The 72,089-nt window shown below is 45.3% G+C and overlaps 1 long non-coding RNA gene across 1 annotated transcript; it reads left to right on the forward strand.

Moving 5' to 3' along the window:
- The first annotated feature begins 31,339 nt into the window (after positions 1–31,339).
- LOC115097399 lies at positions 31,340–51,220 on the forward strand. The gene is made up of 4 exons (XR_003858272.1): positions 31,340–31,461; positions 48,440–48,656; positions 49,362–49,473; positions 50,822–51,220. It is a non-coding gene; the product is annotated as an uncharacterized LOC115097399 (long non-coding RNA).
- The last annotated feature ends 20,869 nt before the right edge of the window (positions 51,221–72,089 follow it).

The following is a 72,089-nucleotide window of genomic DNA, read 5'->3' on the forward strand; positions in this document are numbered from 1 at the left end:
GCAGCGCGCACACCTCAAACGTTTTTTAAAAGGGGCGTGGTGTGTGTATGATCTGGGTGAGACGTGGATGTTTCAGGGCGAGGCCGAGAGATGTTCGCATAAATAGTCACGTGCCTGGGTGTGCTCCTAGGTCCCCGCCGCGTAAGTTTACTTCCGCTAGGGACAAGGTGTTAGTTAAAAAAATGAACAGAAAGAGCCATTTCTCAGGGGTTTACAGGGCCTGGGGTAACTGGGGGAGTGCAGACGATCAAACTAGGGTGGTATGGAGGACCTAGTTTTTAAATGGGTGAAATTGTGGACGAACCTGGCGAAAATGGCAGTGCTGTAGACTCGTGCCCCTTTTAAAGTTCGCTGACTTTATGCAGTAGTAGCGGGATTTAAATGCGTAGGCGAGCACCCGCTTAAAATTGGGCGTGCACCAATGCATATTTATTTATTTATTTATTTATTTATTTATTTATTTATTTAACATCTTTTCTATACCGACATTAAAATACACATCATATCGGTTTACATTGTAATGAAAGGTTGAAATTACATTTTGCACTTTTACCTGCCCGAAGCGGGGGCAGTTTTATGACGATAGCCTTTCTATGCACGCAAATGTCTTTAAGAATATGATCCCCTAGGGCTGTAACCAGCAGTCTTTTTTTTTTTTGGCGTATTTATACGCCTGAATAAACGTTGCATGGTTGATCTCAGTACAGATGTTACTGCTTTCCTTCCCATCCGCGTCCTTTTCCCTCCCCACTTCTCTTGGCGTCTCCTCTCTTGTTTTCATTTGGCTTGCGATGAGAGCATTGTTTGCACACCTGCATTCCCCTGGGATTCCCTGCCACAGCTTCCGCTTTGTGTGTGAGCACAGTGGGAGGGGAGTGTGAAAGCTCTTCCCAAGGTCTTAGCAGTTTAAATTGCATGCCTATTTTAGTACAAATTAAGACAAAATGTAATCAAGAAAACGTGGAATGGGTAATTTTTTTTTCTCTTCCTTACATTCAATACTTAAGATGAATAAACACAAATAGTCTTTGCTGACTTTTTTTTTTTTTTTTTACTAAAATCATGTCCGTGCATTCAGTCTTGGAAAACAGGGCTCCATGGATGTTGTGGCTCTCAGGAATACTGCTTAACTGGTTCTCCTTTTGGCCATGGAACATCATGATTTAGTCTCATTACAGCATCTCCCTCTTTTCATTATCCTTTTTTGAAAATGCAAACCCAATGGTATCGCACCCTGGTGGAAAAAGATGGAAGAACGCTGCCAAGCATGTCCCAATCACTGATGTCGCCACATAGTAAGGGCATGCTTTGATGGCTTGTTCTCACTTGAAATAAAAAGGCATTATCCTCATTTTTTTTTTTTGTCGGGGGCTCAGGCACATAAGCCACAGGATGGGCCTGATTCATCAAGGGTTTTTTTTCCCCATAAACACAAAATGGGAAAAAGCCTTAGTGAATCACCTTGCTGAAATCACCTTTTCATGAACCTTAACAGCACCTCTTTCATTAGGAAGTAGTTATGTGAAATGTTAATCTACATACATAGATAAAGAATTCAAAATCAAGATGTCTACCTTTTAAAAATCCCCCCAAACCCTTGTAGTATTGGGACATCTTGGCCTCTCCTGTCCATCCTCTGACAAAAGCTGTTATTCATACTTTTAAAATCTCTCCCCCCCCCCCCCCCCCCTTATTCCATGAACCAGCTCTCTGCATTTATCCCAGGATGCACCTTGCCATCATTACCCTTGTGATGCAGCCCCCTCTAATGAAGTGAAACCACTTCTATAGCTTGACTGCCAAAGGTACTATTGGTAGAGCTGTTTCTAGTTTTGGCTGAGATGTTTCCTCCCCCCCCCCCCCCCCCCCCCAGCATCTATCTTGCAGTATCTTGTACAAGCATGCAGACATAAAAGCCTTCCATGACCTCTAACATGACCTTGTCAACTGTGACAGCAGTATCCGATTAGTCCACTGTAGCTGAGGCAGATGAGGTGCTCACTCTCTGATCCTGACGTAGGTACAAGCAAAATGGTAGAAGCTATTCTTCAAAACAGAATAACTGGTCATATAGAGATAGGCATGTCTTAATGGGGGAAGAGTTAACATGGTTTTAGCAACGGGAAGTCTTGCCTTACTAATTTATTAAGATTTGTTTGAAAGTGTAAATAAAAATGTAGATGCATATAAGCCAATTGATATAATCTATCTGGATTTTCAGAAAGCATTTGAAAAGTCTTCCATGAGAGACTCCTCAGGAAATTAAAAAGTCATGGGATAGGAAGTAGTGTCCTATTGTGGACTGGTAACTGGTTAAAAAAACAGGAAACAGAGAGAAGGACTAAATGGTCAGTTTTCCACATGGAGACTGGGATTGGTGCTGTTTATCATATTCATAAATGATCTGGACAAGGGAACAATTTTCCCTTTTCCAGGTGATCAAATTTGCAGATGACAAAATTATTCAAAGTTGTTAGAACAGTATCACATTGTAAGAAACATTGTGAGTCTAGGAGACTCGACAACTGATTAGTAGATTAAATGCAATGTGAAAAAATGCAAAGTGATGCACGTAAGAAAAAATAATCCCAACTACAGGTCCACAATACTGGGATTTGTAATAGGAATCACCACCCAGGAAAAGGACCTTGGAATCATTTTGGACAATGTGTTGAAATCATCAGCTCACTGTGCAGCAATGGTAAAAAAAAAACAAAACATATACAATATTAGGAATAATCCAAGAAGGAACGGAGAATAAAATATTGCCTTTTTATCATGTCATGAGGGGAACTTATCTTGAATATTGGTCGCCCCATCTCAAGAAAGACAGTGAAACTAGAAAAGGTGAACAGGAGGGCAACAAAAATGATAAAGGGGATGGAACAATGATCCTATGATGAGAGGCTACCCAAGCTAGGGCTCTTCAGCAAGGAAAACAGCCAGCTGAGAGGAGGGCATGACAGAAGTTTACAAGATGGGGTGGAATTGGTAAACAAAAAATTGTTTACCAATTCGTAGACAACTGGAATTGGAAGATGGGGTGGAATTGGTAAACAAAAAATGGGCTATTTATTCTTTCAAATGATAGTAAAACAAAGGGACATGAAACTTAATAACCAGCAGATTTAAAACAAATTATAGAGAGGTCCATATTCAGACCCAGGCTAGATAGCAAAGTGAGCGGGATAAGTTTATCTGGCTAAATTTAGAGGCATAGCGGCGGATTTTAAAAGGGTTACGCGCGTATATTACACGAGTAACCCTTTTAAATCCTTCCTGCGTGCGCCGAGCTTATTTTGCATAGGTTCGGCAACATGTGCAAGCCCCGGGACGCGCGCATGTCCCGGGGCTTGAAAAAGGGGGCGGGGAGTGGGCGGGGCAGGGTGGTCTGGTGGCGGGGCGGGACCAGAGCCTCCAGGCACAGTGGCCATTTGCCACTGTGCCTGGGATTGCGGGCCAGCTGTTGGCCGGTGCGCGTAACCTACGCCTGCCTGGAGGCAGTCGCAACTTAGCAGATAATGGTAAGGGGGGGTTTTAAAGTAGGGCTGGGAGGCGGGTTAGGTAGAGGAAGGGAAGGGAAGGTGGGGGGGGGAGGAGGGAATGGAGGAAGGTTGTGCGGCTCGGTGCAAGCAAGGTGCAATAGTGTGCACCCCCTTGTGCGTGCTGACCCCGGATTTTATAACATGCGCGCGGCTGCACATGCATGTTATAAAATCGGGCGTAGATTTAAAAATCTGGCCCATAATATTCAATAGTGTTGGCCTATTGCTTGATCATACCTAGCCAGCTACTTTATTCAGCTAACTCTGAATATCAGAGAGGGTTGACTAAATCTGAATATTAGAGATAGCCGACTAACATAACGGGCTAACTTAACTTCTCCCAGTTACACTTTGAGTTACCCAGCTAAATGCTTCTGAACATGAACCTCAGAAAGTTCTTTTCACGCAACAGCAATCAAGCCATGTTAGGGCAGGATGCTGATCTTGGTTTGACCCAGTATGGCATATCACATGTTTTTCTGATGACAAGGATAATGCACACCCATGCTTTTTAAATCTATAATTTCATTGCCCCTGGCGACAGCTGGGAACTCAACCACCTCTCAGTGTCTCAGGATACTCTGGCGCAGGCAGGCAGGCATCCTTCTCATTGGATATATATGCTTTACTGGCAGACTTCCTTCCCTCACCAACAGGTGAGGGAAGGAACCCAGAAAATATTTTTGGCAGCAAGTTGTTAATATTTGTCTTTTTCTAGGTGGATTTTGAACCGAACCGGTCAGGATGCTGCTTTTGATGCTGAAACATAGGCTGAAAGGAAGGAAGAAACATAAAGGGGATAAAAAGTGTTAGGGGAAGAGAAAGTGGAAGCAGATTAAAGGAGAACACTCACAAGGCAAGGCCTGGGGAAGAATTGGATGCTGCAAAAAACAACTAAAATCTTGAATAGCGTTGCATGGTATTCGTAGACAACTGGAAAGATATATTACTAGAGATGTGAATCTGAACCAGAATCGATTCTGATTCCGGTTCCGATTCCCATCGTGTTTTTTTTTTCGTCCGGCCCAATCACGGTTTTGTTTATCGGCTGCGCCCGAGCCGATAAACAAAAAACCCACCCCGACCCTTTAAAACTAATCCCTTAGCTTCCCCCACCCTCCCGATCCCCCAAAACTTTTTACAGGAACCTGGTGGTCCAGTGGGGGTCCCGGGAGCGATCTCCCGCTCCCGGGCCATCGGCTGCCACTAATCAAAATGGCGCCGATGCCCCTTTGCCCTTACCATGTGACAGGGTATCCGTGCCATTGGCCGGCCCCTGTCACATGGAGGGAGCACTGGATGGCCGGCGCCATCTTTAAAAACAGTGGAGGCCATTCCCATCACACAACCCTAATATTTTTCCATTGTATAAGTCAGATAATGGAAAAAGTAAAGCTGAGTATATTTTTGTGAGTTTCAGAAAATATTTCTAAAATGGTGACTTTTTTCTGGACATTTGTACACTTACATATCCCTCCCACAACAACATACACAATAAATAGTATACCAAGCCAAAAGCACATAAAACAGTAAATAATAAAACAGCAAAATTATAAAATCTTTATTAAAAGATTTATATACTTCCATACATCGAAGCCCGAGGCAGTTTATAAGAGACCTCTGCGTATAGGGGTAGATTTTAATATGTGCGCACGCGCGTTCATATGCTGATTTTATAACATGTGTGCACTGGCACGCGCATGTTATAAAATTGGGTGGCCACTCACACATGCAAGCCGGATTTTATAATCTGTGCGTGCATGTGCGTGTCGTGCACGCAAGGGGGGGGTGTACTTTTGCAAGTCTGTGCGGCGACGCAATCAGCACTTCCCCAGTTCATAAGAACATAAGAAATTGTCATGCAGGGTCAGACCAAGGGTCCATCAAGCCCAGCATCCTGTTTCCAACAGAGGCCAAAACCAGGCCACAAGAACCTGGCAATTCCCAAACACTAAGATCATCCCATGCTACTGATGCAATTAATAGCAGTGGCTATTCCCTAAGTAAACTTGATTAATAGCAGTTAATGGACTTCTCCTCCAAGAACTTATCCAATCCTTTTCTAAACCCAGCTACACTAACTGCACTAACCACATCCTCTGGCAACAAATTCCAGAGTTTAATTGTGCGTTGAGTGAAAAAGAACTTTATCTGATTAGTTTTAAATGTGCCCCATGCTAACTTCATGGAGTGCCCCCTAGTCTTTCTATTATCCGAAAGAGTAAATAACCGATTCACATCTACCCGTTCTAGACCTCTCATGATTTTAAACACCTCTATCATATCCCACCCTCAGCCGTCTCTTCTCCAAGCTGAAAAGTCCTAACCTCTTTAGTCTTTCCTCATAGGGGAGCTGTTCCAGTCCCCTTTATCATTTTGGTAGCCCTTCTCTGTACCTTCTCCATCGCAATTATATCTTTTTTGAGATGCGGCGACCAGAATTGTACACAGTATTCAAGGTGCGGTCTCACCATGGAGCGATACAGAGGCATTATGACATTTTCCGTTTTATTCACCATTACCTTTCTAATAATTCCCAACATTCTGTTTGCAAAGCAACATGGAGAATGTGGGCATCAGACTTGCTTATTGTTTATTGTTTATTGTGTATTATTGGTTGGGTGGAAGGTCTGGGAAAACTGGGTGGAAGTTCAGGCTGATCAACTAGGAGGGTCTCTGAGTCCTGGAGAAGGACTGGGTGAACTGACGGAGGGATCGGAAAACTGATAATTTCAATTATGCATGCAAGTTTCAAAATATACCATTTTACTCATGTAATAGGTTTTTATGTGAGCAAATCTATTTTTTTCACACGTAAAATATATGTGCATATGTTTCTAAAATACGAAAAGTACATGCATTCAATGCATTGAAATACGCTCTTTCAATGCATTGCAGTTATTCACATATAAGCATACATATGTTGAGAGATAGACATATGCATATTTTATAATCTATCTGTCTGATATGTGCAAGTTATAGAATACTGAATTAGATTTCTGTGTGGCTATATACACTCATATATGGAGCCTCATGGAGTTGTTTGAAAGTCATCCTCCCTATGTAAAGATGAAATTCTTCTAAAGGGACATCATTTCTTTTGGGAATCATATCAAAATCATCTTTGGTTTGATTTAAGGGATCATGCTGACTGCTTCCTCTGCTCACTCCAACTTTACCCCTCCCCTCCTGTTCCCTTCAGGACAGAAGAAAGGTGGGGGGGGGGGGGGTGACTGCAGGAGGAGCTGGATTAGGAAACTGAGTGCTTCTTTCATCTGTTTCAGCCTCAACCTCACCACACTCCTGTTGCTGCAGATTGTTTTCCAGGGGAGGGTCTGGAGCAGGAGTACTCTGTTGCCTTTTTTCAAATGTTTGAATTAAGGGTAGGTAAGCTTCAAACAGGAATGTTGATTGTACAGAAGATTGTGGCTATGTGACAACAAGCTAATTATGCGGTTTTTCCTGTGGCTAGGGAACCTAGGGACACTGGCAAAAACCTTCATTCAATCCCTAAAACAGCTCTGGGATTAAGTAATTAAAGCCTGATGCACTGGAATATGTGCAAGAATGAAAAATGTTTATTCTTCTGGGATTACCAGCAGTCAATTCGCAATAAGAAAAATCACCAAAAGGATGAATCACAGGAATCTACAGCAGAAATAAACAGCACAACAAAACAAACATACTTCTACATTTCCTCTCCCTCTATTTTCATGCAAGCCCTTACCAGTACTCCCATCCCTAATTCTTCTCAGTTGTACATCTCAGTCAAATCCTTGGAAGTTTCCACAAGGAAGTTGTCATCCATAGGTCCCCTAAGTGCCATTGGGATCTAGCTAGAAATCTAGATGGTATTCTTGTTTCCATGGTGGCTTGGCCTTGCTGGTCTAGCCAAATCAGTAAACCCACCAGGGATCCCTGCTGAATACCAGATGCAATCTTTCAAATCAGAATCAAGGAGAGAACGCCTATCACTCTGACCACATGCATATATTAAACCAGGGCAAACTTTCCCTCTCACACCTTAATTTAAAGAGACAGCTAAGAACTAGACCTCACTCTTCATATGATAGGAAAATCAGTGCGGGCAGTTTTAAAGTTGCCCTCTAAAAGGCACGCCAGATTTTTTTCTAAACATGTGCATGTTAAAACTTTTAGCATGCATTTTAATATACCACTGAGGGAGAAGTTTTGTCACCATGCACACAAGTTAACAGGTGTAAATGTATGCGGGTAGGTTTCCTAACTAATTTACAAAGTAAAATCACATGTGCACTTTAACTTATTGAAATTAGCAAGGAAAACTGAAGGCACATGTCTACATTTGCTAATTTGCAGAAAATGAAAGTGTGTACGTCTGAAAATTGAAACGTAAGTGCAAATCCCTTTCCCAAACCCTAACCCCAGGAACTCCTTCCGTTATTGCAGGTAAAGTGATGCCTGCCGTGTCACTACAAGAAGGGTAATTTTCTAAAAGCCCATTTTCAAAGGAAGAATGCCGTATTACCCATGGAAATTACTTTTAAAATTACCTTCCCTGAGGAGAACTTTCAAATAAATGCATGATGCAGCATATATGCACCTATATGGCCATGCGTAATTTTACCATGCTATTTTATAACCCATGCTTATGATACACAAATTTTTATAAAATATGCACATCTTTATCCTGCACAGATTATTGTAATTCCCTGCTACTAGTACTACCTCAATCTACAATTCGGCCTCTGCAAATACTGCAAAATTCCGCTGCTAGAATTTTGACTGGCAAAAAAAAAAGTGACCACATTACAGGAACACTTGCTGAACTCCACTGGCTTCCAATTAAACAAAGCATACAATATAAGGCATTATGTATAATCCATAAACTAATCCACGATGAAAAAGTTGACTGGCTTAACACGGCACTATGCGTAAATGTTCCACAGAGAAACCTGAGATCTGCAAATAAAGCTCTTCTAACTATCCCCTCTGTCAAATCAGCACATCTCACGCTAGTAAGGGAAAGAGCACTGTCACTGGCGGGTCCCGTACTATGGAACACCATGCCACTCAAAATAAGACTACAGAGAAATTTGAAAATATTCAAAACCAATCTGAAAATCTGGCTTTTTAAACAAGCTTTTTATAAAGAGAAGGAGAAAAACCGATGATGGATAAAGATGCACCAAGCTTGAAGCAGTTATTTGTTAACCTACAAATGCATACCGTAGTAATGTTAAAATCAAACCGCCTAATATGTTCCTAACAAACAGACTTAACTTTCACACTTAGTTTATTATAATAAATTGTTACCGTACTATGATGGCATATGACTAATTTGTAATCTATACCACCCATACTCTTAATTATTGTGCCCTTCTGTAAACCGTTGTGATGGTTATCTAACTTAACGACGGTATAGAAAAGTCTTTAAATAAATAAATAAATAAACATACGCGTATATGCATGCTTATCCGCAAATACATACAATGCATCGAAACCAGGTATATCAATGCATTAAAAGCTTGAGCTTTTCCTACCTATTTAAAATACATAACTGCAAATATTTTATGCACAAAAGTAAAGTAGGACTTACATAAATCTTGATTTATGCGTGCAAGTCAGCATATTTTAAAATATGTGCGTGACAAGAAAATTACCAATTTTACCAATTAGTCCACCAGTTTACCCAGTCCTTCTCTAGGTCATTGAGACCCTCCTGGTTCTTCAGCTTGAACTCTCCCCAGTTCCCCCAGACCTCCCACACAATAAACACATTTAATATCACTTACGCTAGTTAATTTAACATCATTTACGCTAGCAGGTGTAAAAATACACAAGTAGGTTGGCAAATGTCTTTTACAATAGCAACTTATGAGTGTAAGTTGTGGCACCACCTGGAACCCCCCTAGACCGCCCGTTTTTTTATGTGCATATATGTGTGCACGAAAATGAAAATATGCATTTATGTTTTACTTTTATAAGTTGAGTTGAGGCTATTTATGCGCAAATACAATAAGTTTTACGTGAGTGACGTTTTGAAAATTAACCCCTGATGGGGTCTTTTTTCTTTTAAATATATTTTTTTTCAGTGGTCAGCATAACCCTTCATGTTTTCTTTTATCCCACTGAGTGCATAATTCAATGAATTCTCACCAAGAAGTTGGAATTTAAAGTCAGCAAATGTAAATGTTGATGCTCCCTTTATTATTTCATCTGAAACTTTCATTAACTTCTTCCCTCCTTTGCTGAATACAAGAATTTATGGAAACAGTCCCTTTTTTTTTTTTTGTCCTTTGGAAAGTTTCTGTTCCTGTCGTTCAGCCTCTGCTGAAGGCAGAAGAAAAAGAAAGGGAACGCCTCTGATGTTTTTCTTACGGCATCAGCCATTTTCTCAGTCACAATCTGTGATGTCTCTTATTTATTGTCCATTTTCATGCCTTTTTCCCCCCTACATAGATTTAATTACGGCGTACAAAACATGTATTTGGCTTGCGCTCGCTTTTCTTTTTCTGCACGCATTTACATGGATTGCTTTTTAACTGATCGCAGATCAGTTCCATTACTGTTTGAGCAGCCTTTACGCCCACTCCTCTTATTTATTTATTTATTTATTTATTTATTTATTTATTTAAGGTTTTTATATACCGGCAATCATGAGAACATATCTTGCTGGTTTACATGAAACGGGAGTGCATTAAATACATTAAATACATCAAACTAGAACTGTGGTGACCGAAGGTACAGTTACAATTAACAAGGGTAGCAGAACTTGGAGAAGAAGGAAGAGATAGGAAAGAGTAAATGGTTAAACGATATACAAATTAAATTAAATTATATGCTATGTACAAATGGCATGATTAATGGCTGAATGTTTTGAGGAGTCCTTGGAATGTGTCCTTGGAATGTGTCATTAGATTGTGTCTTCATTGAAACGGTCCCTGTTAAGGATCCTGCCAGGTACTTGTGGCCTGGATTGGCCGCTCTTGGAAACAGGTTGCTGGGCTTGATGGACCCTGGGTCTGACGCAGTGTGGCAGTTCTTATGTTCTCACAATGAAGTGTGGAACGATGGGCAAACACACTAATATGAACACAATCCAACAGGTGTGTAGCAAAATCAATTGCAAAGGTCTATGTAAAACAGACCAGAAAAAAACAATTTAAACAGGAAGAGTTTAATAATTCCCAAATGCCAATTCTTTGTTGAAATGTCAGTCCCCCGACACGGACCGTGTTTCGCAAGGGCTGCAGCGGGAGGGATCAATTACATGTGGTAAAATAAAGCGGCATCGCGTTCTTGAGAAATGTGGGTGTGAAAACAAAATCGATTGAACAATTGTTAGGACCAAAGAAAGAGTGGCATGGCCGCAGAAGCAACTGTAAAAACGCAAGGAAACACATACCCTATTCGATACATCAAGGGGAATTTCCAGAGAATAAATTGGGGGGTTGAACCAAGTACCTGAAATAACACATCACTCAAGTTAAAACAAATTTCAAAGGTAAACGAAGGCTCCAATGGAAACCAGAAGAGAACTTACAATTGGAAGAGCACTGTTCTAATGTGTATGAAGAAGGGTGTTAAATCGTAGAAAGCAATGGCCCTAAGAAGCAGGTTGATCAAAACCAGTTCATCTCCTATAAAGAGAGGATCTAGGGGACATAGAGTGAAGAAAAGTGAGCGTCAAGAAATACTTAAAACCCAGAAGTATTAATACAGTAATAAGAGGAGAAAGGGGGGGGGGGGGGGGGGGGGGGGAGGAGGAGAGGAGGGGAGGGGGGGGGGAAGAAGGAAAAGGGGAAAGGGGAAAATAAAAAAAATAGGAATCTACATAAATGATTGTGAATGAAGTGCCTTTCAAATGTGCACTGTTGAGGTGTAAGCATATGAAAAGTCACTCGGGATTATTTAGTCTGAGGCATTCGGTCAAGATTCAGGAACGATCCCTCGGGCCAATACAGTAAAAATCGTGGGAAAGTGATTTTTTTGACAGGAGCGGCGGCTGTCAGTGGGTTTGACAGCCAACGCTCAATTTTGCCGGCGTCGGTTCTCCAAACCCGCTGACAGCCATGGGTTCGGAAACTGGACGCCGGCAAAATTGAGCGTCTGGTTTTCAACCCACGAGCCACGGGCCCATTTTAAATTTATTTTTTTAAATTTTTAACTTTTTTTTAACTTTTGGGGCCTCCGACTTAATATCACCATGATATTAAGTCGGAGGGTGCACAGAAAAGCAGTTTTTACTGCTTTTCTGTGCACTTCCCCAGTGCTGGCAGAAATTAAAGCCTACCTTTGGGGTAGGTGCTAATTTTTGAAAGCAAAATGTGCGGCTTGGCTGCACATTTTGCTTTGTGAATCACGCAGGAATGACTAATAGGGCCATCAACATGCATTTGCATGTTGCAGGCGCTATTAGTTTGGGGGGGGTTGGACGCACGTTTGACGCGCTATTACCCCTTACTGAATAAGAGGTAAAGCTAGCGCATCAAAAACGCACGTCCAAATGCCGGTTAACAGTGCGCTCCACCGGAGGAGAAGAAGGAGGAAAAGGGAGGAAGGGGGGAGGGAGGAAGAGTGTGGGAGGTATGTGAACAGGGCAAAAAGGGAAAAGCAGGGGGGGAAGGGGGGGGGGAAGGGGGTGAAAGGGGTAAGAGCAGGAGCCAGCAGGAAAGGTAAGGGACAGGTGGGCTCAGGAAGGAATGGTGGCAGAGGACAAGATAGGAGGTGGAGAAAGGGGGGGGGGGGAAAGGGGGGGAACAAGGCAGGAAAGGGGAGGGGAAAGGGGGACAAGGAGCAGGAAGGGAAGGGCAATGGGAAAGGAAGGAATAGGAAAAGAATCCTAATGAAAAGGTAGGGTAAGGGAGGGCTTGCGGGGAACGGGGACAGGGGATAAGCCAAGGAGAAAGGGAAGAGAGAGAGGGGAGAGTCAGTATCTCTTCAAAAGGAAGTGTCTGTTCAAAAGAAAGCAGACCATCCGATCTCCTTATTGAGCCATCCTTGTGTTTTCACAGTTGCCTCTGTGGCCATGCCACTCTTTCTTTGGTCCTAACAATTGTTCAATCGCAGACACATTTCTCAAGAACGCGATTCCGCTTTATTTTACCACATGTAATTGGTCCCTCCCGCTGCAGCCCTTGCGAAACACGGTCCGTGTCGGGGGACTGAGATTTGGCATTTTGGAATTATTGAACTCTTCCTGTTTAAATTGCTTTTTTTCTGGTTTGTTTTACACGGACCTTTGCAATTGATTGTGCCGCACGCCTGTTGGATTGGGTTGAATTCTTACGTTCTTACATTCTTAAAGGCAGATTTTTAGAGTCGCGCGTCGGCGCGCATGTGCACGCATTTGCCGGCGCGCGCACATGGACACCACGATTTTATAATACGCCTGAGTATATGCGCGCATATTATAAAATCCGCTACCTGCGCACACATGCGTGCGTGATTATATATCGACGCACGCCTGTGTGCGTGAATGCCGTCTCGAGTGCGTAAATGGGAGATTTTAGTAGATGCGCGCGGCGATGCATTAGGACCTATTTCCCTGTTCCCTTCTAGTTTTATTTTTATTTTACTACTTACCCGCAGTCCATTGCAGCAGCAAGTTATGCGGTTGTCGGATCCTGACGCGCGCTTGTGTGTGACTCTCACTTAATGGCGCTGTCCCGGCCCACCCATGCCCCTTTTGCAAAATCCTTTCCAATGCATGTACCAGGAGATGCACGCGTTGCTGCAGGCCTCTTAAAATCCACATGGCTTGCACGTGTTCTAGACACGTGCGTATCTCCTGGATTTGCCGTGCATAGGGTTTTAAAATTCTCCCTTTATTTTTCACAAGTCATTTAACTGGGTACATATCAATTTACTTAGGTAAAATGTCGACTGAAAAATGTCCACCTTTTTTCCCGGGTAAAAATACGCATGGAGTTCCACAATACACAGACTTTTATCCACATTGGGGGTGGTTGGCATTTCCTGGGGAATACGTGTTTAAATTGGGGGTGGAAAATTGTGGGGCAGATTTTTAATCTTATGCACGTGGGGTACATTTGTACGCGCTACCCGGCGCTCACAAATGTACATCCGATTTTATAACATGCGCGCGGCAGGTCTATATTCAGACACAATCTGGATAACAAATGTTGGGGGTCATTTATTAATGTGCGTTATGGCATTTTCACATGAAAAAAATACCTTTAAATAGTGCGATGCAAATTAGAAAAAGGGGAGGAGTTTGTTGCCAAGTGCTCCTGGAGATCTGGCCTAACTATGGGGAGGAGAGAATGAGAGAGCGAGAGAGAGAGAGACGTACGAACAGAACAGTGATCTCTTGTGAAGGTGTGATGTCCTTCGGAGTGATGAAACTCACCCAAAGATGAGATTTATGCAATGTTCTCTCAGCCTAGCTTGATGGACTCTCTACCTGGGTAACATCAAGCTAGGCTGAGAGAAGATTGCACAAATCCGAAGGTCATCAAATCTTCACAAGAGACCACTGTTCAGTTCGTACGTCTCACTTTGAATGTCAAAGTGGCCCCTAACCCCTACACTAATACCTAAACCTCACCCCGATTGACTAGGTAGGCCTCATATAGAGGTATAAATACCTACCTAGCATGAACACATTGCAGCTAGTCTCTCTCTCCCTCCCCTCTCCCCCTCCCCCCCATAGCTAGGCCAGATCTCCAGAGGCACTTGGCCACAAGCTCCTCCCCTTTTTCTAATTTGCATCGCACTATTTAAAGGCATTTTTTTTCATGCGAAAATGCCATATAGCACTTTGATAAATGACCCCCTAAATTTGGTATCCGGATTGTGTCTGAATATAGACCTCATAGATTTTAGTTTAGAAATATGCAGAAAAGAGCTAAAGATTACCATAATGTGTTCTCAGTATGAACATTTTTTTTTTGTTTTTATACTATTATAAAAGTATATGACCTGCTTTCTATAATTACACTGTTGTATGGGTGCCCAAGGGAATTACATTTAATATTTTTGAAGAGGCTGCAGATATTGTGTCTCCCTCTAGACTTCAAAATTAGCATACATTTTATTAAAGTATTCAGTTGCCTTTAAGAAAGCTTTTAAGGATTAGTAAGTATATACTTTTTTTTAATGGTGTACCATGGAAAAATGAGTTTAAGTACATTTTTTTTTAACATACTCATGTTTGTTCTTTTAAACGTAAGCCTTGAGCAAGCCGTTTTCAACTTCACAGAGGAACGGCTCTGAGCCTAGGTTAGGGATAAAGTTTGGATGTGATTTGCTATGCAGGAGCGAATCATTACAAGCTGATTATAGGGCCTTAGGTCATGTTCTGTAGGCAGCTGCTACAGTATGTTGAAACTAGTTTTTCTAAACTATTTGCATGAAAACATCACCCTGTATTAAATATGTATGAACAGCACCCAGAATTTGATCTGCTGAACCTCTCTTTCTAATGTATTGGCCACTTCAGGGCTTCTCAAACTGTCCTCAGGATCCCCTGGCTGGCTAGTTGGGTTTTCAGGATCGCACAAGGAATATTCAAATAATCCAGAGTTGAAGCTGAACCGGGTGAGATTGAGGGGGTAATTTTCAAAGCTACTTACTTGCCTAAAACGGAGGTTTGCGCGCACAAATGGCTCACTACAAAATTACCTAGGGCTTGTGCGCAGAAGAATATGGGCGAAACGTGATTTCATGCATACTTTTATGCGCAGGAAAAATCGGCATTCCGGGGAACAGAGCAGGGATTTCTGCACATGCTTATAAACCTGACAAAAAGGAGGTATAACATTGAGCAGAGGAGTTTATGCACATTGGGCTGGATTTTAAAAGATTTACACGTGTGTGTGTGGGGGGGGGGGGGGGAGGGGGGGAGTTACGCGCGCTGGGCCTATTTTAGATTTGCCGTTGTGCTGAGGATCACGCGCCGGCAGTCGGCCAGCGTGCGCAACTTACTTACTTCAGCCCCAGGGCTGAAGTAAGTTTTGAAACAGAAAAAGCAAGAAGGGAAAGGTGGGGGGGGGGGGGGGAAGTAGGGAAAGGGCGGGGGAGGTAGGGGAAGGGAAGGGAAAGTGGGGTGGGAGGTAGAGAACGGGGGAAGGCAGCGCGGCTCGGAGCGGGCTCGGCGCGTGCAAAGTGCACAATTGTGCACCCCCTTGCATGCGTCGACCCCCGATTTTATAACATGTGCGCGCACCTGCGCACCTTTTAAAATCTACCCCATTATTCAGATACGGGTGGATTTTAAAAGCCCTGCTCGCGTAAATCCGCCCGGATTTGTGCGAGCAGGGCCTTGCGCGCCGGTGCGCCTATTTTGCATAGGCCGCTGGCGCGCGCAGAGCCCCGGGTCGCGCGTAGGTCCCGGGGTTTTCTGAAGGGGGCGTGTCGGGGGCGTGTCGGGGGCGGGGCCGAACGACGCAGCATTTAGGGGGCAGGCCCGGGGCGTGGTTTCGGCCCGGGGCATTCCGGGGGCGTGGCCTCGCCCTCCGGAACCGCCCCCGGGTCGGGTCTCGGCGCGCCAGCAGCCTGCTGGCGCCCGTGGATTTACGTCTCCCTCCGGGAGGTGTAAATCCATGGATAAAGGTAGGGGGGGGGGGTTTAGATAGGGCCGGGGGGGTGGTGAGGGGAGGGCAAAAGAAAGTTCCCTCCGAGGCCGCTCCGATTTCGGAGCGGCCTCGGAGGGAACGGAGGCAGGCTGCGCGGCTCGGCGCGCGCTGGCTGCCCAAAATCGGCAGCCTTGCGCACGCCGATCCAGGATTTTATAAGATACGCGCGGCTACGCGCGTATCTTATAAAGTCCAGCGTACTTTTGTTGGCGCCTGGTGCGCCAACAAAAGTACGCGAACGCGCTTTTTTAAAAAATCTACCCCATAATTGGCAAAATAAACTTAGAACCGTAAGTTCGCTTTGAAAATCGGTGGAGTTCATTTGCCTTATAAGTCACCCATGATGTTACAAAATTACCCTACAAATGGACATTTTGGATTTGTTCTAGATCCACTGGGGAAATAAATTGTATTTTCCCCAGCAGATCAGGGGGAAAATTTGAAGCAGATCAAAGAAAATTGGGGGGAAGCTCATTTTGGCTTACAAATAGATAACTAAGTAAGTAAATAAATAAATAAATAAATAAATAGATAGATAGATAAATAAGAGAGGGAGGTTTCTTTGACTTGCAAGATCCATTTCTGATGTTTCTTGGAAAATCTGAAGAGAATTTTGTTGCAAACGTGCATTTTCTTTTAAAAAAAATAAATTAGCATTTGATGATGAAGGTGGAATTTTTGACAGATTCGTCAAATCAATGTGAATATTTTTTAAGCAAAGTTACACATCTCTACTACTGAAGCTGCAGGCAGCACAATTTAAATGACTGAATCAGCCGCGCTCCCCCTGACACACACATTACAGACTTTCACTTATAGGCCATCAGTTCAAGCCTAGTTAAGGTGTCTTGTATAGTCATTATATGGTGGTCTCTCTGCAGTTTCTGGGGTCATATCAGAAGCATTCATATCATAGCTCCTGCCGCATTCCCAGTGGAGTTAATTTTCAAAAGAGTTTATGAACTTAAATCCAGGTTTTATGCATGTAAATTGGCTTTTCAAAATTGCTACCATATGCGCTACTGAATTGTCAAAAGGTTTTACACACGTAATGTATTCTGAGGTGAATTTAAAAGCTGGGTGTGCCCCTGAAATCAGGAGATGGGTTTGCATCTAGCGCTAGCATGTGTCCACCCTATTTTATAAAGTGGGCAGATGCGTTTACAAGCGCCAATGCGCTGCCCCACGCATGTTATAAAATCCAGGGTCAGCGCGCGCAAGGGGGTGCACATTTGTGCACCTTGCGTGTGCCGAGGCCTAGGAGAGGCCCGATGGATTTCCCCGATCCCTCTGAGGCTGCTCCGAAATTGGAGCTGCTGAGAGGGAACTTTCCTTTCGCTCCCCCCCCACCTTCCCTTCCCTTATCTAACCCAACCCCCAGCCCTACCTAAATCCCCCCCTACCTTTGTTGTCTAAGTTACGCCTGCCCGAGGCAGGCATAACTTGTGTGTGCCGGAGGACTCGGGACCGCCCCCGGACCACCACCCCGCTCCTGCCCCCTTCCTGCCCCTTTTTCAAAGCCCCGGGACATAGGTGGGTCCCGGGGCTTGTGCGTAGGGGGTGTTTTAAAGGGTCACGGGCATATATTACGTGTGTAACCCTTTAAAAATCTACCCCTGTGCGTATTTTATATTTCGCCTGGGTACACTCGTATCTCCCAGTATGCACACAGAAATGTTTTTCGAAAGAAGGGTGGGGTGTGGGCAGGACATGATCGTTCCAGGACTTTAACATGAAATGTGTGTGTATTTATACGTACAAGCACGTGCTGGGATCCCCTTCCGCGTAACTTTACTTCTGCTATGGAGAACATACAAATCCTAAAACATAAAATACTAGGCTATTCAGCAGGGTTTTAAGGATTGGGGCTAACAGAGTAAAAGGGATGCTAATTAACTAGGAGGGTTAGGAAGTCCTATCCATTACCTGGGCAAACTGGGAACAAACTGGGGAAACTTGTAATTGTGTCGGCGAGCGTTTCTATTATAATAGAGACGACATTTGCGTGCACAAGTGCATGTCCATATAAAATTGTGTGCGCATCTATGTGTGTTCAGCCTATTTTATGCCATGCACGCTTATACATGCACATGTTATCATGTGGCCATGTTTCTGGATGCGAGCCGGCATACGTGCGTACATTGCGCCCGCGTGGCTGTCTCAAAGCTACCATCCTTTTGTGCTCGCATTGTCAACTTTTTGTGCAGCAAAACCTCTGGCCATGTTAACATTTTGTACAGTGCTTGTTTGTCAAGGGCAAGACTAACATGGAGGAGTTAAATCACATTAACCTTGCCACAAAATGTTTTTAAAAATGTTGTAATTAATCTGTATTGGCATTGTAAACCATGCGAGTTTGCTCGGTAAATTAAAAAAAATTGTTTTATAATGTGTCTGCACTTCATCGGGCTAATAAACAAGCCCTGGCTTGACTCTTCACATGTAAACAGCAGACAAATCAAATAGATAATTAGGGACCTGTTTGAGCTGCAGATGTAAATGATTGATAAGTTTTTGCTTCCTGCAACTGCTCATTCAGTTCTTTGCAGTCTTACTCATGTAGGGGCCGGATTTAAGTTTCATGCAAAAACAGGGCCATAATGAGAAATACAAAAAGTCTGTGAATCAGTTTTCTTGTACAATATTTTTTTAACAGTTCATATTTTAAAACATCACAGAGGGAAGATTCTTAAAGTTGCCATCTTTAGAAGTGACGTTGCTAAGCGCCGAGAAGAGGCCTTGTCGTAGGGCTATCATGGAGCTCATTCTGCGCTGACCCAGAAGAAGAGGTCGGTTGCGGAGCTCATCCCGCGTGACCCGAGAAGAGGATGCCCATCGCAGCAAGGAAGCCCAGAAGAGAGGGAGAGGCCTTGATAGAGTATGAAATAGTGAGAAGCCTGTGTGTGTGTGTGTGTGTGTGTGTGTGTGTGAGAGAGAGAGAGCATGGGAATGAGAAGCCTGTGTATGTGTGAGAGAGCATGGGAGTGGGAAGCCTATGTATGTGTGAGAAAGAGCATGGGAGTGGGAAGCCTGTGTGTGTGTATATGTGAGAGAGCACATGAGATGAGAAGTCTATGTGTGTGTGTGTGTGTGAGAGAAAGAGAGAGAGAGAGAAAGCGAGCATGTGGGAGCAGAGGCATGCTAAGGAGCGGCAAGGGGTTGGTCCTCCCTGGGTGACAACAGAGGGAGGAGTGCCATTGCCGCCAGCAGGGAGGTCCTGCAGCGGCACGAAACAGTGATGTGGTGAGGGAAATGGCGCCGATGGCCTGAGAGCGGGAGATCGCGCCGGGACCCCCCCCCCCCCCCCCCACTGGACCACTAGGTAATTTAACATTTTGGGGGGGTTCGGGAGGGTGGGGGAGGGTAAGGAATTGGTTTTAAAGGGTCGGGGTGGGTTTAGGGGTTGTTTTGGTGTGCTGATTTTCCCGCCCTCCCCCAAATAATTCCCGTGTCCTATTTAACGATACAATACAAATGCCCCTGACGATAAATCGGGGGCATTTGTATTGTATCGTGCACTCTAACGATTTAGGACGATTTTAAAATTATCTGACGATAATTTTAATCGTTCAAAAACGATTCACATCCCTATTAAATTCTCCATTAAATACTTCTTAAATTGCTCATAGTGGGATATTAATTTCACATTTGGGAAATTAAGAATCCTTAAGTTGTTATATCTCATTTGATTCTCAATAATTTCAATTTTCCTAGTATTCAACATACCTCCCTGAATCAGACCAGTTTGGACTTTTTCAATCTGAATAAACCTATTTCCAAAACTAGCTATTTTCTCTTCATGCTGTGTTACCAATGGTTCAACTTTTAATACCTGATTTTGCATCCCCACAACTGTTGCATTTAAAGTTAGGATAATTGACTTTAAGTCCGTTAGAGTGGCCCAGATAGTCTCCAGCGTAATCGGTTGTGTTTGTGATACAATAGAGTTATCCAACAAACTCACTGATCCTCGAGGACAGAGTTCATTCTTCCTACCAAGAACCTCTGTCTCCCCTTCCTGCCCCGAGGGTGTTGAAGTTATAGGGAATCCGTTTCTTCCCTCTGTATTCCCTATAATTGTAGGCCTAACAACTTCTCTCTCCATATTTCCTCCAATAGGGGTGGCTTCCATTAACCTATTAGGTTGGTTGCCAAAAACCCAAAACTGGAGATTATGGTAGGCATGGCGGTATGGGAGTCTTAGGTTCTCCGGGACTCAGCGAGGTGTTTAAATCCAGCAGCGTCTGTGTTTGCTCTACACCTACGCCATCGCCTGGCATCGCTCCCAGAGTTACTGCACCACTCCGTGTGAAAAAATTCCCAATTGAAAGCTGGGTAGGAGCATTGGTTATTGGAGTCGGGGGTTCTCCTCTAACTCTTCCTTTCCTCTTCGTATGAGGCATCATGTATAGGAAACCAAGTTTAATGAGATATTCCCCGCGGTATTATTATTCACTCACCGTCTTAGGCTCTGTGGTAGCCACAATGGTCTTGAGATTTCTCCTCTGCAGCTCCGTCCAACTCCGGACTAAGCCGGACAAAGCCGTGCGCGCCCCTTACTTGGAGGAACCAAGGACCGGAGTGGATTAGATGGAATCTCTGGAGCCCAGGTAAATCTCTAGTCCAAAGCAACTGCGGTTGAAACGCCGCAGCAACGCCGATTTTATGGGCGTGGGTTCCTCCCCTAAACATCGCAGGAACCAAGGACCGGAGTGGATTAGATGGAATCTCTGGAGCCTAGGTAAATCTCTAGTCCAAAGCAACTGCCTGTACCCAGCTACTCTGCCTGCAACTTCTATTTGGACTCTTTTCTGTTAACGGGGTACCCGCTCCTCGGGGGCCTCTCTGCTTCTTTCAGGTCGCTATCAGGAACCGGTACTCGCTCCTCGAGGGCCCATGTTCCTTGACCCACTGCCTGTGTCCATCTCCTCTTCTACTTGGAAGAATTCGCTACCGACACCATCTGTGAGTACTACTACCATCCACTCCTCAGAGCTGTCTCCCTGGAACCAGGTACTCACTCCTCGAGGGCCTGCCTCCGTTCCAGCACCAGTGCCATCTTCTACGGAGAACTGCTACGTGAGTACTTGCCAACGAGTCTCGGTGCCTAGGGATCTGGTACTCACTCTTCGAGGGCCAACTCTCCCTATCTCGGGGCTTCTCCATACCGGGGACTCAGTGTACTCAATTTCTCAGTTCTTCCTGCAGCACTGCTACCGGAGAAGCCGCTGTTCCAGCACCCTGAGGAATACTAGCCCAGTCGGGCTCCATCTTCTACTCACTACCGCCACCTCTGGTGGCTTCACAAACTGTCTAATAAAAGATATAATCTGTGTTTGTGTGTCCAGAGCTGATCCTGACCTGTGGCCCCTCACAGGACTCCCCTCCATGGGAGTGGTCAGCTGCCACAGTGTCCAAGGGTCCACCCAAACCCTACAAAACATAACACGAAGAGGAAGCTGTCACTGGAACTGGGTTGCTGGACATGGCATCTAGCCATGTATGCAGATGCTCGAGGAAAGAGGCCAGGGCCTCGAGAAACTGTTGCTGTTCTTGTAACTTTAAGGCCAGGCCAGGAATAGCCTGGAGGGCACGCGGCTCCACCGAGTCCATGGCCTTTGCAATCTGTTGCACCGGAGGTAGACCCTTGGGACAAGGTGGGGTTGACGCTACCCGTAGGAGGGATCCTATGGATCCCCACCGTCGGCAGGCAGAGAGGGCTGATGGATGGAGGCCAGCTGGCACTTCACCAATACCAGCCCTCATTCCCCGTGGGTTGAGCCTTTGGGTGCTGGGGTCAGCTGGACTTAGGTGGCCTCTGTTGGTGGTCATCGATGGATGGATCAAGGTCAGCCCAGAGGCAGCAACAGGTGAGGGTATCAGTCTGAATTGGACAAGGCGGAGTCCCGGAGACCCAGGGGCCAATAGGAACACAGTCAGACAGGGGGCGCCTGTCTGACTGTGTTCCTATTGAAGCCTGAGTAAGCCACGTCCAGGACAAGGGCTGAAGAGGCGTCATTGAGCGAGCTGGGTTCAGGGCTGGTGGTAATCTGGAAGCAGTGGCAAGCAAGGCTGAGGACTGGATGAGGAGAGAAGCAAGTGGATGGTCAAATGAAGCAGACGTCCAGGGCTGGAGAGGGGCAACGGAGTAGTCAGGCAATGCAGAGGTCCGGGGCTGGAGAGAGGCAATGGAGTAGTCAGGCATTGCAGAGGTCCGGGGCTGGAGAGAGGCAACGGAGTAGTCAGGCGATGCAGAGGTCCGGGGCTGAGGAGAGGCAACGGAGTAGTCAGGCAATGCAGAGGTCTGGGGCTGGAGAGAGGCAATGGAGTAGTCACGCAATGCAGAGGTCCGGGGCTGAGGAGAGGCAACGGAGTAGTCAGGTGATGCAGAGGTCCGGGGCTGGAGAGAGGCAACGGAGTAGTCAGGCAATGCAGAGGTCCGGGGCTGAGGAGAGGCAATGGAGAGGTCAGGCAATGCAGAGGTCTGGGGCTGGAGAGAGGCAACGGAGTAGTCAAGCAATGCAGAGGTCCGGGGCTGGAGAGAGGCAACGGAGTAGTCAGGCAATGCAGAGGTCCGGGGCTGAAGAGAGGCAACGGAGTAGTCAGGCAATGCAGAGGTCCGGGGCTGGAGAGAGGCAACGGAGTAGTCAGGCAATGCAGAGGTCCGGGGCTGGAGAGAGGCAATGGAGTAGTCAGGCAATGCAGAGGTCCGGGGCTGGAGAGAGGCAACGGAGTAGTCAGGCAATGCAGAGGTCCGGGGCTGGAGAGAGGCAATGGAGAGGTCAGGCAATGCAGAGGTCCGGGGCTGGAGAGAGGCAATGGAGTGGTCAAGCAATGCAGAGGTCCAGGGCTGGAGAGAGGCAATGGAGTAGTAAGGCAATGCAGAGGTCAAACCAGGTCAGCAATCCAAAGGGGAGATGAAGGAACAGGAACATAGGAATGAGGAAACAGGAACAAGGATACTCAGGATCAGGAACCAGGAACAGCAGAAGCAACGAGCACTCGACAAGCAAGGGAACCTGTTGCAAAGGCAATCTGAAGTAGGGGTGCCCGGCCTTATATACCGGAGCTCCACTGATGTCATCATCTGGGGCCTGTGGCTAGGTTCCCACCGCGGGCCCTACTTATGGTCTGGTTGTGTGCTTGCGAGCGCCTAGGGAGGGGCGTGGCGCTGGTTGGAACGGCGTCTCTCCGTGGGCCATAAGGAGAGGCCTGGCGCGGAGCGCAGGGAGCAGTAGCAGAGCCGGAGGCACCAGGGGCGGCCCAAGGTCGGAGCCGGCGACCCATAGCCGCCAGAGACGAAGAACCAGGCACTGGATTACTTTGAAAGAGGTGAGGGGGCGAGCTGCGGGTCTGCTGCAGCCGGCGCGTGTAACATACAGAATCTGGCTTGTGGTTTCCAGTTCAGTTTTTGTCTTCATGTGTGCATGTGAGACAGAGAGATAGAGGAAGCGTGTGTGTGTGTGTGTGTGTGTGTGTGTTAGCGTGTGAAAGAGACACAGAGGAAGTATGTGAGTATGTGAGAGAGAGATGGAGGAAGCATGTCTGTATATGAGAGATACACAGAGGAAGTGTGTGTGAGAGAGGTACAGAGAAAGTGTGTGTGTGTGTGTGTGTGTCTGTCTCTCTCTCTCACACACTCACATGCTCCCTCTTTCTCTCACCAAGCATGTATGTGTGTATGAGAGAAAGAGAACATATTGTGTGTTTGTGTGTGCATGTGTGCAACAATCCTAGGATGACAGATATGGAGAGCTGGAGATTTTTAAAATCCTTATTAGTTTTAATTATTGGGTGATATTTGATGTATCTCCTGTTTTGAAATATTTTATCGTTGTTTAGGAAATTTTAAAATTATATATTGGGGGGTGCCAAAGAATTATCTTCCCCGGGTGCCAAATACTCTAGTTACTCCTCTGTATGTGTTAGCATGAGTGAGAAAGAGAGGAGGAATAGCCTAGTGGTTAGAGCAGTGGGCTGTGAACCAGGAGATGCTGATGCTCTTTGTGACCTTGGGCAAGCCACTTTACCCTCACATACAAAACTTAACTTGTAAGCTCTCTGGGGATAAAGAAATGCCTACAGTACCTGAATATAAACTGATGTGATATTTCAGACTGAATGTCAGTATATATAAATAAATATGGGTGTGTGAGAGAGAGCATGTAGGCGTGAGAAAGATTGAGTGGGAGCCTGTGGGAGTGGGAACCTGTATGTTAGAAAGAGCTTATGACAGTGAGAGTCTGCATGTGAGAGTGGGAGCCTGGGTAAGACAGAGTGTGTGAGAGTATGAGCCTGTGTTTGTATGAGAGAAAGAATACAAGAGTGGGAACCTATGTGAGAGAAAGCATGTGTTTGAAAGAGAGTGTGTGAGGGAAGAAGATAGGAGGAGAGAAAGAATAAAAGAGACCTTGAAAATGGAATTAGGAAAAGACAGACAAGGGGAAAAAAGAGACTAGTACTAATTGATTAGAAAAATCAGACCACAAAGGTAAAAAAATATATATATTTTGACATTCTGTGATTGGAATATGCCATCTTTGGAAATCTGCATTTCTTATATATTTGTATTTTGCTTTTTCTTCAGTATTCCACTGTTCACAGTCTGGTTTCTTGGGCTTTCCATTTCAGTCTTGTCTGTGTTTCTGTTTCTACTTTTAGCCCCCTTATTCTGTATTAGGTAAGGGTCTGCCTGTGTTGCGCATATGTGACAGAGGTGCAGTATTTCAGCTAGCGTGTAGTTTCTCTGTAGGGATTTGTAGCAGTCCAGATTGTTTGCCCAGTAGGTGGTGTATTAGTATTCTAGGGACTGGTGTAATATTTGCATTGCTGCCTTTTTGTTGATAAAGTTGCTGCTGTTTGAGTTCTGAGAATTACTGCTGTTATAGTATGGTATGGCAAGGTTTTAGGTGGGTTTTTTTATTGTATTTTTGTAGGGGTTTGTGTTACTTCCAAAGCACCGGATTTTAAAATGGTTACACGCGTAAATCCAGAGAATTTCGGAGCGGCCTAGGAGGGAATGGAGGAAGGCAGCGCGGCTCGGCATGCGCAAGGTGCACAATTGTGCACCCCCTTGCGCATGCGGGCGCAAGTTATAAAATCGGGCGTACATGTGCGCGGGCCAGGTAGCGTGCGCACATGTAGGCCGCGCCCGCTTCTTTTAAAATCTATCCCAAAGTGTTTGGCAGTGAAGAGAGTTTGTTTTGCTGTTATTGAGGTGACACCAGAATTTGAATATATAATTTTTTGCATGTTGTGTTGTAATATAAACTGTCCTAGTTCTATCCTGTACCCGTTAAAAATCTTAAGTTCTTATGATGATTATGCTTATTGCTGTTTTATTGTTGTTATGATATACTCTACGTTTTTGGAAAGAGGATTCATAAAATAATATATTGATAATTTGTTTTATTACGTAATTGGATCTGATGTTTCTGTTAAGTGTTCTCTGTTTACATTTTATATAATACTGTTGTATATTTATAATTAAATATAAAATAAATACAGATCAATATGCTATTTCTAATGTTGGTTACGTGCTTGAAACAATTGAATTAAAATATTTTAAAGTGTCACTGATGTTGCATGATGGCTGTTGCAGGCTACTTAGAAATCCATTGTCAGGTGCACTCTAAAAGTTGAATTTTAAAAGCCAGGGCATGCCAAAAGCGGGAGATCGGAGATAACGCGGACAAATTGGGCCAACACGCGCCGGGTGGGTTTTATAAGCTGCCTGTATACACGTGTAGTTGCTGCTGCACGCACAAACGAAAAGTTCAAAAAAAGAAGGCGGGTGGGGGCATGGTCTAGGCAGGGCATGGGCGTTCCTGGACTTTAACTTGAAATTAGCACGTAAAATACGTATGGGCACTGGCGCATGCCCGCGTCTCTTGTCTTATAACTTTACTTCTGCTATGGAGGGCGTGTAAGCTTTAAAATAAAGTTAAATGGACAGATCAGCAGGGTTTTAAGGGACGGAGCTAACAGGGGAGAAGGGAGGCTATTAAACTGGGGGGGGGGGGGGAGGGGTTGGAAGTCCTATTCCTTACCTGGGTGAACTGGGAATGAACGGGGAAAACTGGTAATGGTATCAGCATGTGTGGCTTTTAAAATCCCTCCCCCCCCTTATGCAGTAGAAGTGGCATTTGCGTGCATAGGCGCGTGCCCACTTAAAATTGTGCACAAATGTGCGCATAGTCAGGCTATTTTTAACATGTGTGCATATACGCGTATATTATAAAATGGGCACATCTCTGGTAGCGGGCCAGATAATCACGTGCACATGTGCACCCACGCGCCAGTTTGAAAGTTACCATCTAAGGCATTATTTATCAATAAGAGTGCAACTAATAGGGCTCAAACCTATATGCCTACTGCCCACCCATGTTAATCTTGGGTCCCCCCCCAAAAAAATGTAGTTCTGGCTATGCCACTGGATGGAGAGGTGATTACATTATAAGATATACATACTTTTGCATTTTCAAAAGTATCACGTGAATTTTAAAAGCTGGGCACGCACCAAAATCGGGAGATGGGCTGGCATCTAGCACATGTGCATGGCCACCTGATTTTATAAGACACCCACATGCACGCACAAGTTCTCGATGCACAAAAAATCTCGAATCAGGGAAAAAAGGGGCAGCATATGGGCATGGCATGGGCATTCCAGGACGGGGCAAAGAGATGTGCGCGTAAGTACTTACGCACCTGGTCATGTGCCCAGATATATTTGAGCATAAAGTTACTTTTGCTATGGAGGAAGTGTAAGTCTCAATAAAACTATTTCCAGGCATCTCTGAGGTGTTTGAGAGGTCTGGGATAACTGGGAGGGAGTGCAGACTAAATGACCGGGGGGGGGGGGGGGGGGGGGGAGGTGTCTGGAGGACCTAGCTGTACACTGGGCAAACAGGTGGATGAACTGATGAAACCGGTCATGGCACTGATGCACGCCTCTTATAAAATGTCCTCACTTGCACAGCCGAAAGCCAACACTATGCGGCTGTGTGAGCACACTTGTAAAATTAGGAGCTCATATACACGCGCCAGGGCTATTTTATAAAATGCGCACCTATGTGCACACAGGATATAAAATTGCCGCGCATCTGGCCGCACGTCCACATGCACATGTAGAGGTGCTCCCGGGCACCCGTTTGAAAGTTACCATCCCTGCGCGTAAATATTCTCAGGAAAAATCTGCGCCACTAATTTACAGATGTAATTGTCTGCGGGTAGTTTTCATTGGATGATTTTCAAAGGGAAAGTATGTGTGCATACTTTCCTTTTGAAAATTGTTGTAAAGTATGTGAGTAATTGCTTTCAAATTTAGGCAAGCTGTTTCAAAATTACTCCCAAAATGTCTGGATTTAAGATTTGGACTTTCCCAGAGAACTGAATATTAGTTAGTATTGATGGTTTTTATGTTGTCATTGCATGCTACTATGGGATATAGTAAAGGTGCTCTCATTGGTGGAGGCTTTTGCTAATAAACTGAATGAATATTGTTGTGCCTGCTGGTTGGCAAGTTACCGTTCCAGCTTTTTAGTCTTCTGCTTTGTTACTTCTGACCATATCTTCTCTGAAGTTTATCTTTACCTGGACGGTAACTTTCAAACCGGCACGCGGGCACACTTTGCCGTGTGTGCATCAGCGTTCACTCAGATATGCAGCCATTTTATAACTTGCGTGCATGTTATAAAAGAGCCTGACTGCGCGCACGTGTGCGCCCAATTGTAAGTGGGCGTGTGCCTAGGAGGTAATTTTCAAAAGGATTTACACCTGTAAATGTAATTGCTATTGAGGCAATTTTCAAAAGCCATTTCCCATGTAAAGTGCACTTACATGGATAAATCCCCTGGGAGGTTCATTGGCATATATAGTAACAATTTTCAAAAGCCCACTTACACAGGTAAAGTGCATTTACATGTGCAAAGCCCTTTTTTTAGCGTGTATATGCTTTTGAAAATCAGGCCCTATGTGCGTAAAACCTGCTTCTACCATGTAAGTCAGGGAATTTTCAAAGGCACGCGCGTCCGATAACAGTTGGTCCTCCAAACTCCTCCAGTTGAAAAGCTTACATTCCCCCCAGTTACCCCAGACTCTTAAAACCCATCAGGTATGGCTAGTTTTTGTTGCGTTCGTGCCTATTCTCGCTCTCGCTCCACCCTCTCTATCTTTGTGGCGACTCCCTTCGGCTCTGATGGATAGATGCAGCCGCGGCTTCTCCCTGCCTCTTGGTCCCGGTGTCCCCGGGCTGGCTTGATACTACGGATCCGCCATGTTCCTGATGATGTAAGGGCGCGCGCGCGCTCCAGACTTTGTACCAGCAAGGGCGTGAACCTCGGGGGCGTCCCCCCGTGGTGACGTCATCCATTCTCACTTTAAAAGGTCTTTGTTTGCTAACCTCAAAAGAGTTAGCAAGGAACTCCAATGGGACTTGCTTTGGCAGTCCACGCTACTTGCAACAACTATCCAAGTCAGCCAGGGGAATTCTTCTCCACTGCTCGGCCTTTTCAAACTTACCAGGAGTACCCGCTCCTCGGGGGCTCCGCTCTCTTTATTCTTGATTTCAGATTGTTGGACGGGATCCGGTACTCGCTCCTCGAGGGCCTACGTTCCCGAAGACTCAGAAGACTCCTACTGCCTGGAGGCGATCGCAGACATGAAAACAGTGAGTCCTATTACAGACAGGAACCAGTACTCGCTCCATGAGGGCCATTGTTCCTAATCGCTAAGGCTCCCTTCAGTCTAAGACGTTATCGCAGGTCCGGAGATCGTGAGTTACCATTGCAGATTGCAGATAGGAATCGGTACTCACTCCACGAGGGCCTATGTTCCTAATTCCTTTCTCATATTTTCTTCTTCCTCAGAAGATATCGCATACCTATATCTTATGGATTGTTATTACAGATTAACAGATAGGAACCGGTACTCGCTCCACGAGGGCCTACATTCCTAAATCTCTCCTAGCCTCTCTTCTATTCCAGAAGCCATCCCATACTCAGTTATTGTGAATTCTATTTCAGACTGCTTACAGAAACCAGTACTCGCCTGCGGCTCCTGTTCCTGAATACTGAAGACTCTCTGTTGCATATAGAAAATACTACAGAGATCTACAATTGTGAGTGTATCATCTATCACTGGTTATGCCCAGCATACCCTGTCTACTCACTACCTATAGTCTCTCCTTACAGCTCAGCAACTCAGAGATCGTAGTTCCAGTATCAGAGGGACATCAGCCCTGCTGGGCATATCAACTCACTACTGCCACCTCTGGTGGTTCTACTTCCAGTCTAATAAAGAACAGAGGGGCGGATTTTAAAACCCCTGCGCGCGTAAATCCAGCCGGATTTACGCGCGCAGGGCCCTCCCGCGCCGGCGCGCCTATTTTGCATAGGCCGCCGGCACGCGCAGAGCCCCGGGACTCGCGTAAGTCCCGGGGATTTTGAAAAGGGGCGTGTCGGGGGCGCATCTAGAATAACGCGCCGTTTCGGGGCGTGACGCGGTGTTTGGGGGGCGGGCCCGGGGGCGTGGTGCCGGCCCGGGGGCGTGGTTGAGGCCTCCGGACCAGCCCCCAGGTCGGATGATGGCGCGCCAGCAGTCCGCTGGCTCGCGTTAATTTACGTCTGCTTTGGGCAGGCGTAAATCACGAAATAAAGGTAGGGGGGGGGTTTAGATAGGGCCGGGGGGGAGGGTTAGGCAGGGGAAGGGAGGGGAAGGGGAGGGCAGGAGAAAAGAAAGTTCCCTCCGAGGCCGCTCCGATTTCGGAGCGGCCTCGGAGGGAATGGAGGTAGGCTGCGCGGCTCGGCACGCGCAGGCTGCCCAAAATCGGCAGCCTTGCGCGCCTGCTGCGCCAACAAAAGTACACGATCGCGTATGTTTTAAAGATCTACCTCTATCTGTGTTTGTCTCAATACTCCAGCCTAGCCGGTGATCCCTCTCAGGATCTCCACTTGAGGGCACTGTCATCTGCCATCGGCCCAGGGATTCACTATTCTACTAAGTGTTATTCCTACACTGACAAGAGCAGTATTATCATCTGCCACTCTGTGGGAGCCAACACACATCAGACCATTACTCCTCTCTCTGTGGAAGCTGATCCATATCACATAGCTATCACCCCGTGGGGATCATACAGGTTGCTGGTTCATCTTTCTACAGGAACAAGCATAACAGTTGCTACTCCTTCCCTCTGGAAGAGCAGAGCACTAACAGATTGCTACTCCTTAGCAAGAACCGTAAAAGTGTGCTACTTCGCCCCCTGGCGGGGGATCGCTAACAGATTGTTAACTCCTTCTTCAAGGGGAGTATCCAGCATCCAGAGGCATTACAGATTACTAACTCCTCCCCTCTGGGGGAACAGATCTATAACAGACTGCTTACTCCTCCCCTTTAGGGAGCTGGTCTTCATCAGATTGCTAACTCCGCCCTCCTAGCGGGGTGAGCGTCAACAGTTTTTTATCTTTTTGAACTTAACACCTCATTGCGATCTGGGTGCATGCCAAAGGAGCATAAGTATTTATGCGCACATCTCTTGGCCACGCCCCAAAATGCCCATGTCCTGCCCAGACCACACCTCGCCCCTTTTTGTAATCGCGTGAGCTGTGTGCGCAGCAGGAGTTACGAGTGCATATGGGTGGCTTCTAAAATTCAGTGGGTGCGCACGAACCCGACTTGTGCATGTACCTCCCAGTTTTGTTGCGCGCCGGGCTTTTAAAATTCACCTCTTAATGTATTCAATCTCTCCCTATTATTTTTTTTTGGGGGGGGGGGGGGCAGGGGTTGTGGCATTTGTGGCTATGGGAGAAGACATTCTTCTGCTGGTGTCCTAGAGACCAATAGTTACTGGAATATATGCCCTTGAGACAGACTCCAACAAATCAAAATGCAACTTGCATCAAGCAAGCTCTAGAGGGTCATTTTTGGGAAACCTGGATAAGCGTTCAAACATTTATGGATTAATCAGAAAGACATGTTTTATTGAATCCATTTTAGACAGGGTCAGCAATTTCATATTGATTCAGGTGATCTTTGACACTTCAGCAGTATACGATGACCCTTATACTCAAGGCTTGTTAACTTTTAATACGTGATGCATTTTAGTCATAGGGGTTGGGTTTTTTTTGGTTTTTTTTTTAAATGTTTGAGACCTTTCGTTGGCTTGGCAGTTCTGCCTTTCACATTAGTTTTACCTGCACTATTTTCCTTTTTTTTTCCAGTGTTTGCTGTGGATAGATTGCAATACAGTCCATTGGAGGATGGAGCAGCCGCTGATCACACTTAGTATTTCAAAGGCCACCGTGTACACCCAATGACCAATTCCTTGGTGCTGCCAAAAGGTAACAGATTTACATACTCAGCTTAGAAACTTATGCTTCAGCTTTACTTGATTATTGCCAGGCGAAATGGCTATTATGAAATTTAAAAATTAATAATAAACCCCCCCCCCAGGGTATATTCAGAAAATACTTTTTTTTAAACACAAATGTTGCAGATAGTTAATAAGAGCTCATTACTAGGTTTCATTCTTTTGATTACAGAGTGGCTGGAGAAGAGGCAGTTAAAATTAAGCAAATACTGGAACTGAAATTGTCAGCTGTCAAAACTGGTGAAAATTTCAAAGCATGTAGTGATAAGTTAAAGGAGAGGAACAAATGCAATTCAAATAATTTTTTTTAAGGGATTAGTAGGACGATCCAATCTATAGGGCTAACAAGATTAAGACGTGACTCAAGTGCAGATGAAACATGACATGAGGAGAACGTAAGAAGTGGACCAAGGATATTCTGGTAGTTTATTGGAAGGAAATGAATGCCCCCACACCAATAAGGTCACAGCCAGAACCGGTTGAAACTCAAAGGGTTGGCATCGTCAGACAAATCCTGTTTTTAATTAATTCAGTTCCAGGCACTGAAGGGTATACAATATTTGATTTAGATGATACAGCATTAACAGGAGGACATTAGAGCATATTATAAAGGACTCTTTTGTACCTACCTACTTCTAATCACAATGCATTTTGAACAACAAAGTAGCTTTTCAAATTTCTTAGACAAAAATAAGATTCATTTTATACTTTAAGATTGGATATTAAAACTAATAAGGATTTTAAAAATCCTCACTTATCATACCTGAGAATTTTTTATTTCCAGTCTCCCTGAGATTGCCTTGGATTAGCGTGGAGGGCAGGGAGGGTGAACTTTCTCCTCTTATACACATGCACACATGTTCATGCTCTTTCACACACACGAACACCAGATGCTCACACAAGCTCTTTCACCATCACAAAACACATGTTCTCTCACCCACACATATTCTCATACACAAATGCACATGATTTTCTCACACACACCCATGCATATTCTCTCTTACAAACACACACATACACACACACCTTCTACTTCACTCACTAGCGCTGTCAGTCAGGATCACTTTCCTTCTTTTTTTTTTTTTTTTCTGTGGGCAGATGAGCTCAGCAGGCAGCCGGGGCTTCATTTTCTTCTGCTGCCACTCAGATCCGCCGGTTCCATGGCCTCAGTGCCGGCAGCCACTGACCTCTCTTTTCTTCAGTAACCGGCAGACTGGGCTCCACCAGCAGCCCACAGGACCTCCTTTCTTCTCTGGCCGCTGGCAGGTCGGGCTCTCACAGGCACACAAACACACACTGACTGTCTCACACACACGCATGCACATAGACTCTCATGCACACACAGGCTCTCACATAGACACGCACACAGACACAGACTCACAGATGCGCGCGCACACACACAAGCTCTCACACAGACACACACACATGCACATAGGGCCTCCTCTTCACTTCAGGCCATAGTGGGATGAGGTCCACCACTGCCCCATGGGCCTCCTCTTCTCGTCGGGTCATGGTGGGATGACCTGTGCCATGGCCCCCCCCCCCCCAAGCCTTCCTACACTGGAGGGACAAGCTGTGCGTACCTTCGGGAAATTTTTTGCATTTGCGTAGCTTAGAAGCACTGGTTGTCCCTGTCGGCCACATGTGAAATTTCCCCTCCTTTTTCTGCCACTGGCGGGTTGAACTTCACTGGTGGCATGGGGCCAGCTCTCATTTTTTTTGGAATTTGGCAGGGGATAGGAACACTACAGGGCCAGGCATGTGGCTTAATGTATTTTGTGGCAAGGTGAGGTGGCCGCCAGAGAAGCATTTTTGCCACTCTAAAATGTTGCTGCCTGAGGCCACCGCCTCACCTTGCCTCATTACTGAACTACCCCTGATAGAACCTCTGATATTTGCTATTATAAATTTAGTATAACAAAAAATACCAAGCAAAAATCATCGACACTGCTGCAGATTTCGCAGTGAAGTTGAAGCCTTGATGTCTGGTGCTACTGCTCAGAAGTTTCAAACTTCTGCTAATTCACAAGCATATGTTAGGATCCCCAGCCGTGGCCACCCGGGGCCGGGTCCCCTTACCTCCGCCGGGAGGCTCCCAGGTCGGGCTCTCTCCTGTTGCCAGCGGCCATGGCCACCGCCGACCGCTGCTGATGTGACCTGCCCACACAGTGCGGCACGCTGCCATCCCGGCCTCTGCACTTTCTCCCTAAGCGTGCGCCGTCACGCTTAATTTAAAGGGCCTGCGGCGAGAAAGTTCCCCACATCCCGTGAAGATGTCATCAGTCAGGGCAGGTATATATACCCGGCCCTGACTCCAGCACTTTGCCTCAGCAAGAGGGGGCGTAAAGTAGGGGGTACTGTTAGGATCCATGGCTGGGTCCCCTTACCTCTGCCTGGAGGCTCCTAGGTCTAGCTCTCTCCCGTCGCTGGACGCCACAGCTTCCACCGACAGCTGCCGATGCGGCTTGCCCTCACGGAGCAGCACGCCATCGTCCCGGCCTCTGCACTGTCTCCTCTAGGTGTGCACCCGGTCCCAATTCCGGCACTTTGCCTCAGCAACCGGCCCTGCTCAGATATTGAGTGTGTCGTCTGCGTTGTTCCTGATCCTGCGTTCCAGTCTTGCCTTCCTGATCCTGCGTTCCAGCCTTGCCTTCCTGATCCTGGTCTAGTCTCCTGTTCCTATGCTCCTGCCTTGGTTCCTGCTCCTGCCCTCGGACTGACTCCCCGGTTTTGGACTTCTGCCTGGTACTTCATCCACGCTTGACCTCTGCCTGCCCTAACCTCCAGCTTGTCTCTTCGTCCTGCCTGCCTGCTGCCTGTCCTGACCTCTGGCCTGTTCCTGGTTTCGTCCGTCTGCCGCCTGCCTCGATCTTGCCTGCCCGACGCCGTGCTGTCTGCTTCTTGGACTCCTCGACGTGAGAGACCCGCACCTAAGTCCTGTTGGCCCAGGCACCCAAGGGCTGAACCTGCGGGGAACGTGGGCTGGTAAAGGTGAAGCTCCAGTTGGGTCTTCTCCGCCTGCACCGCCTCCCGACGACGAGGGCCACTGGGGGCCTCCCCTTGGTGGAGGTATCAACCTCGTCTCAGTTCAAGGGTCCAGATACGCAACAGCATGTCTGCCTCCACGTTTCCAACCTGTGCTCATGTATTTCCCCCATTCGAAGAGAAATCATAGAGCCAGTTTAAAATGTTCTTAAATCATGAACTGTGATTACTGGGACACTGAGACTTTAAAATTTACTCTGTTAAAGCTGTGGTCCCCACAAACACATTCCAGGAAGACAGCAGGCAGTGGTTGTTAATGCTACATTATTTTTAGATACAAGTTCTGTTTCCAGCTGGTAGAAATTCTCAAATTCCAGGGTCTCTGGATCTCACGAGAGCCTCTTTCAATTCCCTTAATGTGCTGTGTCTTAGCACCTATGTTTAATGGGCTAGAATATTTTTTTTTCCATAACTGAAGTTCCCACTTAAATTCACAGCTTGCTTCCTCAATTTATCAGGGACTGCTTAGTTTAAAATTGAACAACCTTCTGCCTTTCTCAAGCGTGCCCAGGGATTTCGCCCAGTGCTCACATCATATTTATCAACGCCATGTTGTCCCCCAGTGTAAACAGAGAGAGAGAGAGAGAGAGAGAGAAAAAGCACTTGCCCTGAATCTTCCTGGGTTTGCGAGGAGGATCCCTTTATTTTGGAGACTGGTAAAAGTAAAAATCTGGAAAAAAAAAATTCCTCAGAAAAGAAATTGGTAGGGACGTTTCTTTTCCTTTCAAATTCTGGCATTCTGCTGTTCTGATGTTTAAAATTCTATAATCAAACGATCCATTAGTTTATGGAGTTAAAATAAAATTCTCTTGTAGTTGCATTTGTTTAGGCTCCTATTAGACTAGAGTATACTGTGGTATCAGCGCTAACACCCAATACAATTATTTGAGAAAGCTGCCAGAGCAAGTTCACCAATTAATTTTCTGGAATAAGATGCAGTTACTTGCAGAAATATTCCCCTTGAGTTCAGTTACCCAAGTGGGCATTTGTCAGGTGGTTTTCAGAAACTGACAATTGCCGAAATTGGAGTCAGCTTATCAACACGCATCTGCCAATAGTCAATTTAAATCTAGATTATGCTGTCAGGATTCATCAGAAGTCCCTCCCAAATGCACAAGCCACACTTCAGCAAGGCACACTTAATAATAATCATTGATCTGTGAAACGAGCACTTGTCAAGGAAGGCTTAGTTAATAATTGTTCATGAGAGACAGAAAAGAGAGCTGGGAACGGCCTTCTCTGAAGGAAAAAAGTACCAAATATTCAGAGACTGCATTACATAAAAAACAACCAACAAGAAGATAAAATTCCTTCTAAATTAAGAAGGGTTCGCAGCGGACCCCTTTTTGCATGGTGCATTATGCTGTCAAGTTTCGATGATGGCCGAAATAGTGCTTTTGCAATTGATGGATTTTATGGTCTCTGAGCGAGCTATCACCTTTGCCCATCTGGGAGCTTTAAGAATTGAAATGTACCCACCGACCACAAAGCCAGAGAGCTCTCTTATAATTACTTCCATCTTGCTTGAGCGCCTTCCAGTTTTGATAAGTGGGAAGGGATGGGGAAGCTGAGGAAATGTTAAGGCACCTCAGCTGCAGATGGAGGTGGGGCAGAGAAGTAAAGGATTAGTTTATTTGCTTATATATATATATATATATATATTTTTTTTTTTATCTTTCCACTTTTTTCTTCCCTGTAAGTTTCTTTTGTGTAAATATAGTAGTAGGGATTTGCTTCTGTCATTTTAGTAATCTAATTTATACTCATAGTCCATGGTCACTGCCATGAGTACTGTTATGTATCACTGCTCAGAGTAGTTGTGGTATGCAGGGCACATTCCTTGCCTAGAAGGTACTGTGCTGGCTGTTATGTATGATGGCTATGTTCTAGAAGATGGGTGGGTTCTAGAAGATGGGTAGGTTCTAGAAGATGAGTAGACTTCTTCCAACAGTGGGATGTCTAAAGGTAGAACCATCCCCCCTTATTATAAAATGACTGTTAGGGATGCAGGGTAGGTGATGCAGTGACGGAGCTTTTACGTGTAACAGACAAGACTCAAGTGCCCTGTGCCTTTAGACTTGCTTGTTTGTGTAGCAAGGGGTTGTCAGATTATGAAGCCATGACACAGTAGAGGAGGATGAGGACCGAAGGTGTGTGGCTATTGTCATGTGAATGCTGTCCCTTCATGGAGAAGGCAGCAGTGAGTGAAGGGTGAACAATAAATTTAAAATTTTCAAAACAAAATGGAAAAAACCCACAAAGTTTTGTTGTTTTCTCTTCTGTTTTGTTTTGAAAATGTTGTGAAATGAAATAGGAAAAGCCAGGGTTTTATATGAACAAGTTATATTTTTTTCACGCATAAAATATACACACATGTTTATAAAATAGGCAGACAACATACACGCTTTCAATACATTGCTGATATTAGCAAATGCTGAAACGTGCACATATGTTGGGATGGACATATGTGCATTTTATAATCTGCGCTGGCCAGATACGCACAGAATATAAAATATTATAGTAGATCTCTGTGCGCCTGTATACACGTGTTTGTGGGGGCCAGGCATAGATCTTTGAAAGTTGTTCTCTTTAGTTGTAACACAGGCTTACTAATAGCCCTTTCAGCAGGAATTCATATAACTAATATGAAGTCCTTTACACCGAGGAAATAATGTGAAACTGGCCAAGTAATAGCCATGGAAAATGCTGCTATAAAGGAAACCATACAGGTCTCAGTGTTAAGTTGTAAAAATGTCGTTAAACGAAGAAGATAGCTTTTACAGCACATTGGTGGAATATTTTAGAAAAGCTCATTCTGTTTGTAGGAACCTTGCTTTATTTTCACCTGAGTAGCTAGCTTGTAGTTTACTCGAAGAATTAGGCTGTTTATCTTCTGCACAGATTGAGTCTTCAAGGCTCTCTTTCAGTCTTGTCTACAGCAGGAGTATTGCCAGATACAATTAAGTCATATGCAGATTGTGATAAATTGCAGGAAGACCTTGCAAGACTGGAAGATTGGGCGTCCAAATGGCAGATTAAATTTTATATGGACAAATGCAAGGTGATGCATATAGGGAAAAATAACCCATGCTGAAATTACATGATGTTAGATTCCATCTTAGGAATTACCACCCAGGAAAGAGATCTAGGCGTCATAGTGGATAATACATTGAAATCGTCAGTTCAGTGTGCTGCAGTGGACAAAAAGGCAAACAGAATGTTAGGAATTATTAGGAAGGGAATGGTGAATAAAATGGTGGTTGTCATAATGCCTCTAGATAACTCCATTGTGAGACCGCATCTTGAATGCTGCATGCAATTCTGGTTGCCGCTTCTCAAAAAAGACATAGTTGCACTGAAGAAGGTACAAGGAAGGGCAACCAAAATGATAAAGGGGATGGAATGGCCCTCCAATGAGGAAAGGCTAAAGAGGTTAGGGCTGTTCAGCTTGGAGAAGAGGTGACTGAGGGAGGATCTGATAGAGATCTATTTGCAACCTATCATTAAAATCATCCATTGTACCTGAAGACTGGAGGATAGCTAATGGAACCCCAATATTTAAAAAGGGCTCCAGGGGCGATCCGGGAAACTACAGACCGGTTAGCCTGACTTCAGTGCCAGGAAAAATAGTGGAAAGTGTTCTAAACATCAAAATCACAGAACATATAGAAAGACATGGTTTAATGGAACAAAGTCAGCATGGCTTTACCCAAGGCAAGTCTTGCTCACAAATCTGCTTCACTTTTTTGAAGGAGTTAATAAACGTGGATAAAGGTGAACCGGTAGATGTAGTGTACTTGGATTTTCAGAAGGCATTTGACAAAGTTCCTCATGAGAGGATTCTAGGAAAAGTAAAAAGTCATGGGATAGGTGGCAATGTCCTTTCGTGTATTACAAACTGGCTAAAAGACAGGAAACAGAGAGTAGGATTAAATGGACAATTTTCTCAGTGGAAGGGAGTGGGCAGTGGAATGCCTCAGGGATCTGTATTGGGACCCTTACTTTTCAATATATTTTTAAATAATCTGGAAAGAAATATAATGAGTGAGGTAATCAAATTTGCAGATGATACAAAATTGTTCAGCGTAGTTAAATCACAAGCAGATTGTGATAAATTGCAAGGTGCAAGGAAAAATAACCCTTGCTATAGTTACACAATGTTAGGTTCCATATTAGGTGCTACAGCAGTCAAAAAAAGCAAACAGAATGTTGGGAATTATTAGAAAGGGAATGGTGAATAAAACAGAAAATGTCATAATGCCTCTGTATCGCTCCATGGTGAGACCATACATTGAATATGAGAAAAGACTAAAGAGGTTAGGACTTTTCAGCTTGGAGAAGAGACGGCTGAGGGGGGGATATGACAGAGGTGTTTAAAATCATGAGAGGTCTAGAACAGGTAGATGTGAATCGGTTATTTACTCTTTCAGATAATAGAAAGATGAAGGGGCACTCCATGAAGTTAGCATGGGGCACATTTAAAACTAATCGGAGAAAGTTCTTTTTCACTCATCGCACAATTAAACTCTGGAATTTTTTGCCAGAGGATGTGGTTAGTACAGTTAGTATAGCTGTGTTTAAAAAAGGATTGGATAAGTTCTTGGAGGAGAAGTCCATTACCTGCTATTAATTAAGTTGACTTAGAAAATAGCCACTGCTAGCAACAGTAACATGGAATAGACTTAGTTTTTGGGTACTTGCCAGGTTCTTATGGCCTGGATTGGCCACTGTTGGAAACAAGATGCTGGGATTGATGGACCCTTGGTCTGATCCAGCATGGCATGTTCTTATGTTCTTCTTATGTTCTTATAAAATCATGAGAAAACTAGAACGAGTAAATGCGAATCAGTTATTTACTCTTTCAAATAATAGAAGGACTAGGGGGCACTCCATGAAGTTAGCAAGTAGCGCATTTAAAATAAATCGGAGAAAGTTCTTTTTCACTCAGTGCACAATTAAGAACTGGAATTTGTTGCCAGGGGATGTGATTAGGGGACTTAGTGTATCTGGGTTTAAAAAGGTTTGGATAAGTTCCTGGAAGTGAAGTTCATAAAATGCTATTAGCCATGTTGACTTAATGAACAGCCACTGCTATTATTGGCATTAGTAGCATGGGATCAACTTAATGTTTGGGTGCTTGCCAGGTACTTGTAGCCTGGATTGGCCACTGTTGGAAATAGGATGCTGGGCTTGATGGACCCTTGGTCTGACCCAGTATGGCAACTTCTTATGTTCTTAAGTAATTTATTGCCCACTAATGCTGTTTAGGCATTTCTGATAGGAGGTTACAGAGATATTTATTTGGTGGTTGCATGGAAGAGTCTCCTAGTGGAGGCAATGGAGGAAAAATTGTAACAGAATTTAAGAAAGCCTGGATAACCCCAGAGGAAAAAGCCAGAGATCAGTTGGGTATATGGCCGTAGTTCCCAAATGTGTCCTATTGACTGCAAGGTCAGTCAAGTTTTCAGGATATGGACATTGAACAAAAAGTGGATTTTCAAAGAGTTGCATGCGTAAAAATTAAAAGCTGCGTTTTAAAAGCTTGATGTGCACTGAAATGAGGTGATGTGTAAATATGCCGGGCCAGCGCATGCCAAGTGGATTTTAAAGCCGCTGGGTTACATGAGTACACAAATGGAAAATCTCCAAAAAGGTGTGGTCTGGGTGGGGCACGAGCAATGCATTCCCGGATTTCACCATGCATTTTGCACATAAATACTCGCGCGCCCTGGCAGGCGCCGGGGTCCCCTGCTGCATAACTTTACTTCTGCTAGGGATGACGTGTGACTTGTACAACAAAACGTTCTGGGCAGATCAGTGGGGTTTTAAAGGTCGGGGCTAACAGGGGAGAAGGGAGATTATTAAACTAGGGGGGTTTGGAAGTCCTATTCCCTTATCTGGTTGAACTGAGAACAAACTGGGAAAACTGGTAATCAAGTCAGCGCGCAAGTCTTTCCCCCCCCCCCGCCACTTACTTGGTAGAAGTAGCATTTATTTATTTACTTAAAAACTTTTCTATACCGTCGCTAAGTTATATACCATCGCAACGGTTTACAAGTAGGCACATAGACTAAGGTATGTAATGTAGGTTATCGTACATTCTAACAGGTGCCAATAAAGTTCGGTTACAATTTCATAAATAAAATCAATATTTGAGCAAGGTTAGTCCAGTCCAGGTATATTATTGCGTTACTATCGCTTTGAGATATTACTTCTTAAATGTAGGATTGAATGAAATCATTCTCATCTGCGTTTCCGTGTACTTTCATTCTCTACCCTCCAGACTCTTTAGTGCACATAGGCGAGCAGCTACTTAAAATTGTGCGCACATGTGCACGCGGTCAGGCTATTTTATAACATGCGTACATATATGTGTTTTTGTGATAAAATGGCCTTGCCCTGGGCATGGACAAACTCACACACGTGTGCCTGCGCACCGGTTTAAAAGTTACCATCTAAATGAGTAGGTATGTTCATGCGTAAGTAGGCTGTACGCGCCTAATTGATATTTCATAAATATCAAAAGTATGCTTGTACTTCAGCTTTCATATGCACATATACACGTGAAAAAAATGGCGGTCTAGCAGCGTTCCGAGCTCTTTTCTACATTTGGCAACTTACTTGCATAATTTAATACCTGCCAATTATCTTTTGGAATTGATATCAGACTTGTTTATTGTGTACTCTTGTCTGGGTGGGAGATCTGGATGAACTAGGAGGAGTTCTGGCTAAAGAGCTAGGACTGTCTTGATGACCTGGAGAAGGCCTGGGCAAACTGGTTGAAGAATTGGAAAACTGGTCATTTCAGTTGCACATGCATGCTTAAAAATTCATCAGCTTACAGACGTAAATTGGGTTTTACACAAGCAAGCCCTACTTTACTTTTGCATGTACAATATATGCACTTATATTTTTTAAATTGGTAGAGAAATGATTGCTTTCAATGCATTGCACAAATTACACAGTATTTTCAAAGTGGACTTAGACGTATAAGTTCGCTTTGAAAAATATCTTGGCAAAAAACTCCCCACATAAGTTATACCTTCTGATTTTTGCGGGGAATTTTTCCGAGACCATTTATGTGCGCATACTTTTCAAAATCAAAATGTGTGCGAGTAAATACGAACCCTACTAAGACTCTGCCATAGAGAGGATAATTTTCAAAACTGCCATTGTGCGCCCATATATGCATGTATATGGGCACACGCAAATCTATTACTGCATTTTGCAATCTGCAGATGATATGCACAAATTATAAGATATGAGTTCACAAGCACGCCCAAATGCTCATGTATGTAAAAACCGCGAGCAGCACAAGTTCGAACTTATCCAGAAAAGTAGTGGTACTTAACCAGATAAGTCTGAAGAGCACTACTTTTTTGTATAATTAGCACTTTTCCAACTTATCTGGGTGTGTAAGATAGCTGGATAAGTGTAAAACAAAAGCTCTAATTATCCGGATAAGTTCAAATTTGCCCAAGTATCAGCAAAGGTGCTACTTAGCCAGATAAGTCAGATAAGTCAGATCTCTGGCAAGAACCATGCCCTCTAACTTTAAAAAACCCCATCAAAACCTGGCTATTCAAACAAACGTTTCCATAACCGAATTAACCTTTCTCTAACTCAGGAATGATCTACCCCGGCTCTCTAAACGAATCTGTTTACACACTTAAGGAAGTACGATCTCCCTCACTATAGGTCAAACATTCTTCTCTCCTGTCTTGGATTGTACTTTCTATCTGGTCTAGACTGGACTGGACTTAATATCTTACTATCTTAGACAGGCTTTTATTGTATATTTACTCACATTTTTTGTATTGTGTTGGAGTTTGTTTATTTGACATTCCACTCCGCTCCCCACGTGCCTCACATTTTAACAGTTTCTAATATTTAACTTAGTTCTATCCTCGGATTCCTAGTTTATATATAACCCCTGTTCTATGTAATGCTTTTTGCAGTATTCTGTTTCACTGTAAACCGATATGATATGTAATTTTCCACATGAATGTCGGTATATAAAAGTTCAAAATAAATAAATAAATAAATAAATGTAGCCACGTAAGTGTGCGCAAATGATATATCCGCATATTTGTTCTTTGAATTTTAAGGGGATATGCGAATAGATTTTACCTGCGTTACTTAGATGCATTTATCCCCCATAAGTTGGCTTTTACATGTATAAGTCAGGGGATTTTATAATATACGTGCAGTAATGAAATTACCAGTTTCACCAATGAGTCTACCAGTTCGTCTAGTCCATCTGCATTTCCTGGCTCTTCAGCCTGAAGTCCCCCCATTTCACCCAGACCTCCCCACCCAGTCTTTTTTCTTTTGAGATATTTACGATCACTGACACCAGATATTGAGCAGGAGTAAAAGACTTATGCGTGTCACTTTGGCAGGTTGGAAAACAGCAACGTATTGTTATGCTCAGGTTGTGAATCCTTGGGCCGACGGGAGGATGGTGTACCTTAGGAAGTGGATCTGTAGGTTCTCCCGTCTGGTGGCGAGGCAGGACAGAAGATGTGACCGGCTGACCCTCAGCACTGGAGGCGAGACGACTGAGGAGGCAGATGAAGAGTCATGACGTAGAGGAGCGGAACTGTGTCTTCGCCACTGGAAGTCCGTGGTCCCCCCAGGAGGAGCCCACAGGGACCCGGACCGCTGGGACTTAGGTGGACCTTTGAGAGGTCAAGGCATCGAGAGTTCGGTGCAAGGGCTAACTGGAGCTTCACCCCTGGAAGCCCGCAGTCCCCCCGGGAGGAGCCCATAGGGACCCGGGCCGCTGGGACTTAGGTGGGCCCTTGGAGACAGTGGTCCAGAAGGAGTCCAAGGTCAAGTGCCAGAGGGTCGTCGCATACCAGTCCGAGGTCACACACCAAGGGAACGCCGCTTGCCAGTCCGAAGTCACACACCAGGAATCACCGCTTGCCAGTCCGAAGTCAGGAACCAGGAACACCAAGACGAGACAGGAACAAGGATCTGAAGTGCAAGAACTCACCGAAGCAAGCAGACCTGACTATGAAGAACGTTGCCAAGTCAAGGAATGAGCAGAAAAAGCCTCCCTTTATACTTCTTCTGCTCTGGCTCATTAGAAACAGCTATAAGTAGTTAAGGGGCCTGGCCCCTTTAAATCTAGGGAGGAGGCGCGGCCTCGTGCCTAAAGATGGTGGCGGCCATCTTGGATTTCCTCCGTGGAGGAAAGGCTGCCGGCCGCCGCGAGGGAGGAGCAGGGACGGCTCCCCACCCGGCGGCCATCTCGGGGACCCATGCCGGAGTGATGGACACCGGGTCAGGGGTTTTCCCCGAAACTGCCACGGCGGGTCGCCGCGGGCAAGGTAGGGGGCCATGGTCGTGGCCTTCCACGGCCGCGGAACACAACACGTATGTGTGTTACTGTTAGCACTGTCCCAGAACGCTCCCTGCTCACCTCTTTTTTATATGTGCAAGTTTACTCGTGGTCCCCAATATACGCATGTATGCTGTGGTTTTCAAAATAACTATACTCACAATACATGCTACATAACGCAGGCAGACGTTTTGTTTTTACACACGTATCTTTTGAAAATTCACCTCTACATTTGTTTATGAATATAAAATTATATAGTGCTATTACACGTGCATACTGGGCAGGCAGTTTCCAAAAGGGCCATTTCAGTGGCTCAACCATGGTTTTACCCTCAGAAGTCCCTCTAAAAATTCCCTTCCCTAAGCATAACCAATGTATCAAAGAGCCGCAATCAGGTACTATACTTCTGAAAAGCTCTGTGGTATGGAAGAGCCACAGGTTGAATATTATTTTTGTAGAGGTCTATGCTTTTGGTTTGTCTCCTGTGCATGGAGCGATGCAATTTAATATTACATTATACACTTTTATACCACCTTACTTCACAAATATGAACCTAAAGTGGTTTCTATCACAGATAAAACTACAAAACAAATACAGCAATCAGTTCAGAATAGCTCCATCCCCATTCTCACTGGGGGAATAGGCTAACCCTGTAATATAAAAACTATAAAAGAGTTCCACATAATCCATAAAACCCCATCCCATGCCTGTCCATCTAAATACCAAAATACAATGTACTAATATACCAAAACCCCAGCAAACCTAATCTCTTATTCCAAAAAGAGAGGATGCATGCCTTATCACCTGATGGAGATCCTCAAAGGGTTGTTCTAATCATATAATTCCATTATCCAGCACTGTAGTTAATGCAGTCTTTTCTAGAATACACATATATTGGAAATAAATGCAAGGAGCCGTTTGCAATATTTACAGCTCAGTCTAAATTTCACAATGCAGCCCCCTTTCTCCTTACATGCAAACTATGTTTTATTCCCCTGGTTGGTTTAACAGTGAAATATCTCTTCTCACACTGGGCTGGCATCCTTTCTGCAATGTGCATTTGTGTCAATCAGGTGAGCGCAGTAGCTCCAAGTCCCATATTTCTGCTCCATTACTCAACCCTGCTGTATGTTGCAAATGGAAAGTTGTTCCACTGTGCGTTTTTCTCTGGGCAACCGTAATTCTCCAGTTTGGATAGCTTTAAAATGTATTCAGCTTGGTCGGATCTTATCGGTTTATTTTATGCGATTAGAGGCAAGGCGCTGAGTGAGGAGAAGAGAAAAACAAAATTCCCCATCTACATGCAGGGTTGCAGTGGGATTCCAGCTGAAGCATGACATTTCCTTTGTAAATATTTTAGGATCCTTTTCAACACGGAGCCAAAGTCTGTCATCTTGAAAAATATCCATGACTGGATGGGTGGATGCCAATTTTCTCCCTTTGCTTTTTTTCCCCTCAAAACTATGAGCTTGGCCGTCCTCGATATTGTAATAATAGCACACGTTTCAATCAAGTTTTTTTTAAAACAGCAAAATGTTAATTGTAATAGAAGGTACTAGTATGAAAGCCTCTCATCTCTGTTAAAATTAAAGCAAGCAAGAGAACCCTGCCCCCACCATACCAAAACCATTTCAGGTTTCAATGCTGCGGTTTGGTAAAACAGGATACCACAGGGTGTAATGTGGCTGGGAGGCATGCACAGATGAGGCCCATCAACTACTTAGGCCATGGATTTGGGGTCTTAATGGATATTGCACCACAAACCTGAAGTGTGTCATTGTATCTATTAAAGCAGCCAAACAAAAAGTGATTTTAGTCATTTAAAGAAGAAAAAAATGTTAGCTCTGGCTGCCGTGACATTAGAGATGGGCAAATTAGCATGGATTTATTTTAAGCCACCCCCTGCAGGGGGATTCAGTGCCTGCATCTGTCCCAGTGTTGAAAGAGTCCAACTTGTCAGCCTCCTACTCTGATTTACTGCCTAAAGGTCTGGAGAGTGGCGACATGTGAGCTAGCAGATAATCCTTAATGTTTGTGACACCTACCGTAGTCCTCCTTAGCTGAACCACCTCCTCATATCACTAGAAATGTCCCTGTTTGTCTCCGGATTTACCAGACTGGACTGGAAAATGCAATTGTCTCCGGATTTACCAGACAGACTGGAAAATGCAATTGAGAAAAGAATAGGGGGCCAGAATGGATGGTCCTTAGCTGCGGGGAAGCAAGCCTAAAGATGGATATCAAATAGGCTCTGTGGTATTGCAATAGGAAGGAAATAGGCGCAGACTGGATGGGTCTGGCAGTCCTTATCTACCGTTGTGTTCTATATTTCTGCATAAATCAATCATTGTAGTCAACACATCACACAATTGGGCCGATACAGTAAAAATCGCACTCTCCTGTGCGCGCGATACAGTATTTTAATTTATTTAAATTAGGGCCGGTGGTAAAAAGAAGCGCTAGGGACACTAAACAAATATACTCCAAAATATACGCCAGCAAATATCCTACACAGCAGCTATATATATTGTTTAATGTATATATTGTATACTTGTATATAATTAACTTTTTCTATCTCTCTTTAATTCCTCCACCCCAGCTCAACAGTCCTTGTTAATTGTAACTGCTTCTCTTCATCACGTTTAATCTATGTTTGTTGTTATATCCATTGCACCCCTGTTCTATGTAAACCGACATGATGTGAGCTCTTCATGAATGCCGGTATAAAAAAAAACCTTAAATAAATAAATAAATAAATAAATAAACCATGATAGCCAATTAATGTGAGAGAAACAGAGTTTATTGGTCCCAGTGAAGGAGTGAATAAATTAATATTAAGTGTCAGGTACTTAGAATTCATTTATTCACTCTTTCACTGTCTACCGAATGGTCCCTCCGCTATCACATGTCAGTGAAAGGACCAATCCCCTTTCAGAAGACTGTCCTTTCAGAATTCTGAAAGGGGACTGGTCCTTTCACTGTCATGTGTCAGTGAAATAATCAATGGGATGTCAGTGAGGGAACGGCCCTGCCGGAGGGGGTCTTCATCTGCATTGGTCGGCCCCTGTGACATAGTGAGGGCAAAGGCTATCGGCGCCATTTTGAATACTGGCAGCCGATGTGGGGGTCAGGAGGGTCCCCCAAGACTTGCCAAAAGTCCCTGGTGGTCCAGCGGGGGTCCAAGAGCCATCTCCTGCATTCGGGCCGTCGGCTGCCAGAAATCAAAATGGCGCCGATAGCCTTTGCCCTTACTATGTCACAGGGGCTACCGGTGCCATTGGTCAGCCTCTGTCACATGGTAGGAACACAAGATGGCACCGGCCATCCATTGCTCCTACCATGTGACATGGGCTGACCAATGGCACCGGTAGCTCCTGTGACACAGTAAGGTCAAAGGCTATCGGCGCCATTTTGAATACCGGCAGCCGAGGGCATGAGTGCAGGAGATGGCTCCCGGATGACCCGCTGGACCACCAGGGAATTTTGGTAAGTCTTTGGGGGGTCAGGAGGGTGGGGGGTTTGTTTAAATTCACTCCTTTAGAAGGCCGAATAATTCGGCGAAGATTTGTTGTATTCGTGGGGAATCGCAATACGTTTCGCTTCCCCACGAATACAACGAATATGGCCCTATATGTTGCGGATTACCAATACGAAGGAAACAAATGCACACCCCTATACAGTTGTGCCAGTATCTTCTTGTGTGAAAAGCTTAGGTATTTTCATTGATACTGGCTTAACATTTAATAACCAAATCAAATCAGTTGTTCACTCTGGTTTTTAAAAATTATGCATCCTGCATAATCTTAAATCTTTGCTTTTTCCAGAAGACTTTTGTTCCGTTGTACAAGTTTTGATATTGTCGGTACTAGATTACTGCAATACATTACATAATGGCCTTCCAGCATCAACATTAACGGGCAGCTGGTCCCTGCACACACCGTGCACATTTTTGAAAGGGATCGGCCACGCGCATAACCCCCGATACATGCAAAAGTGCTCGGCCAGCTAAAAGGGGCAGGCCGGGGTCATGGTCTGGGTGGTGAGGGGCAGGGCCAGCCTGGACAGTGGCCATTAGGCCTTGTCTCGGGGAAGTGTGTGCTGGCAGCCAGCCGGCGCGCATAACTTACTTCTGCTCCAAAGGAGATTAGATTGTATAATTATTTGTTTCCCCCTGTACCACTCCAATTCTCTTTTTTTTTTTCTTTTGCGTTTCCTTTTCTTTAGGTTTGCTCATAATTTCTTTGTTAGATCATATTTCTTCTCTGCCATTGAGCTTGTAGGGAGGCCATGCAATTGCATTAATATTATGGTTTTCTTCTTTACTTTTCTTTCCTTCCATGAGGTTTCCACTTCTTGATTTGAAACTCTGGAGAATGTGTAAAATAATTTAAAACAAAAATTGAAATTGAACTTGAAGTAAAAAACTATCTGGCCAGAAAAACAAACAAAAAAAAAACAAACCACTGACCGTACGACCTACTACCAAGAAAACTGTGAAAGTTAAAGCCGCAGGGGCTGGATAATTCCATCTGTTTTCTAATGTTAATTGCCACAGAGTGAATCAGCTGTTTCCCGCTTTCACGTTGATGAAAAATTCCATGGAGTTCTTGCTTGAACAGCTGTTAATTTACCAAGGCGGCATGAACTACATGACAAAACAGCAGCTCTGCTGAAATGAGATGGCATGAGAGAGAGAGAGAGAGTGAGAAAGAAACTGATTTCTAGTCCAAAAGCTACCATGAATTCAGGTGGAAGCTCGCAGTGTGAAAAAGGTAGGTGAAACATGAGCCTTGCCAACAAGGGAGAATGTTATTTCTGGATGTGCTCAGCTTACCTGAGAGATGCTCCTATCTCCTGCCACCCATCACCGCCCCACCTCCAATCTGTCTGGCTCAAAATGTGAACATCAGAGCAGCGCTGTTTGGTTCAGCAGTCAACGCCCTCTCCTTCCAGTCCTGGTCATTAGAACTATTAAACTCTTAGGCAGTGTGAGGTGGAGAGCCATGGATGGTTGTCAGCTATAAGTTGTTTTTGTTTTTCAAAAACAGGAATGAATCTCATTAACCCCGGTCACAGACTCCAGTTTCCTGCAATAGCTCAGGGGTAGATTCTGTGGTAAATATTAGAAAATTCTGTGGCACATTTGCATAAACTTTCCTATTAATTAATGTGCATTTTATTTTACTTTATAAAAGCAAAGTTGTTTCCCAGCCTTCTGTCTGGTTAATTTAATTTATCCTTTTATACATTTTTTGTGCTAAATGGTTAAGTTCAATAGCTTGTCCAATCTGGGCCCTGTTTTGCTAGGCTAAATTTGTATTGTATTCCATTTTAGCAGCACTGGATTAGCTGGTTAGAGGGCCATATCTGTTACTGGATAGCTTTGTCCGGCTAAAGTCCAGTTTTAGCCGGGCAAATCTTCTGAATATTGACCCCATATTGTCTGTATCATGACCGCATTGCTTCCTTTTTTTTAGGTGGAACAAGCATCAGAACTTTACCACAACCAAGGGGGGAGAGCAAAATCACTATTTCAGTGATAGGTTACAACGTACTGATATCAGTGGTTAACAAAACTAAGGTTTCCAGGTAAACTTAAACTGAGAATAAAATGGAATATATCATGTACAAAAGGAAAAAATTCTGTGCAATTTAATATACTAACCTTGTCTAATAACCCACAGGAACACAGACAATTCTCTGGTGAGAGAAGTTCCATGTAAGAAAATATCCTACATCAACTCCATTGATTCCTGATGCTGAAGTCCAGTATCAACCACACTGACCAATTAGAGCACTAACCTGTTATTTTTATATAGTACTTACCGTTCACAAGAAAACCAACTTAGAAAGTCAATAACAACAAATAGCACGAGCACCATGTCTTTTACCAAGAGTTGTCAAATCTCTTACACCACATCGGTTATTTCTAGGATGATATTGCTTGCATTAAGGGTTTGTTCATAGAAAAGAAGGAAAGCTACTTTCTTAGGCGTAACAGAACTGCAGGTTAGAACTCTTTGGGAGTAAAAAAAGAGCGAGTTAAATATTGATTGACCTCAGCTCCACTAAAGATCTTCATAAGGCATATCCAATTTCTCCTTTGCTGGTAAAGCAGTATCTAGAAGAGAGGCTTAAGGAATATTTGAATATCATGTTGAGTATCTTATAATTGTGGGATCTTCATACAGGACTGAATGGATAGAATTAGGGACAGGTCAGCAACATTAGGATGGATTACATCTGGACACAGTTTTCAGATTTCTAGGAGTGTGCATCGATAACACTTTCAGTTCTTTTCATGTTGTTTTTCCCTCCTTTTTCATTTTTTTTTTGTTTCATTAAGTTTTCTTTTGTTTTTATAACTTTTTCATTTAGTGCACACTATTTGTATTGTAATATTGTGCACAAACAGTGCACACTAAATTGAACAAAAATATTTTAAAAAGCTAAATTTTGTGATTTTTTTTTTATCATTTCAGCATAGAAATGATTTGAAATGAAATAGGCATGGCGATGTCATTGACATTGTCTATATTATATTAATGTTAAATTTTCCATACTGGGTCAGACCAAAGGTCCATCAAGTCCAATATCCTGTTTCCACCAGTGGCGAGTCCAGGTCATAAGTACCTGCAGGACCCCAACAGATAGATATAATTCAAGCTGCTTATCCCAGGGATGGGAACTGAATTTCTACGATTCTACCTTAATAATGGTTTATGGACTTTTTCTCAAGAAACTTGTCTAAACCTTTATTAAACCCAGCTACATTCACCATATGCTCTGTCATAAAAAATGAAAACACATCCCTTCTAATTTCCAGATTTGATAGTTTAAAATGTCTTAAACTTTAGCAGGGACCAAAGTCTGGTCTTGAAAAACATATTGCTGATTTCTCATGAAATTATACTGGTTTCCCCTCTCCCCCTCTTAGGCTAAAGTGCACGGCTGGGCCAATCAAAGTGAAGCTGGCATCTTGCATCTCTCTTGGACTTGTTCTGTGCCCTCTGTCAGTGGGGAATCCCTCACCGCTATCAATCTTGCGCCTTGCTTGGTGACTAACATTCGCTAGAGAAAACACGACAATCAGAGCATGATTTAGTCCCGGTGGCATTGACTGAGCACGAATCACTGCAAAAGAAGCATTATGAGCTTAATTATGAAATCACCTCACAGGGAACATTCCGCTCTGCAAACATTAAGATTAAAGGAGTTGCTTAAAGTCTCATCTTGCAATTGAATTAAGTATTTATTAATTTGGTTTAGCTACCGACTGCCGACTTTACTTGGTGCATTCTGATGTGATTGTGTGGAAATAAATTACGCATGATGAATTGTAACTTCCTGTAGTCATATTTTGTTTTATGCCATTTTTAATAAGCTTCTGTACAAGTTAATTAATTCCAGAGTTCATTACTAATTATGCTGATTATAAAGTGGAGAAGCTAGCAGAGGGGAGAGACATGACAAGGGCTGTAAATAAAAATAGGGCTAACAGAATGATGCCAGGAAAGCCAAGGGGTACGTAGCTGGCTAAAACACAATCACATAGATTCTGTACACTATACTGTGGTTCAAGTTGGAATCCTACATCATGTATTCTACCTTGTTTCTGCTGATTTATGACCTAATCACATAATGTTAGGAGTTATGTATATAATGTTGTCCCTGTGCATGGGGAGAGCAATTTTGAAAGCTGATTTTTTTTTCAGGCTAAATGCTTCTCACCTGGATAAATCGATTTTTTTCCCCCAAAAATCAGTCACCCTTAATCCAAGTAACAGTAGAGCATGCACACTTTCACCAGCATTGTCAGGAGGCATTTCTACGGAATTTTGCTTTGATTTTCAGTGCAAACCCAGCAAATACTAATCGACCGTGGTCTTTGTACCAATGCAAGCAATTTGGTTATTCTCTCCTCCACGTGAAATTTTTATTGCCTAAACGTGTGTGCGCGTATTTTCATGATGAGCCAATTTTCAAAAAAGTCATTTACCTTGGAAAAGAGTGATTAACCTGGACAAAATAGTTTTTCTGAGAATTACTTCTCATGGTCCGACTAAAGGTACATGAGGGCATCCATAGCTTGCATACTTTCAGCCAGCTTTCGGGCCGATTCAGTAAAGCGTGGCCGCAGTTACCCTGTTTCTAACCCGCTTTGGACACACAATTTGGATGCGTAAGGCGAACCCATGATTCAGTATCCAGTTTTATGCGTCCTTACCGCTTGCTGAAATGGACGCGTATCTGTCTCTGCCCGCCGCATGTATATGATATGATAATGATAGATTTAGCTATTCCCTCCGAGACAGTAATGTGCGCCCAGATTATCACCTTTTTAACCAGCTTATTTGCCGCGTCTTTAACCTGCATATTTACTGCCTACCCTGACCCTGGCGTTAGTGTGGTGTTCAGTCAGTTTCCCGCTGCCTTGAGCGCCTGGCTGGATGTCCAAGCCGCGACCTCGGACGTCCGGCTGGACGTTCATGGACAAAAGTCATTTAAAACATGTTCCTTTCACTCTAGTGCCGGGTGGGCCAGGTCACCTGGGAAGGCCCGATCTGGGCCCACTTGCCCTGCCACCGCAGGCATAGAATCAGAGTTGGAGGCACAGCAATCCCTTGTCCACAGCTGCAAATGGAGCAGTGTAGAGTGGAATAACATCGATCTCTTTCGCCAGCCATGACGTGACTCAGCTGACCGAGGTGATAAATGGGGTGAAGAGGACGAAGACTGACTCTGTAAACAGCTGTTACTTCCATTCTAGAGCCTTGAGTGCCCGGCTGGACGTCCAAGCCGCGACCTCAGATGTCTGGCTTGGACATCCAGCCGGGTGCTCAAGGCAGCGGGAAGGTCCATGAACGGATGCCACGACCTCGGACATCCAAGGTCATGGCATCCATGATCGGAGGCACCGCTGCCTTGAGCACCCGGCCGGACATCCAAGGTCACGGCTTGGATGTCCGGACGGGCGCTCAAGGCAATGGTGCCTACAGGCTGGAAGGTCCATGAACGGAAGCCGCGACCTCGGACGTCCAAGGTCACGGCATCCGTTCATGGACCTTCCCGCCTGTATCCGGGCGTCCATGATCGGAGGCACCGCTGCCTTGAGTGCCCGGCCGGACATCCAAGGTCGCGGCCTGGACGTCCGGCCAGGCGCTCAAGGCAGCGGGGTCTGTAGAAAAGAACCATCCACTTGCCTGGTGGAATGACATTTCAAATGACATTTGTAATGACATTTCAAGGACAGGTCCCAGCGCAACCTGGATACTGTATAGGCGCTGCATACTGCTCTTTACAGTAAAATGGATTGCGAGCATCTACCACTTCATTGACACGCTTTGGACGCTGCTTGGATTTGCGTCTAATTTGAAGACTGAATCAAGCGGTATGTGAACCAAGATGTGTGCGCGGCAAACGAGGGTGCGCCCGGCACTGCCGCACTGTTTCTTACGCGTCCTTACTGTATCGGCCTGTTAGAAAGGAGTTTTCCTATTGATATGGCATAGGTCAGGGGCATTGTTAGCTCTGACTGCCTGTAGACTCATTTCACTTGCTTTAGGGTTGCATGGGAAAAATAAAGTGTCAGGCCTGGCTTTCAACAGGGGTCTAGCTCTGTTGGAGGACTGCTCTACCCTTGAGCAACAGGGTGAGCTCTCTTATGCTTAGCTAAGTAAGCTGAGAAGGCTTGCATATCTGTTTCCAGCCAGACAGCCATGTAACCCCCACTCTGGAGAGCTTGGCTTGGTCTTTAGGGGATCATGAAGGATCACTAGGGATATCCCAATGTTCCGGCAACTTGAAGGTTGTAAGCTGTGCTTTGGGTCCTCCGATAGGAAGACTGGTAACCCTGATGTGTAATATATGTGGAAGCCAGTGGAATATACTGACCCAGACTGAGTACTGGGAACCTGCTGGCCCTGGGTATGGTCATGTTCAAGGGAATGAAGGTGAAGGGAGCCTGTTACCTTTTATGCTATGAATAAGCCCTGCACTGAATGAGAGGATCTCTTTGCTTCATATTCAGTGGCTAGCTATCTGACAGAGCTCCAGGAAGGGAACAGTCTACCTCAACAGGGGGAAAGTGAGGTTCTAGTCACTGAAAGATCTAGGGTATATCCAAAGCAGATGCTGAGCTACTACTATGCCAGGACCTCCTAAATGGGTGTGATAAAACCTTCAGCAGGGAAGGGTCACAAATTCCTCAAATGGCAGCATTCTTTAGGCGCCAGCAGCATTAGTAGTGGAAGTCAGCCAGGGGCCTGTGAGCCAGCATGCACTCACAGGCCCTGCAGTGATACTGCTCTTGCATGGGTTTTTGTGGTAATAGGGAGCTCAGCACGAGGAGGGATTGGGGCCACTGCAGAGCCTGTGATCTTCCAATGGCTCATAGGTCCCGGGTTGACTTTCATTATTAATGTTGCTGCTACTTGCAGATCATGATCAGGCTCAGGACCGGCCATAAGGGGAGGGGAGGGATGGGCTCTATGTGCATGGGCCAGTGAAGATTGCCACAACTCCTCTCTTCTCACCCAACACTGAGATTACTCAAGGGAAATATGTTGCTCCTATCATCAGCATGCTCTCTCTTCCCACCAGTTTTCATCCACCTTTTGCTCAGAACCCAAAGTAAAATGTTGCTGCTGCCTTCTGAAGAAGGGGATGTTTAGAGAAAGGGCTGTTCAAAGGGAAGGAGAAGATGCAGGAAGGGTTTGAGGGTTGGATTAGCTGAAGAAGGATTGGCTGTGGAGGGTGAGAGAAGGGAAAAAAAGATTGGAAATGTGAGAGGCGCTAGGGGCTAGCCAGGGGATCAATTGGGGGATGTGAGAGAAGGGCTGGAGGGGAGGAACGAGGTGAGAGATAGGGGTTGGGGTTGAGAGTGAGGAGGGAATGGGGAAGGGTGAAATGTAGGGGATCAGTTGGTTATAAGAACGGGTGCACACCGCACGGATGATGCGTCCCTGGGGGATGGGCAGGGGGGGGGGCAACGCTAAGCAAGTGAGACAAGCACCGAGGAAGAAAGCACGCAGTGGTCCCTGATAATTTTATTTATCTATGTATTTTGTTTGCCATGTTTTGTCCATGTGCCGGGGGAGAGGGGACCTTCACACCACAACACGCTTTAAGACGGTTGCCCACATAGCCGCCCAAAACCGCAGCTCTGAGAGGCTGCTAAGAGGCGCCTTAAGACTGCCCCCGTGAAGAAAAGAGCTCAAGGGAAGGAGCCCTAGGCACACTCCTGCTCTCAGCACTCGCCCCCATGACAGTCGGGTGTATATTCAAGCCTGATCCACACACAACGGCGGCCTCGCACATCCCAAAAAAATTCAGGATGCCTTCATGCTGCTTGTATTTTGAAAAATGGTACAGAGCAATTGCCTACAGTGTGGGCCTTCCCTCACCTGTTGACGAGAGCGGAGGCTGCACGCCCTACCCTAGGCCAGCATCTACCTGCCACCTCAACTCACCACTGTGCCTCCACACTTTTTATTTATATTTGTTTATTATTTCATTACTATTATTTTGGGGATTTTTTTGTTTTGTTTTGGTTTTTTTTTTACATGCAGTGCCTTCCATCTCAGGATCCCAGTGGCCCGCAAGCTGTAGGCTCTCACTGCATACCCAGGCCTTCCAAATCAGCGCCACAGCCACAGTAATGCACGGAAGCCTGTCACCGAAGGAACAGGAGCAGGAAAAGAAATGAGGCTGCCGACAAGGCCTATCCGGGGGGAGGGGGGAAGGAGTGATACTGCATGGAAAGCACACTCCCCCTGCTGCCCCTCACCTCTGTCCTGGAGCTGCACCGCCCCAGTGACAGCTGAGGAGAGCCCAGCCATCAGTTACTCCACCGACTGTTTTTTTAAAATATGTATTTCAGCCTCCGCTCTGACCCCTCCAGGAGACCGTCTTGCTGCAGGTGCTCCATTCACATGCCTGTCGCTCCCCCCCCGGCTTGCCAAGCATACTTGGAGGCCCAGCAGTGAAGAACCGGGCCTACAACATCTCCCCGACTCTCCACCCACTCGTACCAGACTGACCCTAGCAGCAACAAGGGGCTGAAGGCCTCCACTGAGGAGCGGGACAGGAAGCACAAGGTAGGCCGCAAAAAGGGGGAGGGTCAAGGAAGGAAGAAAACAGCAGATGTACACCCTACCCTCACCAAACTACCGAAAGAAGAGGCTGGAGGGCAGTCTGGCCCTTAAATTATGATCGCCAACCCAAGGCTCTGCCCCCTTCCTTTCTCCGGAAGCAGAGCACCTCCCCAGTTGTAACCTTCTCGCCTTAGCTGGGGCGGGGCGGCTCCTTTACAAAGAGGCATTCTGTAAGCTTGATTTTGTGAACAGCTTTTGTCATTTTTTTCTTGGGATTTTTCCTATTGTTATTCCCTCTGATTATTATATATAGTCATGAGGATTACTTTTCTTGTCAGGGATTTTTCAGTTGAATGTTGAAAATTTTGCTATAAATAAAAGGGGAGGAAGGGGAGAGAAAACCATGTGAGCGCATTTAATTTTTGAAAATGGGCACACGTACCTCATGCATGAGCTTTACATCCTCATTTGATCTGGATTAAGGTTCGCTTGTAGTTTTCATCAGCCCAAGCACCTGAACAGATTCTGTGGGGAGATCAGTTTAGTTTGTGCGGACTGCAAAGCTTGCTTCTGCTTTGTTAAGCGCCATATTGAAAATTGTACCTGTCAGGTCTCCTTATTTCTGCTAATGCAATTTTTATTTGCCACTTGGAAAGGGTTGTGTTGGGGAGTGTGTGTGTGTGTGTGGCATCAGGAAAACAAAATTCTGCAGCAGCGCTGTATAAAGAGGCACAAACACCAGAACATGAATTTGCTGGCATGCGTTTTGACTTCTAGGTTGCCAAGGATAAAGCAAATAGAAGGCTGACAAAAATCAAGCGTAGGAAGACTGAGCTTTGAAAAGGTGACGAGGCCAATTGGATTTTGTGGGGGATTTAGATTAGTATGATAACTACAGGCTACAGCTTCATATTTGATGAATAAAACTTCCTCAGGGCAGCCAAACTCTTCTTATCCTTCTGCTAAAAATATAGAGCCAGAGATATGCTGGAAAGACTAAAGCAAACGCAATCTTGATTTTAAATAAGTTTCACTTTTGAGTGTGTCATCTAATGAAGCTGTCCCCATAGCAACAGGTCTTGAAGAGATATATGATGGGTTTTGTAAGCTCAGCCTGTTGAACCAGGAACTACAATCAAGCAAGATACAGGCAGACAGACGACAGACACAGTCACTCCCTAGCTGGGCTGCGGGTAGACATGTAAATCCAAAGAAGCACAAAAGCTCAGTTTTATCTTACGACTACCATGTGAAGTTGGAAGGAACACTTACTTTCCTGATGAAACTGATGTCACTTGTGATTATTCACTGCTAATTGATGACAGCCATCAGTTTTATAAAACTTTATTTTCATCCTCAAGGCATTTCCTGGTGCTGCAGAAATACATATGTAGCACATCATCAAAACACTTTGCCCATATATCGAACACGTGGGAACACACACACACACAAAAAAAGGTTAAATTGTTAGAAGGTTCAGACCAGAGAGAGGCGGCAGTGCCAATAATCTCAGTAGCTAAGGCACCTTGACAACTGCCGCCACCGCAGCTCATAAGCTTCAACCTTGCGCTAAATCCAGCCAGCCATTTCTTTTTTTGGCGTTCATGTTTTCACATAAAAAACAAGTGGCGTGGGGCCTCTCCTGTCATCTGGGCGCGCTGTTGCAACATTCAGAATTTAAAGGGCCTTTTGTCACAATGCCCAGATCTAAATATCCATTTTTAATACAAACCCAAATCATCAAAAAAAAACCCCCCAAAACCCCCCCTTCTCTCAAATAATTAGTGCAAGATCACTAGACTGCATAATTCTTTTTTTTTTTTTTTTTTTACAGCGGGTAGAGATACTTATCTATAACCAGTACATCATGATCAGAATTAATTTGAGGTTTCTACAGTTTCCCAGGCCCTCTCTCTTTTCTCTTGCCGTCTCCTTTGCTTCTCTAGCTGTTAAGCCAGATACCTGACATCAGTGATGATTATCCCAGTTTGTCTGGCTTCTCCAAGTATGCTTCTACTTCTCCCATCACCTTATTATCCTATACAAGTACACACAGCTGCTGCTGTAGTGCATTACTCATTATCAGCTGCCTCATAGTGTGATGCTGGGAGCAGGCCTGTTTATCCTCCCAGCCTAGATCCGGCAACACTGTTTTCTCCTTTCCCTGCAATAAACATGTACATTTTAATGACTTAATGGTTAGCTTGTCAGAGTGAAGCCAGTTCTTGTGAGAAATAAAAGTCTCCCTATGACATGCCGCTCGTATGCCAGAACACATCTTCCCCTCACTTCTAAAACAAGCACTTAGCATGTTGTATGGAATCCAGATCAACGTTTGCCTTGTTGTGAGGGAAAGGCACCAGAGGAGCTCCAACTGACAACAGCTAGGGGAGGAAGAGCGGGAGCCCTAACAGGGGAAATGGGAAGCAAGCAAGGCCAGGGGCCATAAGACACCAAGGATGGAGAAGGTAGCCACTCCCCCTAGAGGGGCCGGATTGGCTAAAGTCAGGCTAAAAGGGGGCTGCTGGGAACATGAAGCTGTTCACATCAACCAGAAGGCTATCCAAGCTCTCTTGTGAGGTGAATTCTTGCCTTTCTCAGTGACGCTCTGCTCTTCGTCTCAAGCTTCAGCTGCAGCTCCAAGTTCCTGTTCTGGCTTCAGTCTTGCCTAGCTCGGCTTCCCGCTTCAAGCTCCAGCTGCGGTTTGCAGTTTCCAATGCTTAGCTTTCAGCCTGGCCTTGTTTCAAAGCTGCAGAGACAATCCTTGCTTGAGTCCTTGTTCCAAGCTACATAGTCCAGTCCTGGATTCAGTCCTCGCCCCAGTGCACAGATTCCGTTGATGTGCCAAGCTTCGGTGCAGTTCCTGCTTCCAGCTTTGGTTCCTGTGCTAAGGTCCTACTCCACTTCCTGCTCATTTCCAGGCCCAGCTCCAAGTTAGACTCCAGCTAGGGCCGGTGTTTCCATAAGGCAAAGTAAGCAGTCCCCAGAAGCGGCATAGCTTTGGGGGCAGAAAACTCCTGCCGGCAAGAGGCCCAGAGGGGGTGCTGTGCCAGAGCCAATATTGCCAAAGGGAGTGCTGCACTGGAGCCACTGCCGCCTGTAGGAGGGAATGCTGGGCTGGAGCTGCCACCAATAGGGGGATGGAGGGTGCATGACCAAAGGTTCACCCACGGCGCCAAACACTCTTGCACCAGCCCTGACTCCGGTTCCTGCTCCAAACTCTGGTTCCAGCTTCAAGCCTCAGTTCCAGTTCCACATTCCAGCCCAGGCTTTATCCCCTGTTCCGACTTCCAGTTCCAGTCCAGCTCGCAACGCCAATTCCTGTTTTAGCTACAGCAAACCAGGACTGCTCTCCCTGTCTCAACTCCCAAACTCCTGCTCATGAGTGCTAGCGTGGCAAGGGAACCTAACGCTTGTAGGCTTATTCTATCCGAGAACAATGCAGCAGGCTTGCCCGCGACAGGCCTAAGAGAAAATGGCTAACGGAGAAGAGAATCCTCAATTAGCAGAATGACTTGGGATTAAACTAAAGCAAGCTCAAACAGGCCAAGCCATCTCTATTTATGATCTAACTTTAAAAAAAAAAAAATTAATTATAAGAGTCATTTCTGCTTGGCCAGTTCAAAAGCAAGTTGAGGGAACAAGGCCATGTCCCCTCCCTTTGTGGGTATTTATAGCATTTAAATAATGCACCAAATAAAATATCCTCCTGAGAAAATTGTCTCCTGAGCCCTGGCTTCCTCCCAGCACTGCTACAGTATCCGTCCGCGCTCACGGAAGAGTTACCGACCTCTTCTGCAGCTTTGCGAGAGGGCCACAGAGCTGGATGCCAGAAGTTATCCTAAAAAAGTAGCAGTATACAGAGTTAATGGCACTCTATTTAAAAGTTATTTTCTCCATTGGGGGAGAGGGGATGGAGGGGGAGATATGCAACACTGGGCTATAAAAAATCACAGGGATTATCTTTCAACCTGAGTGACTTACACATTACACCGGTCCTAGAGAAGCCCCTTTGTAGTGCCTTGAAAAGGGCACCACGGCGGGCACAACCCTGAGCTCCGCAGCTTAATCTCTTTAGGATATTGGATTGAGCAATTTTCAACAGCCATTTAGCCGGGTGAAGGGCTGCTTACTGTGGTTAATAGGCAGGCTAAAAATTGCCCAGCCTCGGGGGGGGAAAAAACATACTCATGGTGGGGTGTTAATTAGCGAAGCGTGCTGCATTACCCAGGGGGAAAAGTATGTGGTAGTCTCTACTGGCAACATTTTTGCTTTCCCTGGGCAATTTTCAAAAGATAAAACACGGACATGTTTCACAATAATCCACACAATTTTGAAACTTGCCTCCCCCGCAGAAGCAATGAATTGAATTTTGCAGAGCACACACCTACGTTTACAACTCATGCCCTCCCAGCTGGATGAAAAAGACACAATCCTGGGGGGCGGTGGTTAGATAGGGGGATTGGACTATGAGGGATTTTCCAGTTCCAGAGACCTAGTTTTGCCTCCATCCCTCTTCTCGCTGAAGTAGCAGGGGCACGCTCCACACCTGCATTTGTGCCCACTTACCTTGTAGTTCATTTTCAGAGAGAAGAAAGCTAAAAAAAAAAAAAAAAGAACTGCAAGGTGCACAAGGTTAAAAAAAAAAAAAAAAAAGTACCCACAGCCCATAGGGAGCAATTTTCAAGCCGATTTCCACAGGTAAAAGAGCATTTGCCTGCAAAAATCGTCTTTGAGAGGTTTTCTGCCTCCTCTGCAGGGAAACAGGGAGGGGTGGATCTGGGGGCGGCTGGCTGAGGCACGCACAGGGATTTCATTTCGATATCCCCTGTACATTGTTTAACCTCCCGGCCCCCCCCCCCCCGCCGGTACTTTGTACCTACAAACTATGGCCTAGATTCATCAACTTGCTATAAATATAGCTGAAATAGCGCCATCGCTAAAAAAAATGGGTGTGGTTAGGCTAATGTCCTGTGTGTCACATCCCATAGGAAATTATCGTGTCAGGTGTTGCATCAGCGCATCGCGCGTCATTCTACATGGCGCGCATTGATTTCTGCATGGCACGTTATTTTTCTGGTTTATATATACCAGCTTCCTGCAGCTGCCTCTTTTGAGGGTGTGTTAGGCGTGGGAGAGAGAGGAGAAGAGAGTAGGTGAGCTCTTGGTTGGAGTTTAGTGGATTTAGTGGATAGTGATTTCTGAATGAGTTGTTCTGTTCTCATCTGTTTATCTTAACCTTTGTCTCTTGACTTTCTCTGTGTGTGGAAGTTTTTGATTGTCAGTTTGTCTTTGTGTTTTGGCGAGGCGTGGTGGTGAGGCGGAGGAGGAGTGGTGAGGCGTGGTGTGTTGAAGAATGGAGAGGATGGAGTGTGAGAGGCAGGGGAGAGAGGAGGAAGGAAGATGAGGGCAGGAGTGCTAGGGGAAGGAGGAGGAGTAAGAGTAGGGACAGGGACAGAAGTAGGGATAGGGAGGGGGGAAGGGATAAGAGGAGGCGGGAGGGGGAAGGGGATAAGCAGGCGAGTCCGGTGGGAGGAATATGACAAACTAGGGATAGACAGAGAGAGAAGAGGGGAGGGGAGTTGGTAGGGCAGGTGCAGGAGTGGGGGAGGAAGGGAGGGGAGAGGGGAGTGGGAGAAAGAGTCAGGAAAGGTAGGACACCTCTCCAGAGGCAGAAGTGGCAAATGATTCTGGCAGCCAGGCAGAGGAAGCTCAGCCCGGAGGACAATTGTTGCGATGCTGCTCGCGGGGCCCATTCTGCGAGCAGCCTCTCACCTCCGGCCCGACGCCGTGGCAGGCCTCATCCTTCTTTGTGGTGTGGAGGTGCTGCTGTAATCGCTACTGTGTGGCTGGGCACGCTCCGCCATTGCCCTGGGCCTTCCTGTGCGCTGGGAGCCGCGATTGAGACCTCCCTTCTTGGCTGGGAAGCCACCACCATTGATGCTCTATTCGCGCCCAGGTGCTGCCGACGCTGCTACTGCTGCTTCTTCTTCTCTGAGGCATGGAGCCGCCAGCTGTCACTTTGTTCTTCACGGCAGGGAGCTGCTGCTGTTTCTTCTCTCTTCACGGCAGGCATGTCGCCAATGTTGCTGCTCCTACACCACTACACTGGCTCCTCCTCCTCTAGGCGCGCGCATGTACCTCTGCACTTCATTTAAAGGGCCAGTGGCGGGAAAAGCCCTATGACCCCAACAGATAATGTCATCAGTCTGTGCCATGTCCAGCCCTACAAAAGGGCTCTGCTTGCTCTCCTCAGGGACTTCGCATCGGATCTTCACAGTTGCCTGTGGTCTTTTCACTGTGCAATGTCCTCTGTGGTCTTCTTCTATCCAGATGGTTCTTCGTTGGATGTTCCGGATGTTCCTGGTCTCCTGTAGATATTTCTGGTCTTGTTCCTCATCGGAGTTACTTTGTCACCTGTTCCATGTTCCTGATGTTCCAGCCTCTAGCTCTTTGTCTTGCTTCCAGGTTTCCTTCTTGTCCACCTTTCCTGGTGTGCCACTGTCGTGGTCTGAGACCAGCCCGGGGGGGGGGGGGGGAGGGGCTGTGTAGGGCACTTCATGGCACGAGGCCTGCCTTCATGTCTGCAGCGCAAGTCTCCGGAAGGCCTTTGCTTTTAACACCGAGGTCTGTTCCTGAATCCGAGTTCTGCATCCTGAGTCTTGAATCCTTGAATCCTGAGTCTTGAATCCTTGAACCTTGTTCCTAGTCTTTGGAGCTCCTTGTTCCTGCATCTGTCCATGCCCAAGACTCAAGCCCAGAGTTTGCTTTGCTTCAGCATGGTCTGTGACCAGCCAAGGGCGACTGTGTAGGGCATGCTACAGTGCAGGTCTCTCCTGAATCTTTGTCATGTTTCCAGCTTCAGGTTTTCATGTTCTCGCCTGGAGTCTGCTTTGCTTCCGCGTGGTCCGCGACCAGCCACAGGTGGCTGTGTAGGGCGTGCTGCAGGGCAGAACTCACCCCGTACTCATATTTGAATCTGAGCCTGAATTCTGAATCTGAACCTAAGTCTTCCAAGTTCCTCGAGTCCTCGTCTGAGTCTTCCAAGTTCCTTGAGTCTTCGTTCAGTTCCACATCTTGTCATGTTGCTGCCCTCAGCCTTCGTCTGGCCTCTCGCACTCGACGTTCCCGGCCAGAGGGCTACTCTTGTGACCAGCATTGCGTTACTGGGTCTCACCTGTGCGTGTTGGTTTAGCGGAGGACTGAGCCTGCCTTGTTCCAGTTCCTATGATGTTCCACTCCTTGATCTCAGTCCAGCCTTGTTCCAGCTCCAGCCTGTGTTTGGACACTCTCACCTCCCATGGTGTGTGCCTTGGGGCCCCTCCCTGAGGCGCGCTGTGGTCCAAGGGCTCACTTCTCAGTCAGCAAGCAACCACAGTCCCGCGTTCACAACAACAAGTTGATCATTGCTGGGATCCTGGAACATTATGCCATGCTGTTCGGCAACCGTGCGGCCAAGACCTCTACGACAGCCAAGGGCCAGACCTGGCGCACCATCCACCAGGCTATCTTAAGACGCAGCGGCGTGAAATGCAGTGGAGATCAGGTGGCCCAATTTATTTATTTATTTAGTTAAAAACTTTTCTATACCGTTGCTAAGTTAAATACCATCGCAAAGGTTTACATGTAGGCACATATTTAATGTAGGTGAAAGTGTACTATAGTACAGCGGTTCTCAACCGGTGCGTCGCGTGGCTCCCGGTCCCTCCCGCTGCTCGTTCTTCCCTGCTGCCGTTGCCGCCGGGCTATCAGCACGTTCAAGCCCAGCGGGAACGGCAGCGGTGCAAAAAAAAAAAAAGCTGTGGCATCCGCGGCGGCCCTTTTCTTCTTCCCGCGCCTGCATTCCTCCCCCCCGGACCCGGAACAGGAAGTGGTGCGCGGGAAGAAGAAAGGCCGTGCCGCAAGAGAACCCACGCCTCGCGCGCCATCACGGCACACATGGGGAAGCGCTGCTGCGGCCGTATGGCCAACCGGTCTTCCTGTTCGGGGGGGGGGGGAGCGGAAGCGCCGCGTGCAGCTTCCGCTTCCTCCCCCCAATGTAGGAAGATCAGCTGCCTCTCCTGCTGCCACCCGTTCTCCTGCTATCTTCGGGCGTCGGGCCGTATGGTCCGTCGATCTTCCTGCTTGGGGTGGGGGAGTGGAAGCGTCGTGCACAGCTTCCGCTTTCTCCCCCAAAGCAGGAAGATCAGCTGCCTCTCCTGCTGCCACCGGCCTCCTGCTATCTTCGGGCGTCGGGCCGTATGGTCCGCCGATCTTCCTGCTTGGGGGGGGAAGGGAGGAAGCGGACGTTGTGCGCTGCGCTTCCGCTACCCCCCCCCCCGACAGGAAGTTCTGACGCCCGAAGATAGCAGGAGTCCGGTGGCAGCAGGAGAGGCAGCTCATCTTCCTGCTCTGGGGGAGAAAGCGGAAGGGAAAGGAGAGAGCAGCATGAGCCTCCCGCGATCGATGGAATTCTTCCTTCTTGGCCTGCGGGGGCTGGAGGAGCAGCTACCGTTTGTGCTGGGAGGGGGGGGGGGAGAGGAAGTGAGTGACAGAAAGAGAGAGAAGCAGCCAGCCAGCCTGTGTGTAAGTGAGAGAATGTGTGTGATTGAGAGCCTGTGTGTAAGTGAGAGAATGTATTTGATCGAGAGTATGTGTGTGATTGAGAGAAACTGGTCAGAGAGCTGATGTATGTGTATGTGTGAGAGACAATGAAAGTGACTGCTCAAGGAGATGACTGATGTGTATGTGAGAGTGTGAGACAGTCAGGGATGTGTGTGTGTGAGAGAGAGAGAGAGAGAGAAAAAAGCATGGAAGTGAGAAATCTGGGTATGTGAGAAAGCATGGGAGTAAGAAGCCTGGTGTTGTGGGGGTGTATGTGAAAGAAAGCATGGGAGTGAGAAGCCTGATTATGTGAGAGAGAGCATGGGAGTGGGAAGCCTGTGTGTGTGCATGTATATGAGAGAGACTGGTTGGTAAGGTGACGGTGTGACTGGTGTGTATGTGAATGTGAGAGAGAGAATGTGATTCAGGGAATAAGAAGCCTGTGCACGTGGAGAGCGAGCATGGAAATGAGAGAGAGACTGGGTGTGTGTGTGTGTAACAGAGAAAGTGATTATGGGAATGAGAAGCCTGTGCATGTGAAGAGAGTGAGCATGGGAGTGAGAACCTGGGTGTGTGTGAGACACAGCATGGGAGGGAGAAGCCTGTGTATGTAAGACAGAACATGGAAGTGGGAAGCCTGTGTGTGTGTGTGTATGCATGAGAGAGATCAGGTGACGGGTGTGTGTGAGAGAGAGAGAGAGAAAGTGATTATGGGAATGAGAAGCCTGTGCAGGTGAAGAGTGGGCATGGGAGTGAGAAACCTGTGTGTGTGTGAGACACAGCAAGGGAGTGAGAAGCCTGTATATCTGAAAGAGAACATGAGAGTGGGAAGCCTATGTGTGTGTGTATATGCATGAGAGAGATCAGGTGACTGGTGTGTGTTTGCGTGTATGTGAGAGAGAGAAAGAAAGTGATTATGGGAATAAGAAGCCTGTACATGTGAAGAGTGAGCATGGGAGTGAGAAAGCTGGGAGTGTGTGAGATACAGCATGGGAGTTCACTGTTTAAAAGCCCATATATTCTGAAAGAGAACATGGGAGTGGGAAGCCTGTGTGTGTATGCATGAGAGAGATCAGGTGACTGGTGTGTGTGTATGTGGGAGAGAAAGAAAGTGATTATGGGAATGAGAAGCCTGTGCATGTGGAGAGAACAAGCATGGGAATGAGAGACTGGTGAGTGTATGTGAGAAAGAGAAAGTGATTATGAGAGTGAGAAGCCCATATATGTAAGTGGAACACGGGAGTGGGAAGCCTGTGTGTGTGTGTATGGCATGAGAGAAACTGTTCAGGAAGGTGACTGGTGTGTTTGTCAAAGACTGGGAGATGATTGGTGTGTGAGAGACAGAAACTGGTCATGGGGGCATGACTGGTATGGTGTGTGTATGTGTGTGAGAGACATGGGCCCTAAGGAAGAGGACCATGAGTATAGAGCTTAGCCACTACTGCTGCTTCTGGTGTGTGCTACAGCCTGCATGGAAGAGGAGTAGGAAAGCTGCTGGAGGGGGTAAGTAAAGGTGGCTTTTTAAGTTTATTTTTCTTGATTGACTGCTATTTTAATTATTTAATATTATGTGATGTGTCTGCTTTTTTTGAAATATTTTATTGGTGTTTGGAGAATTTTTAATAGTTTTTATGAGTTTTTAATTGTTGGATGTTATTCTGTTCATAGTTGTTGTGAAACATTTATTCTGCTTATTAGTATAGTTTTACAATTATTTCTGTGTGGGGATCTATAGCTGCTTGCTAGTTCTGTTTTCCTAATAAGAGGTGTATTGGTTTTTAGGGCCTGATTTAATATTTGTAGTATTGCCTTTTCATAGATAGGGTTGCTCCTGTTTGAGTGTATTCCATAATACAGGTGTAACTGTGTGTGGATTAGTTTATGTGCATTACTACAGATCCTGGGAGTATGTTAGGTCGGTTCTGTGTCTGTTACAGAGATATTTTACTAGCATGTAAGTGTTTTATCAGTCTTATTTGTTGCGTTTTCTCAAGAGGACATGCATTGGTGGTAAACTGCTGTCTTTTCATAAGTAGGGCTATTGAGCCTGAAAGTAGAAGGAGTTTGAGTTGCTGTTACTGAGATGACACCATAACTAGAATATCTTTTTTGTAGAGTGAGTTGAACGGGGAATGTCATAATTCTGCTTTACATCCATTATTGTGGATCAGGGGGGTTCCCGTGGATGCAAACTGTACATTTACATCTAGCCCTGTGACGATCATGGGTCAGTGTGTCACGCATGTGAGAACCATCTGTCAGGTGTGTCCCGACAGAAAAAAGGTTGAGAACCACTGCTATAGTACATTCTAACAGGTGCCGTCAAAGGTTCGGTTACAATAAATCATTAGACATAGCCATTTAGCGAAGTAGTTCAAGACCAATTGTACCAAGGTACGTACACGGGTAGTTTTATCACACGTAGTATTATAGTTATGCTTATTGTGTAGAGTTCATATACTAATCTACTGTAAAATCCTAAGTACTGTGTGTCGGTGCCTTTCTGTCTTTTCCTGAATAATTTGAAGACAAAGATGCCTAACCACAACAAGTACATACAGCAGACCAGCAGAAGAGCCCCTTGTCCGATTGTGCTCATGCCCATGGAGGAGCACTTCATCCAGCGGCTGGGACCGGATGCATTCAAGGGCATTACTGAGCAGCTGGACACCACCTCACCTGTAAATGGCAAGGCTGCTACAGTTGTGCACATCATTTGGCATAAGATGCTCACATTGATTCACATGCAAAGTGCGCATCTCATGCCAAATGGTCCATGTGTGTACCTCTTGTCTTTGGTACTTATGTCTTCTTCGTTGTTTCCACAGCTCTCACCCAGGACTCTGTTGGTCCCAGCCGTCAAGCCCCAGGGAACCAGCAGTGAAGAGCCAGGGACCAGCCATGCAGCAGCACTTTTCCGTGCCCCCTTGCTTATGGACGCGCATACACAGTTCAACGAGGAGGAGGAGGAAGAACAGCAGCAGCAGCAGCAGCAGCAGTCTCCTCAGCACAGCCAGTTCCTGCAAGCCCTTGGCTTAGCAAACCCATTGAATGTGAGCTTAAACCTTTCAAGCTTCATGGAGGAGCCCAGCCTGCGGTGGCACACAAGAACAACTAGGGGTGTGCATTCGGATTGACCGCATTAGTAAAACGCAACTCATATTTTTTTTTTACTTAAAAAATTGATTCGACATAAACGATTGGATTTCCCACATATCGAACATAGATATGTTCGATATGTGGGAATCACGTGACGCCGCGTCTGAGTGACGCGGCGCCACGTGATTCCCGGCAAGTTCGCGCCGGACGGCTCGTTCGGCCCAAAAAGAACTTTTGGCCAGCTTGAGGGGGTCAGGAGGCCCCCCCAAGCTGGCCAAAAGTTCTTTTTGGGCCGAACGAGCCGTCCGGCGCGAACTCGCCGGGAATCACGTGACACCGCGTCACTCGACGTGCCACCGACGTCACATGCTTCTCGCCAAGGATTGCAGAAATGACGTCCTCACTCCTCGCTCGATCACCAGGGAGTTGTGGTAAGTCTGGGGGGGGGATTAAGGAGGGTGAGGGGGTTTAAATGTTTTTTTTGCACATATGTACATATACCCAACTCATTGGATTTTTTTTATGTCCATATTGGCCGCAAGTGGGACCCCCTTTCGGACATAAAAAATATGAACATAAAATTTTGCTCTGCACATCCCTAAGAACAACCTCACTCCAGCACACCACATGGCCAGCAGAAGGCAGCAGACACTGAGCCAGAGCAGCCCACCAGCCCTCCTCATGCACGTTTTTCTTTTTTGAATTGGAAATTTTTATTGGACATTCAAACCAATCACAAAATAATAGTGGAGCAGGCTCATAAAAAAATAAGCATTACAACAGTGCAATCGTTCTCAGCAATGTAGTCAAAATACTTCCATCACACTTCCCTTCTTTTCCATTATCTCCAACTATCCCCTACCCCCAACCCTCAGAAGGATTCCACTCACAAATTCACTTGAGAGAGGTCATCAAACACCTTCCTCTCCATTTCCGATTATCATTCTATATATGCAGATTAATCTGCCTGCTGTCTTATCTTCCTGCTCCCCTCTCCAGTCTCTCTCCTCTCCTCCCCATCCCATAGCATTAGTTTTCCAATCCACAAACTGTCACCACCACTGCTGCTCTTAGCCAGTTTTCACTTGACTTCAATAAGTTTACTCAGATAGTGCACATTATATAACCTTCAAATTACTCTCTGCCTGGTAGGGACCTCAGATTTTCTCCAGAAAAAAAGCTATTTCCCCCCTGGCCACCATCGTTACTTGCTGGGATAAAAATAATTCCTTAGAATCTTCCTCTACATAGGTAAATTTAGAAGGAAGACTAATGGGTCCTTGGGGAATCATTCTTCCTAATATCTCGTTAATCAAATGTACAAGGTCATCCCAAAAGAGGGCTATTTTCAAGCATTCCCACCACATATATATAAAGGTGCTTCTCATACCACATTCCCTCCAGCACATATCTCCCAATTTAGGGTAAAATGTATGTAGCTTGACAGATGTTAAGTACCAATGAAACAAGACTTTATAGCTGTTTTCAACAATTAAAACTGAAATAGAGCATCTCTTGGTGTGTATAAAACACTGGTCGCACACTTTTATCCCCTAATGACTTACCTAGATCCTTTTCCCATGCCTTGATATGAGAAGAAATGAATATAAGTTCACTGTTTAAAAGCCCATATATTTTAGATATCCCTTTATATATCCTTTTATATAACACATTATACCTTATCACATTTATATAACCCATTATACCTTATCACAGTATCCTTCAAACAAGGATTTCTCCTTCCTCGGAGTCTCATTCACTTCCCTTTGTCTCATAAAATGAATCACCTGAAAATAAGAATAATAGTCTTCAGTTAGCAACCCAAAAGTATGCCTGATTACCTCAAAATCTAACACCTGTTTACCATCCCAAACTTGTTGTATTCAATTACAACCCCTCTCTTTCTGGCATGTGGAAGTAATTGATTCACAACCTGGAGGGATTCCTTTATTATAATAGAGAGATGTTCTATGGAAATACAGCTTATCTCCCACTACACATGCTTTCCAATTATCGCAAATTCTTAATGTTAAGGCTATAATTGGTGACACCACTTCAGACAATATTCTCACCTTCTCTGGAAGCCAAACCAAAACTTCTGGCGGAATACCATTTAACATGGACTGTTCCATCCCAATCCATCTTTTATCTCCTCCCCCCCCCCATGCAAATCCAGAACCACTTTAATCTGGGCTGCCACATAGCACCATAGTAGGCAAGGCACACCCAGTCCTCCCCTATCTTTAGGTAGGAACATCACCTTACTGCTTACCCTAGGTGGTCTTCTCTTCCAAATAAAGCGGAAAAACTTACATTACCAAAGAGTAAAGCAAGCTCCAGATATAAACACATGGGAGCATTTCAAGGTATTAATTTTCATAGCTGCTATTCTATCCAACCATGTCAAATCTCCCCCCCCCCCCATCCCACCTCTGAAGGTCCCCCTCTAATTTTATTTTGTAAAAGCGGTATACAAACACTTAAAAAAAAAAAAATAAATAAATAAATAATTCAAACCAAATAGCCCTTCCAATTTAGGCCCAGTTTTCACCCCTAAGTACTTTACTCCTGATTTTCCTACTTTAAATGGAAATCTCTTTTTAATGACACACACTTGTTCATCCAGAAGAGATATATTTAATAGTTCTGATTTATCCACATTCAGCTTAGAGCCTGAAACCCCACTAAATCTTTCCAATTCTTTCTATTAAAGATGTTAGATTCCTCTGAATTCACAACTGTAAAAAGCACATCATCTGCAAACATGGAAAGTTTAAACTCCTGTTCACCTACTCTGAGCCATTGAACCTCACTTACATTCCTAAACTTTACCGCCAAAGTTCCATATACAATACAAATAAGAGAGGGGAAAAAGGGCAACCCTGCCTTGTGCCCCCTCTCTATCTGAAAACCCTTTGAAAATCCCCCATTTATTTTTATGCAAGCACTCGGATTTGAATATACCTTTCTGATCCAGCTAGAGAAATTTCCTCCCAAACCCACTTTTTCTAGCACCGAAAATAAGAAATCCCAATGAACCATGTTGAACCTTTCTTGCAGCCACTGTTAGCAAAGCCAGAGGAATATATTTATGCTTAGCCCAGCACACTGAATTTATCTCCCTCCAACATTGTCAGAGACCAGCCTCCCAGAGATAAAACCCATCTGATTTGGATGAATCAATTCTGGAACAACCCCGCCTAATCTTTTAGCTAAAGTTTTTGCCAAAATTTTTAAATCCAAATTTATAAGCAAGATAGGTCTGTAAGAACTGCATAAAGTTGCATCCCTCCCTGGTTTGGCCAAAACTGATCCCTGCTCTATTAGCATCCTCCGCTAAACTGCTCTCCAGTAACATCACATTAAATGCAGCTGCCAATGGCCTAGCAATCATGTAACTCATCTGCCAATAACATTCTACTGAAAACCCATCGATTCCAGGTCACTTGCCTAATTTTATCTCCTTAATTACCTGTTCTACCTCTAGCACCGAAATCTCTTTAATCATTCCTGCTGAACACTAGATACTCTCGGAATTTCTAACTCTTCTGGAAATTCATCTATACACTCTTGCTTGATGTTTCTCTATTTGGAGTAAATATCCTAATAAAACTGCACAAAACGAGTACTTATGCCCTCATTGTCAAAGAGCATCCCCCCTGTTCTGTCTTTAATTTTCATGATCTGATTTTGTGTCTCTTTCTCTCTTTTTAAGCTTCCTCGCCAGGATCAGACTCACCTTGTTACCTCCTTCAAATAATTATTGCTTTACATTATCCATTTAAAAATTAATTTCCCCCATTTCTAGACTCTTTAGTTCCAACCTTGACATCTCTAAGTGAGAACCCGTAGTCGGGTCAACCATTCTTTTATGTTGTACTTCCAATCTGCCAATTTTCTGCATCAAATCTCTTCCATTCCCTTTCCCTTTTGATGAATGTGGCTCTAGGTCTCAGTTATCCCCTAACTACTGCTTTTAAGCAGTCCCCATTATCATTTTCTTTAATATAATCTTGGATATCTGGCCTCAATTGCCCACAGAATTCAGGGTCCTCTAATATGTTTTCATTAAATCTCCAATATTTCCCTCCCGTTCGCCCCCTAACCCCATCATTGATATCCAAACCAGGGCATGAGATGAGATGCGACACCAGCATCAGGAGCAGGAGATGAGACATGATAACCATGTTATTGGTTCTATCTCTGCCCTCTTTACCTTATTTACCAAGGCATTGCAATCAGAAAATAGTCTATTTGAGAACAGACCTGATGTGCCTTAGAGAAAAAGGTATAGTTATGTTCAGTTGAATGTATCTAATGCTACATGTCTATTAACCCCCAATCTGTCATTAATGTTCTCAATCCCTTCATATTCAATTTAGATGCCCCCCCCCCCCCCACTCCCTCTGCTATTATTTAGAAAAGGAT

The sequence above is a fragment of the Rhinatrema bivittatum genome, chromosome 8 (genome assembly GCF_901001135.1).
Source record: "Rhinatrema bivittatum chromosome 8, aRhiBiv1.1, whole genome shotgun sequence".
Classification (NCBI taxonomy): Eukaryota; Metazoa; Chordata; class Amphibia; order Gymnophiona; family Rhinatrematidae; genus Rhinatrema; species Rhinatrema bivittatum.